At 34.4% G+C, this 58,912-nt stretch overlaps 3 protein-coding genes across 4 annotated transcripts; 2 read left to right on the top strand and 1 right to left on the bottom strand.

Annotated features, from left to right (window-relative positions):
- Positions 1 to 5,144: 5,144 nt before the first annotated feature.
- Positions 5,145 to 5,678, top strand: LOC140959386 (uncharacterized). The gene has a single exon (XM_073417234.1). The coding sequence runs from the start codon at positions 5,145 to 5,147 to the stop codon at positions 5,676 to 5,678; it is 534 nt and encodes a 177-aa protein (XP_073273335.1).
- Positions 5,679 to 16,565: 10,887 nt separating this feature from the next.
- LOC140958627 (transportin MOS14) lies at positions 16,566 to 41,878 on the top strand. Of its 2 annotated transcripts, none has more exons than XM_073416147.1 (27): positions 16,566 to 16,888; positions 19,007 to 19,084; positions 19,209 to 19,271; positions 19,837 to 19,884; positions 19,987 to 20,133; positions 20,599 to 20,730; positions 21,609 to 21,649; positions 24,653 to 24,744; positions 24,935 to 25,062; positions 25,907 to 25,982; positions 26,265 to 26,385; positions 26,461 to 26,560; positions 32,061 to 32,142; positions 33,777 to 33,859; positions 34,699 to 34,818; positions 37,900 to 37,951; positions 38,101 to 38,256; positions 38,790 to 38,913; positions 38,995 to 39,076; positions 39,154 to 39,242; positions 39,350 to 39,424; positions 39,520 to 39,574; positions 40,335 to 40,454; positions 40,534 to 40,626; positions 40,718 to 40,863; positions 40,972 to 41,149; positions 41,249 to 41,878. In XM_073416147.1, exons 1-27 carry the CDS (start codon positions 16,766 to 16,768, stop codon positions 41,525 to 41,527), a joined length of 2,883 nt encoding a protein of 960 aa, XP_073272248.1. In that variant the 5' UTR covers positions 16,566 to 16,765; the 3' UTR covers positions 41,528 to 41,878. The 2 variants fall into 2 exon arrangements, with proteins under 2 accessions (XP_073272248.1, XP_073272249.1); XM_073416148.1 differs by having other exon boundaries at positions 16,567 to 16,888; positions 19,004 to 19,084.
- Positions 41,879 to 43,467: 1,589 nt separating this feature from the next.
- On the bottom strand, positions 43,468 to 46,035 carry LOC140960275 (protein NUCLEAR FUSION DEFECTIVE 4-like). The gene is made up of 2 exons (XM_073418482.1): positions 45,446 to 46,035; positions 43,468 to 44,836 (listed from the first exon to the last, which is right to left on the bottom strand). The coding sequence occupies exons 1-2, from the start codon at positions 45,911 to 45,913 to the stop codon at positions 43,631 to 43,633; spliced, it is 1,674 nt and encodes a 557-aa protein (XP_073274583.1). The 5' UTR covers positions 45,914 to 46,035; the 3' UTR covers positions 43,468 to 43,630.
- Between the last annotated feature and the right edge of the window lie 12,877 nt (positions 46,036 to 58,912).

Here is a 58,912-nt window from a genome sequence, read left to right as displayed (position 1 = left end):
GATCTATTAAAATTAGTTTCTATTAGAATTGTTTCATTTAATTTTTTATCAATTCTTTTACACATAGGATTCAGTGTAAACAATGGTTTATAATAAATACGATAACAGATACATATAACTTCTGTACCAGGAGTATAATTATAACCATGAGTTTTAACATTTAATGTTAAAGAGTCTAAGATATTTATATCAGACAAAGATAAAGATAAATTGGAAACAATCCCTTATGGGAATAATTCAATCTAGTCTGGCTCATGGTCCAGTCATCTGAGGCTTGGAATACAAATTGAATCTGATACGTGGCATTGTTTTATCAAATTTTTCCTTAGTAGCTTTCGCACACATGGAGGTTATTGGTTTCCAATTTAAATTTCTACCATCTCTTAAAACTGCTATAAAGCTTTCTGGCAAACCTTCTAATGTTAAAGGTCTAAAAGCAATTTGTATTAAACATATATGAATAAATCTGTAATTTTTCCTATAAGGCAAAATATCTTTATTATTCAATAGTCTAATAATCATTTCTTCATTATGAAGAGGTACTGATGATTCTGTAGTTTTTACTACCTGTTTAAAACCCATTTTTTCAAATGTTCCTAATTTATAGATCATTTTAGATTCTATCTTAGGAATTGTCCATTTATTTAATAAATCTAAATTTTCAGGTAAATCATATTCTTCATTTAAACTGTTTTTAACAGTTTCTTTCATACTGAAAATATTCATTTGAATAAACAGTGTTAAATCATCAACCAAAACTATTTCCATGGCTCTGATACCATCTGAGGCTTGGAATACAAATTGAATCTGATTCGTGGCATTGTTTTACCGAATTTTTCCTTAGTGGCAATTTTTATGATATTTATTAATTATAATATATTTTTAATCAATAAAATAATCTTGAAAAATAAAATGTATATCTAGTTNTGTCAATATATTAAAATATATTTTAGTCCTGTATATAATTTATTTATATTTGAATTTTATTAATATAATTATAAATATACCATCTGAGGCTTGGAATACAAATTGAATCTGAAATTGAATCTGATACGTGGCATTGTTTTACCAAATTTTTCCTTAGTGGCTTTCGCACACATGGAGGTTATTGGTTTCCAGCCTATATACCATATTCNAAATATTTGAACTTAAAAGCAATTTAATTTAAATTGAGTAGGTCTCTTGTGAGACGGTCTCACGAATCTTTATCTGTGAGACGGGTCAACCATACCGATGTTCACAATAAAAAGTAATACTCCTAGTATAAAAAAGTAATACATTTTCATGGATGATCCAAATAAGAGATCCGTCTCACAAAATACGATCCGTGAGACCGTCTCACACAAGTTTTTGTCATTTAAATTAGGGTTAATGTTACTATAAAATTGTGTACTTATGCATAAATTATAGGTTTAAGTTACTATAAAATTCATCTTTTGTAACGCATCTCCAAAAGTACTATCAAATCAAATTAAAAAGAGGGTTTCACAATATTAAGTAAGAGTCCCTTATACCAACCTAATTTTGTATGACTTTGTGACATCAACTGATTTTTACGTAAATCTCTGTCAACCAATTCAAATATTCACAATCTCCAATATACAAATTACATATTTAATATAGTTATATCACTGTTATTCAAATAATAATTAAAATTTAACAAAATACTAATAAATTCTGTGTATAAAATGAAGTATAAAAGCACACAACACGTGCTCAAGCTTACTAGTACTAAATTAATACTGGACCACCATTATCCCAAAATAAAAAGCATTGTACTATTACCTTAGATACATCTTTACTATATTATAAAGCTTTAGCATGTTATAGAAATTGTTTTATTCCAACTTTGTTACACCAATGTTGAATTCCATATATATCCCTGAAAATAATTATTGGAAAATAATTATTGCTAACTAACAATTTATGAAAAAAATGACAAAAAAGACATCTTCTTTCAAATTTTACTCTACCAACGGTTGTAACTTTCCACTAATATCAAAATTCCTCAACTTCCATTCCATATAATCTCTCATTTTTTTCTCAATTGCTAATGTTATAGAGTAAGTGCCCAGTGAGCCAACTTGTGGTTTGTGCTTTATTGAGTTTTATGTAAAAACAATATTTACTTTAATAATATTTTATAATTTTATCCAATTATGATATTTATTTTATATGTATATCCCTGCAAGCTCCATAGATAAAGTGTTTGAATATACAATAAGTACCATGAGGTCTGCTTCTCAATGTAAGATCATGAAACTTATTAAAAAGCGTAATGTATATTCTAAATGGTTCATAATCGATTCAGCTGCATAAAATAAAGATAAAGATCGTTCGAGTTTGACACTAACATCTGTGATATAAATACCATGTTTTATTGGTAAGGGCATGAATATAAATACGTGATTATTTTTTATACACTGAACAACTTTCCATCGTACTTTTCAAGTAGTTATCATTTATCGAATAGAATAGTTTGTGATTATGACTATACATCATTAGTCCTTTGACCCGAGACAAAGTAGAAGCTCTATGTACTAGCATGCGACTCCATCTAAGGTCATCAGGTGGCGCGGTTGGTGTAGTTTTGAAATACGTAAGAGTCAATACATTTTAGTCGGGGATTCACCGCTAACTTATCGGTGAAGATAACCTATATGAGCTGATTAGTTAATAGTGTAAGAAATCTCTGGCTAGAGTAAAACATGTGTATTTTGGATAATTGTTTCCTCAGTTTCATATATCATGTCACTATTATTACTCAAAGTTACATTACATCGTTATCGAATTCATTTGCAACTCTCGATATACCAATTGTTGCATATTCGATCATGATATATGGATTGAAGCGACTGTACTGTACGCTAATATAACTTAATGTTATTGCAGATACTATTAGTGATACCTAGGGGATCGTGAGGTCATGCTACTAGACACTCTTACCATGATCTGATGGGTGCAACCAGAATTGAGTTTTGACGTTATTGATCAAAGTGTTGATGAAAAGAATGAAACTAATTAGGGTGAGCTCGAATAACAACAAATGTTGTTCTGAATCACATGAAGTTGTGAACCCAAGGCCTAGCTATATATTTGAACCATTGAGGGTTACATATATATTTGAATTCTGTGTTCCGTTGAGATAGTTGAATTCAAGAAGTTGAATTTCGTAACTGTAGTTTGATGGAGATCAAACAGATTGCTTGTAAAAGAGTTTATAAGTAGATTCCATTATTGAAAGTTAACTTAATTGCTAATTAAGAGAAGAGAGTGGAACTGTCTATGCTTATTTTAGTGAATGAGTTCACAAAATTGGAACTGCCAAAATGGCTAAGTGGAAATTTTCGGCCTTCAAAATTTTTATTTTTCATTTATGAATGAGACATACATTGACGTTGTCTGATCGTCGATCGGATTATAATGATTTCACAATTATTTATTTATAAATTTAGAATATACTAATTAAATAATAAATTAGTAGTAGTGACTATTAAATATAAGATTCTCATGAAATATTCTAGAACAATTTAGAATTAATTTATTAACTGATTAAATAATTAAATAATGATTAGTTAATTATACTATATCATGTATTGTCAAAAATTGATAATATTTAATTAATCATGATATTATCAAAATTTGAAAATACAGCATAAGATCATGACTCATCCATGGATTAAATGATAGGATTGAAGAATCATAATACAATTTTAACTAGTAGAATTTCTAGTTAGATCACAAAACGTAGTAGAGTTTTGACTAATAAATATATAAGTAAGAATACTATTAGGATTTTAACTTAAGAGTATTCAAAAGATTCTAATTCTAGAGTCCTAGTACGATTCTAAGTCAATCCATAAAATCTATAAATATAACATTGAATATCATATTTTAGATGCTATAATTTTCTTCTCCCTCACTTAAAAAAAATGGCCAATCCCTTTCTTGGAAGCCCACGACCGTGACTCCACATACCGCCGCATGATTTTGAATTCCGTCGACCTAATCTCAACGCAAATTTCATGTTGATTTCTAGTGCAATCTACACGATGAACATAGTCTCTGTTCGTGAATATGATTGAGGAGATTGAAGAAAGTTCACAGGGATTTACAAGAAGAGCTATTACCGCCTAAACACCGAGATAGTTGGAGCCGATGTTAAATATGCGAAGGTAAATTAAACTAAATCATACGACGACCAAAAACATTTTGAATGTCAAAACAGAAATATTAAAACTTCCGTTATGTTTTGAGTACGAGAAAACGGCATACCAATAACTAATGCTAGAAAATTTAATTTTATTCATTCGTTTAATTTTTCTAAAAACGACAATATTCATGTATTTATACTACACACATAGTGTGTGCTTGAATACTAGTATATCATTAAAATTTATCTCCAAATAATGTAGAAAGATGAATAAAACGGCTCATTCTATATTACAAATTATCAATAAATATATTTATTTATTGGAAGTTTATTAGTACGTAAGAAATTGCCGTGATCATATACCGAGAATATTAAATATTATGGATAAAAGAAAATCCAGTAAATCTATCATGCATGCGAGGTCATATTTGTTGTATACATGAATTAATATAATATTAGAGAAATCATTAATGATCCAATTTAATATTATGTAATTATTAGCCATTAAAATTTCCAATTTACTAGTTGGCAAAAACTTGTGTGAGACGGTTAAAAAAGTATTATTTTTTATGCTAAGAGTATTACTTTTTATTGTGAATATCGGTAGGGTTGACCCGTCTCACAGATAAAGATTCGTGAGACTGTCTCACAAGAGACTTACGTTTATTAGTTATTATCATAATTAGTTGATCTTGTGTAAATTATCAATTGTTTTCCATGCAATTTTGTATATTTATCCAACAGCTGTGGATGGAAAAGATGAGCAATTAGTAGTGATTCTTGAAAACATACAAAATCATGCTCATATCTAATAGTCAACTTCTTTATAAATGTCAATAATATGCCAAAAAAAAAAGCTCTGGAAATATTCAAATAATCCACAACTAAATCAACCTATTCCATTCACCACCTACCATGCACTCTATATATAAACACATCAATGTCACAACAAAACACCACACAACCAAAAAACAAGAAACCAAAGAATATAATGGAGTTTTCATTCCACAAAACCATCTTCCTCTTAGCGTTGATACTCGTCATCGATGGGTCTTTCTTCGGTAAACCAGTAGATGCTACTGCACTTGAAGACGTATGTCGTAAGACATTCGACCAGCATTTCTGTTTAACCAATTTCGGGTGGAAGTCGAGCACGAAAACGGCTCCCATCCCAGATCTAGCAAATTTAGCCATCGTGAATGTGATAGATAACATGAACATGACTCGACTTATGATCAATTTCCTCTTGTATTTCACAACTGATCCTCAACTCCACAACGTAGAAACCGAGTGCCAGAATTTTTATGTTCCTGCTTTGTCTTCCATGGTATCATCAGCATCCTATAATCTGAATCATGGGCAATATCGCCAACTCGGTCAGCAGGCTACGCAAGCGTTTAACGCTGCCGATCAATGTCAGAAAGCTTATGCTACTCTCTTCAAGATGGCCCCTTTCGAGACATATATTTATAATTTGAAACGTCTATCTAATATTCTTGAGGTTATTGCTGATGACTTTTTATAAGTTCCGGGGGGAAAGAAGTTTGACAAGGTGTTTCCAACATTGTAATAAACTCAAACATAATTGAATAACCAAAATAAAAATGTTGAAAAGTTATCATACATATGTTGCCTTTTATTTTAGATAATGCATTAAAAAATATTTTGATACGCGAACAATTGGTTAATTGACATATGAAATATTGTAAATGACTTAATTGGTACATGATCCAACTAAAAAATAAATTTTAACCTTAACTTAAATTGTTTTTGAGTCCAATAATAATAATTATTATAAATAAGTATCATACTTTTGTATTAAAATATTAAATTATTAATTAATACAAATATATCTTGATAAATTATATACTCGAATATAAAATATTTTAGACAAATTTATAAATATATATAATAATATTATAGTTATATGTTAATAAATTAAACTTCAATAAATAAATCATATATACCTCTAAAATATATTTTTATATATTGATAAAAACATAATAAAACAAATATATGTTGTTGGAGCCCAGACGTGTTGATGTCAAGCAACCCTAATCACAATTTTATTTATTTTTTTAAATCTGGTACTGATTTTTTAAGAAATCAAAAAAAAAATTTTTAAACAAAAAAATCTCTTGAAAAAGTTTACACTTGGTGTCAGGAAAACTGATACGGCGACATGTGAATATCTTTCATTATCTTGATTTGTGTGATTCCAACAACCAAAAGTTTATTCACTTTGTTTGGGAATTTTTAATAAGCTTAGTGGTTTTTTCGAGTTAAACTTTAATTTAAATATAAATAATTATATTTATTTTATTATATTTGTATCAATATATTAAAATATATTCTAGTCGTGTATATAATTTATTTATATTTGAATTTTACTAATATAATTATAATACTACAATATAGATAGAGAAAAAAATTCATTTTATTATATATTTATACTTTTTAAATGTTTTATAATTGAATAGATAGTTTATTAGTTAACAATTTTATATGATATTTATTAATTATAATATATTTAATCAATAAAATAATCTTGAAAAATAAAATGTGTATCTAGTTGAATTTAATAAAAAAATATTTGGACTTGAAAGCAATTTAAATTAGGGTTAAAATTGATTTTTTAGGTAGATCATATACCATTTAAGTCATTTACATAGTTAATATACCAATTTTTCAGTAAACCAATAATTCGTGTGCCAAAATACTTTTTAATATTTCGATAATTGACTTTAAAAAGATTTATTTGTAGAGTTTTTAGAAATGATTAGGTGAATCCATTATTTTAACAACAAATGTTATTACTTCCAATATGTGACGATCATGAAATTATGATGATCTAAATTCACGCAAAAAGGGAAACATGGAGAAAGTTATCTTGAGAGAATATCTCGTACTATATATTAAATTTGAGGAGATCTTCGATCGGGTTACTGTTTATGATAATCCGACATTGTACTAAGGTCTTGTGAACGATTGTCGACAATCGGAGTTCAATTTGAATCAAGGTAGGTTTTTTAGTCTTCCCGACCTCCAAATGCTCTGGGCCACAAGTCCAAACTTTCAAGAAATTTGCCTCTTCTACTCCTTCCTCTGGATATCGAGAGGTATTTCGTTTTGGGAAGAAGAAGGTCTAGTGTGAACATTGCAGGAAGAATAACTCGTCTGATAAATACCGAAGAGCCACACAAGCTTGTTTAAGGTATGGAGAGATTGGCCACACGAAGAAGGATTGTCTGACTAGAGAAGAGTTTGTGACTGGTTCTGGTTTGCAAGCTTTCGTTCAGTAGAGGATGATTGGATCGGTTTGAGATAAAATCGTTGAGCTATAATATTGAACATCGATGAATTAAATTGAGTTTGTTTTTCAAACCAAGCGGAAGACACTCAAAATAATCCTTCGTAGAAACTGACTAAATATTTTGTAAAGTATTTAAAATATATGCAAGTTGAATGAGTAAAAATATTTTGGTTGAAATATTTTATCAAACATTTGGTATGCAATATTTTGATATTTGAAGAACACATAAAATGCTTCAACGATGCATCTTTAAAACAATGGAAATGATAAGTAAATGCAATAAATAAATAGATACGAATTTTTTAATGGATGTTCGGAGATTAATAACTCCTACGTCACCCCTTATTCCTCTTGGGAATGATCCACTAGAAGACTTTGATTTATAAAACACCTTATATAAAGCCATTGCAACTTAGGACTTATCTCTTGACAGACGAGTCATCTTTTGCGGTTGGCCAAAAGTAGGAACAAAATTGTTCCTTGTTAATTGAATTAGTTCTCGGAGAGCGCTTTCTTTCATCTGAATTCCAAGAAATCTCGACGAAGCAGAGCGGTTGGAATATCAAATGTTTCTGTCCATTTCAAGTTTGGCAGCTGCTTTGATCTTTCCAGTTTGAATTAGTGAATCGAATGTTGTGACCATTCGAAATTGAACCCATTGATCAAACATTTCCAATTTCTTATGAACGATCTTATTGACTCATTCGCTGGTTAGAACAATGGCAGTATGAACAGAGTTGGTCTTTGGTGGATCCTCGATCAGCATTTTCTTCCCCTTGTCTGTCGAGTGAAGGAGAGGGATTCTTGAGAAGGATGATGTGATTTTTGGTTCAGCAATCTGGATCCCTTTGAGTTTTGTTGCTGTGATTGCAGGGATCGGTGGAGGAACCAATGGTGCCAGAAAGATACTTAATCATTTTGATTTTTGTAGTTTTGGGTTTTTCTGACCGTTTCTTCTTGAAAACTTGAGAAACCGGTACATCATCTCTTGATTCATCATCAGAGCTGGATTCAAAAACCATATTTCTATTAGTACCTTTGGGAGTCGATTCAGTCTTCTTTTGCTTCACAAATTCAACCCGAGTCTTTGTTTTGATAGAGACAATCTCCTCATTGTCTTATCTTTTCCAACGCATACTGAATCGCTTCATTCCAATAACAGAGCTGAGAGATATGGCCAAAATACCGCAATTGCTCACACTCAACTGATTGCTGTTTTCGTGTAATCAGTTTGGTCATTTAGCTATCAGTTTGACCTAGATAACATTCGATTTTGTCCAACTGACGTGAGATACGACTTGTTCCAAATTGAGTTTTTGATCAGTCAAGTTGACGGATTGTCATTTGAATCATCCAGCTGAGAGATATCATTAAAACATAGAAGCTCGCCAAAATTCAGTTTGGCTAAATTCAGTTTCAGTTTCCTTCTTATGTTAATAACTTCACACTTGAGTAAATATATTAGAAACACATAAAAAGTTTTTTTAACATCAAAATCAAGATTGCGAACATGAAATGTTCCAACAGAGGACTCAGGAACCATCGATTGGGGGATCTAATCTTCGACCTCATGCCCATGGTCAAGTGTTTGCGCACGATCAGGAACAAGTTGAGGCTGAGAATGAACGGGTTATCACATGTACATTTCTTTTATGTGGTATACCTGCATGTGTTCTAATTGATACTGGCGCATCCCATTCTTTTATATCTGCATGATTCGTTAAGCTTCACCAGTTACCTTATGTATCCCTATACGTCCTATTATCTGTGTCTACCCCGATGGGTCACGTTGTTCTTGCGTAACGTCTAGTGCCAGGATGTTCACTAGAGTTTGAAGGAAAATTCTTCTTAGCTGATAAGATTGATTTGAGATTCAAGTATTATCGGTTGAGAGTATGTGACAAGGATATTCTAAGACTTTGTTTCACATTAAGTATGAACATTACAAGTTCTTAGTGATGTCGTTTGATCCACATTTAATATATTTTTTAATTAATATGATTCAATATGTTCGCTAAATAGGTCGATTTTGGTTTGATCATGTAAACCCTGTACTCGATTGGATAGATAATCCCCATTATTCGGCCCACTATCCATTAAAATACCCAGACCCGCACCAAATATGGTGGTTTGGGTCGACATGGACTCATTGCATGTCATTATAAAGTCTTCAAATCATAAAGAAATATGAAGAAAACGAAAATCTCCATTCTACTTTACAAACCACGAACAACTATATTGCAATAAATATTAAATACGTAGGAAATTCTAAGTTAACTAGACTGAATATTGTGGTCATATTTACTGGACAGAGAAAATTTAATAAATCTATCTTGCATGCATGGTGAACCAATTGACAAGCTATATACATTATTACAAACTAGCGAACAATGCACACACGATACATGTGTAAAATAATTACTATTACGTATATGAATCATGATCATTAATAGATCAAATTGATTAATAAAATTTTGTTATAGTTTTTAATTATTATTTGGATAAGGATAATGTTATTTTGTTAAATATGTGATTGTGTAGAGATAATAATAATAATAATATGCGAATTTTTAAAATTTTAAAGTGGATTAGATATTGTAGTTATGAGTAAGTTATATGAAAAACATTATTTATCTAAATGAATATGGTATTTTCGTAAAAAAAACCAGCCTCACAAAATCGGACCACTAAATCTAAATGCCTCAAAGTATATATGTGAATAAATACTAATATAAATTCATCCCCATCCCAAAAACATATTTTGAGTATATGGTTCATAATCACGTGAATTATGAACTCAAATCAATATTTTATGTATAGAATATGGAATAGTCTAAAAATATTCAAATGTTCCACAACAAAATCAACCTAGCTATTCTATTCACTTCCGACTACTCTAAGTCTCTATATATACTTCAACATCACGTCAATCTTAAGCACCATCCTAAAACAACAAAGGCCAATATTCAAATAATGGTGGTCTATATTTCAAAAAAACGATCTTTGTTTTTGCGCTAATAATGATCATCAATGGATATTTCTTCTGCAAAACAGTAGATGCTGCTCTACTCGACAACGTATGTCGTCTGGCATTCGACCCGCATTTCTGTTTAACCAACTTCGGGTGGAAGTCGAGCACGAAAACTGCTCCCATCCCCGTGCTCGCCAATTTAGCTCTGGAGGAGGTGATCGAGAACATTAATATAACCGAAAACATCATCCAGTCCTTCTGAAGAATGATATTGAACACCACAACATTTTACTCGACTGCAATAATTTGTATGCTCTGGCATTGTCTTCCTTACTAGCATCAGGGTACTACAATTTCGATCATGTGCTGAAGCTAGCACTCAAGCAGTAGGCTATGCAAGCGTTTAACGTTGTGGATCACTGTCAGAATGCGTACGCTGCTGACTTCTTGATGGCTCCTTTCGAGACACATGTCTTTAACCTGAAACGTCTGTCTGATATTCTTGGGATCGTTGTTTATTTCTTAAAGCCCTAGATGAGGTTTTCTGGCATTAATTGTAATTGTAATTGTAATTGTAAGAAACTCAACTCAAATATAAAATAAACAATATTTTGTATTATTATTATTATTATAGCTTTATCTTAATATTAATTAATAAATACATCGATCTTTTTAATCAAGTGATTAAAGTAAATGGTTTTATAAAGTACTGTAAAAATTCTATAAATTAATACTCGATAAATTAATATTATATCTAAAATAATTTTTTCTCGATCCCGACTTGGGCAATGTACTAAAATAATATCATTGATAAAATAGTAAGATAATAATTTCCGGAACACTATTATATAAACATATGGACCTACATATATAACAACTACGAATTAGTAAAATAAGAATTATTTATTTGTTTCTTAAAATTTAAATCTAGTAAGATTTCATTTCTAACTTTTCATGTTGCATTAATTCCAAAAGTACTCGTACTCACATTATATTAGTGCTATAAACGAATCGAGTCGGTTCGTGAACTTTTTGATCCGGCTTGATAATTATTTTATACGCATTCGAACTCAAGCCGAACTCGAAAATGTTCGAACTTTTTTCAGAGCCGAACTCGAGCTAAAATTATTTTGTTCGATAATTTGCGAGTCGCTCATACGTGAGCCTTAATTTTTTATTATTATATAATTATATATTAAATATATATACATTTCGAATAGCTTGCTAATAGATTCTAAGATTTCGAGCCGAACTTGAACTTCCTTAGTCAAACTCGAGCCAAAAAATTAAAAATTTCGAGTTTCGAATCGAACTCGAATATAGTTAATTCGAGCCTTAAATTTTTACTAATATTTTTATCGATTCGTTTACACCCTTACGTTATACGATTAATGTTGTTTGATTAATCAATAAAACAAATATTATTTAATTAATTATTAAAAACAAGGAATATAACTAAAGTATTTTTATAAATATATATGTACAATGAAATTAATTTTTTATATTAATTCAAGGAATATAATAAATACATTAATGAAACACAATGATTTTTTTATATATATAATCAAATCTATGTTTTACATGATCGAAAAAGTATTCTTTAAAATAATAAATTATAAATTTATCAATTAATTCATATCTTTATGGAATACGGAATATTTTGTAGAGATTTTACTGTAAATTTGATTGGTTTTGTTTTTTTTTTAAAAAAATGCCAATCCTTTGAAATCATGTATATTATATACATTGATTCATAAGTAGCCATGTGAAAGGATGTCCCTCCGAGCTTCAATTATGTTCTCAAATCTAATATTCTCAATTTAAATTCAGAGAATATTAAAATATGGGATATTAATATAGTAAAAACGAGATCGATCATTATTCCAAAAGGTTAAAAAAAAATACGCACACAAAAGATTATAGGATATATGAGTTAAGATATTACAAAATTAATATAATATTGAAGGTTTTTTTTATCGATTTAAATTGTTTCCAACGAGTTGATTCGATCACCTTATATAGACAATGAGAAGACAATCTCAAATTCAAAACAAAAATCCTATAGATTAAGATATTTTTTTATTACATAATATGCCAATATTTCATAAAATAAATGGTTATATTTTGTCTAATTTGGTTCCTAACTAAAAGTAGGATTTCTTGTTTTTTTTAGAGAGAAATTTAAGTAGGATTTTGATCCTAACCAAAGTAAGATGTTCTCCGAGATTAATGCAAGACTCTGCGATTTGGATATATGAATAATATCCATCTTTATGTTGGATTACATGAATATGAATTATACAATGAATCTGGATAAATTTTACATGAAAATACACACATTCACAAACCATTAATCTATATAAAGGTTTCTCTCCCTATCAAAACTATTATCCCAAACAAAATGGCTAACACCTTCACACACAAACTCATGTCTTGCTCACTAATAGTACTCCTCATTCTTGCATTTGATTCCTTCTCCACAGGCCATGGTTTTTCAGCACTACAAAGTGTGTGCGATCAAACCAAAAACCATCCCCTTTGCTTGAATGTTTTAGGGTCTGATACGCGCAGCGAAACCGCAGGGCTCGCTCAGCTTTGCACAGATAGCAATCGACATGGCCGAATATGAGGCAATAGGTACCAAAGTGAAGATCCATGGACTTCTTATGGAAGCAAAAGATCCCAAGTCAATAACCCTCTATGGAAATTGCGAAAATATGTATCTTGATGCTTTGTCTGCTCTAGGAGCCGCACCCGATTATCTTGCACAACGTCGATACGGTGATCTTCGGGCTCAGGGAGTTTTGGTACGTTATAATGTCGATCGTTGTGGGTCGTCACTTATAGTTGTTAAGCCTCAATTCGCCAAAGAAATTCGGGAAGTCGGGATTCTTGGTGATGCCATATCGATTATATCTCAAGATTTGTCTCATTGATCTAGGGACATTTGATTAATCGAGTCATGTTATTGTCATTAGAAATGAATGGTTCGTATTTTAGTTAAGATTTTGCATTTTAAACATTCATTTATAAATTTCCCCTTATACCCATTGATTGTGATGAACAGGTATATATAACATGTTTCCTGGTTGGAAATCCAAAGCGTGCTTCAAGAAAAATGATTTTTCGCAGCACGTCATCAACAGCGTGCATTAAAAGCACACTGCGAATATTACTTTTAACAGCGTGCACCCATATGTGTGCTGTTAATATTGTTGCACTTGCTCTCTTCTTCAACGGACCTGGAAGCACGTTAGTGCAAGAAGGGATCAAAATCTGTCTCACAAATAAATCTGACAATCTCTCATGAACTTAGAGCTTAAATTTTAAAATTTTATTTTCACTAATTTTTCGTATTGAAATTTTTTTAAAAAATTATTTATGGATTTTACATTAAATTTTAAAAATAAGGTGTAAAACGACACCCAAAAAAGAAGAGAATAAAAAAATTGAAATTAAGGTTTTTAAGTTAAATTCTAGTAGTGACGGATCTTCGTGACCCTTGAAAACGCATGGCAGCAAAATATCCAAGTCAATAGCCCCACGGGCGGAGCCACATTACTTTAGCCGGGGTGGTCCTAATTTTTTTTAAAAAAAAATTTATGTAAATTTTTATATAATTTTGGATAAATTTTATATTAACCCGAGTAATCAATTTAAAATATTAAAGGATTTTAGAATTTAAAATTCTAGCTCGGGTAGAATCGGATTCCTAGCCCTCTACGGAAATTGCAAAAATATGTATCTTGATGCTTTGGGTGCTCTACGAATTGCACCCGATTACCTTGCACTTAGTCGTTATGTTGATCTTCGGGCCGTCACTTATGGTTGTTAAGCCCCGTTGATTCTTTTACTTGAATCTCATTCATCATTTCATTTCTATTTATTATTATTTTTTTAATAATCATCGATCATTTCTTGACTCATTACAATATTAATCAACACAATTTTAATGTTTCTAATTCGAACCTCATTGTAAATTTGTAATTGTTTCACCGACTTTAAATATTTTCCAATGTAGTTGGATAAATAAATGACTTAACTTTCGACCAATACCTCCACACTATGATGTCCTTTCAAGATAGCAAATACATCAAATAGGAGAGTTGGGTTGGCAATTTCTCAATCCGTTCAAATGATGGACCATCTTACTGGCCATTTTATAATTCTAATCATAAATAAAGATGACAATGGTCGAGTCTAAATCATGCCCTGTATTAAACTCGTCTCGGAGTGACGAGTTTAGACCCGATCAAGCGGGTCTTGAAATTCGATGGACCCGTCCCGTCACTAAATTTATATAGAAAAATAAAAATATAAGTATACATTTACATGTACATATATATTATTAAGAATATGTTGTGGTGTAATAATTGTCTCAGCGTTGTAGAGGAATCGATACGTGGTAGTTGAGCGGCAAACGATTGATCTTACAATTGATATCATAGTCAAAATCAGAGGTGCGATATTTAACTCTATTTGGTAGAGCAATGAAAACGTAGTCTTTGAGCGATTTTAAGATTTAAAATATTATAATTGCACAATTATCATCAGCTATAATTTATATTGTTTTTATTTATTGAATAATGCATATCTTAATCCATAATTTTAGCTTATAATATTTTAGGATTGAAATAATTTTATTTTATAATGATGTGTTTAAAATAAAAATATATAATTAAATTTTTTATATTATTATGAGTTGAATATGAATTAACAGATTTAACTTGTGATTATATTTTGTTTATAAATATTATTAATATAAAGTTGGAAAGAAATTTTAATTATTTATTTATTTTTAAAAGTTTTTTTTTATTATATAATGACTAAAATTTTAAAAAAATTATTTAATTTTTAGCGGGTCCAACCCATTTTATATCGTTATAAATAAATAAAAAGATGATTACACAATTATTCTATAAACACTTTTTAATTCTCCTTTAACCCTTTTTTGTTCTAAAAAGATTAAAAAAAACATATTTTAATTGTTCTTTAAAAATTATATTGAAGAATACTTTTTTAAAATATTTGTAAAGAACGTTTGATAAAAATCTTATCCAAACAAATATTTTAAGTGTTTTTTACTTATAAAACACTAATTTTTTTTTTAAAATACTTGTCAAAACAAAACCAAAAACTTGATCATTCAGAAGCTTCGTTAATCGGGGATGGAGAGAATTCGAGAACCAAAGCTAGAGGTAATTTCAGAATAAGAAATCGAGACGCTCGAAGAAGAATTGAGGGAGGACTTTCTTGAACAGCAAACAACTTTCTGTAGTCATGTTATTATAAGTATCATTCAAATTAAAATCCTTTCCCAGAAAACATTAAATAAAGAGTAGGTCTTTTGTGAGACAGACGGTCTCACGAATCTTTACCTGTGAGACGGGTCAACCCAACCGATATTCACAATAAAAAATAATACTTTTAGCATAAAAAGTAATACTTTTCATGGATAACCCAAATAATAGATCTGTCTCACAAAATACGACCAATGAGACCGTCTCACACAAATTTTTGACTTAAATAAAAAGGGGAAACAATCAAAAACGGATATCATCATCAATTTGTTTATACCATAAGATAAGTTAAAAATAAGGTGTATGTAACTAAAAAAAAGAAAATTACATTATATATCAAAATATTATCATATTATTCTATAAAATATATCGAAAAGAGATTGTCTCACGACTTATATGACCAGACTAATGAAAAATATTATTTTTTATATTAAAAATATAAATCTGGTCGACAAATATATATCCACGAGACATCTTATAAGAAACTTATTCAAAAATATATTATCTGGTTTATGTTCACAACAAATAAGACCAAAATTCTTAAAAATATCAATTATTTTATTTTTCCCAACAACTATAGTCTCGTGTGAGATTTATAGTCCTACTCCATATTTACAATAAAAAATAATATTTTTAATTTAAAAAATATGATTTTTTCATAAATCGAGTCGAAAATTCTTATATCATTCATAAGATATTGTAACATATTATATATAATATTATCAAGTCTCACAACATCTACACAAAAAATTCCAGAACATATGATAACAGCAATAAATAAAAACAAAAAATAAAAAAAATCCGGTCAATTTAAAGTATCCTGTCCTCTTCCTTGCCAGAGCAAAAATAATTCTAAAGCTGGTTCAAAAATATAATACTTGAAAAACCCGCAGCGCAGCTTTCACCTCAGGCATTGATCCATTCGCGATACTGTAAACTCTATACAATCGTTGCTCAATCTCTATATAACTTCGAAGTTTCCTGTATCTATCGGCTCAATTATTCGATTGGAAGAGTCGGGGACAAGTATGGAGCTGCAAAACACGGTGAAAGAAGCCCTAAACGCGCTTTACCATCACCCAGATGACGCCGTTCGAATGCAGGCGGATCGCTGGCTTCAAGATTTCCAGCGTACGCTTGATGCTTGGCAGGTGATTTTTCAATTGGGCTAATTTTTTTTTTTCAGATTTATTTGTTTTCCCTTGTGTGGCATGGATGTGACGAGGGATTGACATTTTATTCAGCTATTTAAGTATGTGTTTTGAGTTTGATGTGGATGAGGTGGAAGTGTTCGTGGTTAATTTGTTTGGTGAATCTGTCGGGGAATTGTTTGTGCTTTTAGGTTGTGTTGAACTGAATGGTTTTGTTTTAGTGTCAAGTTCTTCACTTGCTAGTTAATTTCATAATTAATGATTTTTTTAATTATAAAGATAAGATGTTTAGTTGGTTCTGCTGCCTTTGAAGCGAAGGGGAGAACTTACTGGAATCTTTTGGTATTTTGGAGAAGTAGATAATGGTTATGATTAACACTATTCATATGTAATGGTTCATGCAGTATGGCCAGTTGCTTTTCATCAAGCATGGAGCACTCACATAAGTTTTGAAGATGAATTTGTTGGCTTCTCGTATACACCCTGTGTGTATTTTTGCATATGATCGTGTTCTTGTAATTTTAAAATTGGGTCCTCAATGTTCCACGGTCGTTGTAATTTTGCCATATCGTTCATCCTGCATGCTGTGGGCACTATCTTCAACGGTCTTAAAAATTTGCAGGCTTTGTACTTTTCAAAATAAGTTATCAGCTATTCAGCTTATGTATTTTACTATTTTTCCTTTGTCATCATCTTTCTAGTTTGACCAGGAAGATGTTATGTTTGTAGAGAAGTTAAAGAGGCTTAAGACCCTTGTTATGGTATGCCGAAAGGGCTTTGATATTTGGGATTTGGATCTATTCCAGAATTTTGAAAATCCAGGGTTGCCATGTTAGAAGCTCTTGTGGCAAATACGCCCCATTGGTAGAGTTTTAGTTGTGGATTTTAGACTACAGATCTTTATGAAGAGCCCATTAGTAAACAACTAAACATTCTGTGAGATTCTTCGCTGGTTAGCTTTTGAACGTTCAGTGGTAAAGAGATGTTTTATTGACGTTCTTTTGTATTCTTTTCTTCTATTGTTGTTTACCAAGACTCCCTGCTCTATACTTCATAATTTATTCCTTTTGATGAATTTTGTTCTATCTATGAGAGTTGCTTGATACTTATTCGAGGTATATTCTATCCCAACATTTCTGCAGTTTATGTTGTGTTACAGCAAATAGATTTTAAAGAGCAGCTGACTAAAAATGCGTTTTCATTTGAACCATTAAGTTTTGATAACCATTTAACACATGCACTTTAGCTCATAAAAAAATGCTTAATTTAGTTGCCCCTAACACTTGGAATGAAACTTCAGCTGTTTTTTTCAATGAGTATAGACTTTTCCTGATTCTTGTCAAGGTCCTAGTTGAGCACTGGTCATAACGTTTCAATCACCCCTTTGGTCTATCACCCTTTTCGGTGTCCTATTCATATCCATATTATACGTCAATCGCCCCTTTGGTCTATCACCCTTTTCGGTCTTCTGTTCATATCCATATTATACATCACTTCGTTTAAATTTATTTATTTATTTATATAATACTTTCTTTGCTGTGTTACCTGTAAACCTTCAAGTCTGAGAGGAATCCCTTGTTCCATATAACTGTTATACCTTATGAGATTAATCCTTCCTGTCAATATTTTTTAAGAATTTGTGAATTGATGTATTATATTGTTTGCTAGGTTAATGTTGTTTTTTTTCATGCCTTGCCTTTTCTTTTATAAGCAACATCATTCGTGCAGCATTAAACACATTTTACCCATTAAAAATCAGTTAATAACTTAATATTCTTCGTAGTTGCTGATTTGTTTCGCTGTCTCTGTCAGAACACAAATCTATTCTAAATTAATTTTTTCGGTGAATGAACTATTTAGGTTGTGTGCCTTTTTCTAACACATTTCTGTTGATAAAAATCTCTGAAAAATGTCGTTGATTGTAGAGAGGTAATAAAGGATTTCGATAATTTCCCCTTACCCTCTCTTGCTATGTTTGTTTGAGTTACTTGGGACATTTTTGAGAGGGAAATTTCTGTATACTAGTATGTTTCGTTTTTTCCCGTCCATTTGAATATCTTTCCTAGTATAAATTGTTACTTCCATAAAAAAAACCTAATTGGTTGCTGATTTTAGTAGGTTGCTGACAATTTGCTTCATGATACTGATAGTAATCTTGAAACTTCAATATTCTGCTCTCAAACTCTCAGAAGCAAGGTGATGCTTCTAATCTCTCATTTTCTTTTGGAATAAAATTGTGATGTCCAACACATTTTACTTTTTCTAATATCTATGATGATATATCATGACGCGACTTAGCATTTTTTCATGGTGTAAACAGGTACAACGTGATTTTGAGGAGTTACCTTCTGAAGCTTTTCGTCCACTACGGGTTTCTTTAAACGTAAGGGATTCTTAGCTTGTGTAGAATTAATTTCTTGATGTGACATGGTAAAAGTTTTTATTTGTTATTTGCTATGCTTTTCTAAAACTGCGGCATCACTTGGGTAGTTTATGATTCTGTGTTTGAGAATGTCGTGTAATAATTTGTAAAGTCACTCAATCTTCGATGGGATTAATATATGCACGACAGCGAGTGTGTCCATTGCATTTTGATGATTATTTTTGTAATTAACTATTAAGGATAAATTCTCCTTCAAGATGCCATATGTTAAAAGATTCTCGCTTGCATATGGAATATGTATTTGTGCATTCTGTTATGTACATGGTTTTGTTGTGGTTTGCGACATATTTCTCTGTGAAAATGACACCGCCATTTTCTTGTTACACCGAAACTTTTGGGCATCTTTGGGGGAAATGTATGTACACTTTGTATTCAATGCTCATGTCTAGACATTCTTTCTGCTGATATCTCTGAAAATATGGGGATGATGGCATTGTTTTCTGCGTTAAGAATTTTATTAAGATACAGCAATCTGGGCTTTATTTGTGCTCTATTTTTGATGCAGACCTTACTAAAATCATTTCACAAAGGACCACCTAAAGTCAGGACTCAGGTAAAAGTTAAAACTAGAAATTGATTTGAGTTCATATTGTCGATTGTTTTTGTGATATCCTTTGATTTTAACGAGGATATTGTGCTAAACATAATATTATAGATTAGCCTTGCTGTGGCTGGTTTGGCTGTTCATGTGCCTGCAAAGGACTGGGGAGATGGCGGTATTATAAATTGGATAAGAGATGAAATGAATGTTCACCCAGAGTGTTTACCAAGTTTTTTGGAACTTCTCAGAGTCTTGCCCGAGGTACAACGATCTTCGATTTTAGAAACAGTGACACATGGACACTCTCTCTCTCTCTCTCTCTCACACACACACACACACACACATGCTGTGTTTTTTATCCAGTAGTGTTCTGCGCTTTGTCATCAGCTTTTGAGTTGGCATTAGGGTGGCACATCATAATTTTATAACCCCATTGCTAAAATATAACTACTAAGAATATCATTTTTTTTCTATATAGAACTTCTTAAAGTGTAGCATGTTATTGAAAAATAAAAATCTCGTTGAAGATATTCTATTTTATTTTTGTGTCAAAAGTGGATCTTGAATTTTCTCATGGTCAAGCTTGAATTGGCTTTTTTTTCGTCCTAGTTTGCGATGTACTATGAAGCTTGGTTAGGTCCGTTCTTGTTTAAAAATTTTGAGGTTGATGTTTTGAAGTTCATTTCAAACATTATGGAATGGATAACTTTTTTCATTTTCATTCAGGAAGTATTCAACTATAAAATATCTGTACGCCCTGACAGACGGCGAAATTTCGAAGATGAACTAGCTTCTGGGATGGAGATAGTTCTGAACATCTTAACCGCTTGCTTGAGCATTAATGAGTTAACAGAGGAGGTACGTCTTTGTTACTTTTGATCTCTTTGAATCCATTCTTTGTTGCCATTTAGATCAGATGTTTCTTGTAAATGTATGACAAGTATAAACAATGTTTTCTTGTGAAATTCTCCGTTCCCATAGGCAGATTTTAAGAACACCGAGAGGCTTTGTTTCTGGTTTACTGACGCATCAGTGCATAAATTTTCTGTCTTGAACCAATTTCATGTTCTTCCTGGACTTTTTGTTTTATGTTTTGATGAGTTCATCCTTTACTTGACATAAACTAGAGCTTTGGTATTTCATTACGTACACTTTATGTCTTTGTTGTATAGATAATTTAGACCCATAGCTATACGATGAGGTTTGATGAAAGTCCTTGCTGAAGTCCCGTAGCGGCATATGTTTTTTCATTCTCTTTCCTCCATCCATTTCTATCCGCATTTGACATACAGAACCATTTGTCTATGCTTTTATATTGACAGTACTACTGAGGTCTTTTGCAGAAATTGACTGCTTGACTGAGTTTGTAATCGCCTGTGATAAATGCCAGCATTTTAATTTCTGATAGGGAGCTTCTAATGTATTGAGTATTCCTGTTCATTTTTATCGCAATTGCATTGTTATTTGTTTTCCAAGCCCATGTATACTTGCAACTGCATAAATTTTCATTATTGATTTTTTGATGCTGGTTATACTTACAACTTCAACAATTATGTTTCTATTAAGTATTTACTCTATTTATTGACTTTTACTGAAAGATAGAATTTGTTTAATTCTTATTTACTTTTTTTAGAAGACTTCATTCTTCTATATTCTCTCAAACTTGCTGGGGGTTTTTACATACTTTGATTAGAAGGTCTTATTTGGACCTTTTTAATCTATCTACAATTTATCAGGTTCTTGAGGCTTTTGCTTCTTGGCTACGACTGAGGCATAGGTATTCTGTCTTTCTTTCAGTTCTTGTTTTTGGTTTCATCATTTAGCAATTTTTCATTGAACTTCCTCTCTGTTAAAATATTGATCTGTTTACCCTTTTCTTGGATTGAGGAAAAATATGATGTAATAGATATATTGTGTGGCAGTTAGGGCCTCTATGTTTCTTGCATTTTCTGTTATTTATTAGCTTTGGTGAGTTAGTTGCTAGCATTAACATCTGGTTCTGTGTTAGTATATCTCACTTTCCCTTGGATTTATTTATTTTACTGACTTGCTCTATTGAACCTACATTTTTATGATATCTGGCTCTTATGATAATTTGACTAGTAGTAGTAACTACTGAAATTGGTTTTTGTCCTATTGATAAGACCTGAAATTCAGTATTTGAAGGAGTGGAGTGGTGCCCAATTGAAGATGAGTTAAGTAGAGAATTAGAAAAACCATTTACAGAAGACGAGGTCAAGCAAGCAGTCTTTCAGTGCGATGGAAATAAGAGTCCGGGGGCCGATGTATTTATTTTGGCTTTTTTCTAAGATTGCTGGGATATAGTCAAACACGATATAATGAAGGTTTTTGATGAATTTTTTCAAAGAGGAATCATAAATGGAGCAACTAATGAAACATATATTTGCTTGATACGAAAGAAAGCTGAATCGATTAAAGTGAAGGATTTCAGACCAATAAGCCTGACAACAAGCTTGTATAAGATTATAGCAAAAGTTCTAACGGCGAGGCTTAAGATTGTGATAGCAGACACTATATCCGAATCTCAAAATGCTTTCGTTCAAGGGAGACAAATTTTAGACTTAGCTAGAAGAGGGGAGAAGAAAGAAAAAGAGAGGATGGGTCATGAAGGTGGATTTCAAAAAGGCTTACGATAACGTGAATTGGGATTTTTTGGATTTTGTTTTGATGAAAAAGGGGTTTGGAAGAAAATAGAGATCTTGGATTAAAGGATGTGTGTCAAATGTTTCATTTTCAATTCTGATCAATGGGAGGCCAAGAGGTAAGTTTAGGGCGTTCAAAGGTCTTAGACAAGGAGATCCATTGTCTCCTTTTTTGTTCAATTTGGTAGTGGATGTGTTGGGGAGATTGATTGATAAAGCAAAGGAAATGAATCTCATAAGGGGGATCGAAGTTGGCAGAGACAAGATTGAGATATCACACATTCAGTTTGCGGATGATACGCTTTTCTTTGTGCAAAATGAGGATCATATCAGGTTCCTGGTTCAAGTGGTGAGATCGTTTTGTCAAATGTCCGGCTTAAAAATCAATTGGGAAAAGAGTGCTTTNTTTGAAGCTTGAGAAGATTCCTGGAAGCAAGAATCCAGCTGATATGCTCACGAAGGCTGCTATCATTGAAAAACAGAAGTTGTGTTTGACTTCAGTTGGTCTCCTAGACTAACAAAGGAGGNATGGGACCATGTGTGTAAACCGAAGGATAAAGGAGGTTTGGGTGTTGGGAATATTATATTGAGAAACAAGTCATTGATGGGTAAGTGGTGGTGGAGATTTTTTGTGGAAGAAGGTACATTGTGGAAGAAAATAATTGTGAGTAAATATGGGTTACAAGAAAATGGGTGGGATGCAGGGTTGGCAATAAACGTCACGTTCAGGTGCCCATGGAAGTTCATTTCCCGAGTATACCCAACTTTTAAACAGAGAGTATTAAATCAGGTGAGAGGAGGTAATAAGGTTAGGTTTTGGGAGGATAGATGGTGGGGGGATTCTTCTTTTAAAGATATTTTTCCAGCATTATTTCAGTTATAATCAATTCACAATCTGCCTATATCATATTTTGTTCATTTTGATAATGTCACATCTACCTAATCATGGGATTTTCATTTTAGAAGGGGTGTGAGGGATGAAGAGACTGCTCGGTTAGCCGAGTTATTAGATATTTTAGATTCGGTAAGGTTGATCGAAGGGGTAAATGATTTTCTACAGTGGCGAGGGGATTCTTCGGGTATTTTCTCAGTTAGATCTTTCTATGAGTCTTTTTTCCAACATACTCGTTTTCCAGTTTTTCAATTGTTCCATTTTATTTGGAAAATTCCAGTTCCAAAAAAGGTCCAGCTATTTTCTTGGTCAGCATCTTTGGGTAAGCTACCGACCTCGGAAATGATTCAAAAAAGATGGTCAACAATTGCTTTGTGCCCAAAATGGTGTGTACTATGTAGACATGAAACAGAGACTCAGGATCATATGCTCATTCATTGCCCATTCACAACATCATTGTGGTCTAGAGCGTTGCAAGAGCTTCGGTTGATTTGGGTGACGCCAAAGTCCACCAAGGATTTATTCTGCCAGGATTTGGGACGGCTAACTGGTGCCAGGGGAAGGATTTTTTGGAACGTGGTTTTGCATTGCATATGCTGGACGGTCTGACTGGAAAGGAATAGAAGAATTTTCGAGGACAAAGAAGAATCGAAGGAGGAGTGCTTGGACAAAATAAAGATCAACATTGCAATGTGGATTAGCAATCATCACGATTTTCAAAATGTTGCGATTTTAGATTTAGTGAGAAATTGGGAATATGTGTATCATTAGGACTCACTTGATGTTATTTGTTTCATGACGAGAGTGGACCGCTAGTCCACTATTGTACTCTTACTTAATCTATTATTAATAAAATATGTTTCTTATAAAAAAAAATTAAAAAAAAAATGCTTGGATAGCCCATCCATTTATTTATTAGTGAAGGAACAAACTGTCAACTCAAAAGACAAGTCAAAAGTTGTGGTCTTCAATCTTCATCCTCCAAATTGTGTGGCATTTTTTTCCAAACGTGTACTTCATGTATCCACTTTCATTGTCTTCTTGAATTCAACGAGAAAGTCTTCTACTTCCTTTAGAGTCATAAAACTCTTGCATCTTGAAGAGGTAATGCAAATTATATCAAATGTCATTTAACATATATGTTTTCACTTTTCATTTTCCTTTTTTAAGTTTCTATTATTTTCGACTAGTTAGATGATTTTCTAACGTTAGCTATTTGTTTCAGGATTCCGGCTTCAGCCCTTGCTTCACACCCATTAGTGCTTACAGCTCTTTCGAGCTTGAATAGTGATATACTCTCTGAGGCTTCTGTCAATGGTATGTTGAAGAGGATTAGTAACATGCTAATGCTCTCTCTCTGACACACACACACTCTCTCTCTCTCACACACACATAAACACTCACATTCATAGAGAAAATCCCCCAGTCAAGTTTTTCTCACTATTACTTGTTACATGTGGATAAAGATAATCACAATGTATCTCTAAATACTTACTTTTTTTGGCAGTAATCTCTGAATTGATACACTATTCGGCATCAAGAAACTTTGATGGAGTTGCCTCCCAGATGCCCTTAATTCAACTAATTGTTCCGCGAATTATGAGTCTGAAAGCACAGCTTAGAGATCCTTCTAAGGTACTTGTATAAGCAGGGTCCTATGCAGTTTCTCCTGTTTTTAAAATGTTTTTACTGTCAAAGATGATTTCTTATATATATATGCTTTATTAGTTGTATTCTCAAACCCTGAAAGATTAAAATGTTTGGCAGTTTAGTATGGTGTTGCAACGTAGATTGTTTCATTTGCTTGTTTGAACATCAGTGTACTCACAGCTTGAAAACTTACATGGCTATATTAAATTTGTTGAATTTTACTTCATGGCTGGCACTTCTTTTTTTATTCTTATACAATTCCTATTCTACTAGTCCTGCTTATAGAATTTGTTGTTACTTACACCAAAGTAGCTGAAGATTAACTCTCTGTTTCCTCACTCATCCACCCTCCATACTGAACAATAACATAATGTGGTGGCTTAATGTGATATTCACTTTTTTCTTTGCAAATGGAGGAGTTGGCATATCAAACGCACTTTCAACCTCTAGTTTATGGGATGTGGTTGTGTCTTTCTGCAAAATCGGGATGTAGGCTATAATTAAAGGCTGTTGCTAGCGAACTGCAGCTTAGCATTCCAACTAAAGAGATTAGACCAGTTTGATTGGTGTGCGCCACACAAGGTGGGCATGTTGGGAGCATTTGCTGCAGCTGGTGGAATTCAAATAATAATTCAACTACAAGCTGCTGCAGTGGCAGCAGAGATTAATTGTGCAATTGTGGTCCTATTTTTCTAAAGATATATGGGAGGGACACTGTTTGTTTGTGTTGAAACTTACAACGTTTTTGCCTTGAGTTTATTGTTGAGCTAAGTTTGCCGAGCTGCGTTATTGTCTTTTACGTTTGATACTTGTTTACTGCTTCTTTCAGGATGAGGAGGATGTGAAGGCCATTGCTCGCCTCTTTGCTGATATGGGAGATGCATATGTCGAATTGATTGCAACCGGTATATAAGTTGTTGCTTGATACATGATTCTTCACTTTGTTGCTTTTATGTTGGATCCATTTGAGGGGAATGTTCTTAATGAATCATTTATATTAAAATGCATCTCTCCTTCACATCACACTCACACTCTCACTCTCACTCTCCAGCATATTAATGATTTTATCTGCACATACATATACACTGTGCACACACAAGCACATCTGCACATGCGCATGATTTATGCAAATTCTTATGGTGTTTTCACTGACAAGATTGCCTTATGAAAATGACTTTTATCTTCAGGTTCTGATGAATCAATGATGATTGTGCAAGCATTACTTGGAGTTGCTTCACATCCAGAATTTGACATTGCTTCCATGACCTTTAACTTCTGGCACAATCTCCAAATTATATTAATTGAGAGGTGAAATTATATTGACTCATCATTAAGTAGGAATGCTTGAATAAGCTGTTGACTTTGACTATTCTATTGAATCAGGAATTCTTATGCAGCCTATGGAAGCGAAGCATCTGTTGAAGCTGAGAGAGCCCGTCGGTTGCAGGTTTTCCAGTCATCATATGACTCACTTGTCTCCTTGGTGAGGTTTTTCTCCTCTGTAGTTGATTTAATGTGCAATTCTTGGTTTCAAGCTGAATCTCTTCCATCATCTATGAAAACATCCAGTCCTCGAAATGCTTTCTTAAGAAGAATTATTTTATAATCAAAAGTTGCAGTAAGTCATTTCCAAAAGTTTAAGAGCATGATGTCATCATTGTCCAAGTGGCTTGCGAAACTTTTTGGTGCTCCTATTTTTCTCTGTTTGGCATGAAATACTTTCCTAAATATATTTTTTTATATGAAACGAACTATATTAAAATAGGAAAACAGAGTAGGGGGAGACAAATAAGATATCCGCAAAAGCACAATACATGAAAGGCTACACTATCGTCAATAACATAAAAATTTTCAATCCCTGACTAGATCTGAGATAGAGAAATGATTAAACTCTGCAAGCTTTCTCGTCCAACTAGCAACCCTAAATCTTATCTTTTCCCAAACCTGGAATCGTTAATAATTCTGTTCCGCTCCAATCAGATTTGCCAAAATAAGCAATGAACTAGCACATTCCAAAAGGTCCGACATTTCCATCCGTTAGGCAATCCCGGGTCCAAAAGAAACATGTTATGCGCCGCTCTTGGTAATATCCACTCCATACCCAATTCCTGCAATACTCTGTTACAAATTCCACTCGTGAACGACAATGCAAAAGTAGGTGATCTTGATTCTTCTCTTTATTCCGGCAAAGTGTATACCAGTTCGGATTTGATGCACAGTCATGCCATCTTTTTTTGCAAAGAATCGCAAGTCGGCAATTTTCTCAAAGGCGCAGTCCACGAGAAAACCTGAACATTATGTGAGATAGGTTCTCTCCAGATATTATAAAAATGAGGGAAATTAGTGACAGGAAAAAAAGATATGACACAAAAGACCCTAAAGAGTCTCGCAACCAAACCCTAAATCCGCCCTACCCAACTCCAAATGAACATTTTCTAAAACCCCTAATAAAGTACTCAACTCATTAATTTCAACCTCATTCAAAGCCCGGCTGAAGCGCATATCCCAGGCATAGCTGGAATTAACCGGAAGGTCCACCTCACTGACCAAACTTCTAATATTTTTGTTTGACTCGTGGAGATCTGGAAAAGAGATGGAAAATATCTTTTAACGACGGAATCCCCCACCAAGTATCCTGCCATAAACGAATTATATTCATCCCTTTGAACACCGCCGTAACTAAAAGATGAAAAGCCTGGTAAGATCGAGAGATAAATTTGCAGGGTTTTCGAAAAGTCTTATTCCTTGCCAATCCCATGTCCCAACCCAACCATTATCTTGCAATCCATAAATACTCTTAATAACTTTTTTCCATAAAGGTTGCCTCTCCACGGAACATGTCCATCACCATTTCTGTAAAAGTGTCTTATTCCTCGAGCAAATATTCCCCATTTCCAACCCCCCCATCGGTTGGTTTGCGAACTTGATCCCAAGCAATCAAATGACAATGTACCTCCCCATCGGCTCCGACGCACAGAAAATCCCTCATAATCTTTTCCATACCATTTGCCACACCTAATGGTACTTTAAATATAGACATGAAATACGTTGGCATGGCACTCAACACTACCGCTATCAAGGTTAATCGGCCCCCTTTGATAAAAACGCTTTTTTCGCTTGCTTGTTTCTTTGACATCTTAGATAGCACGGGTTCCCAAAAGCCATAATTCTGAGGATTATCTCCCAACTGTACCCCCATATATTTAATTGGTCACTCCTCATTTTTACACCCAATCTCTGAAGCCAACCCTTCCACTTCCATTTCCGAACAATTTAATGCCAACAAAACACTCTTTTCAAGTTAATATTCAGTCTCGGCTTCTGGCTAAAAGAGTTAAGTATCTCCACCAAAAACAACGATAATGCCTGTCAGATTTAACAAAAAACAAAGTGTCATCCGCAAATTGAATGTGACAGATCTCTATTTTATCTATACCAACTTCTAACCCCTTGACTTCATTCGCAGTCTTAGCCATATCCACCCCGCCCCAATCCATCATTCACAAGATTAAATAGGAAAGTCGAGAATGGATCTTTTTGTCTAAGACCTCTCACCCTTTTTATTTTACCTTTCATTAATAAATATCGAAAAAGAGACATTCGATACGCAACCATTTATCCACTTTCTCCATCTATCACCAAAACCTTTCTTTTGTAGCACGAAATCCAAAAATCTTCTATCCACATTATCATATACTTTTTCCAAATCAACTTTGAACACCTACCCTTTCTTCTTCTTAAGTCTACACGCCTCGACTATTTCATTAGCTATAAGACAACAATCTAGAATCTGTCGCCCTTGTATAAATGCACATTAATTTTTAGCTATCGTTTGCTCAAGACTTTCTTCAACGTATTCGTTAAGACCTTAGCCAAAGTCTTATACAAACTCATTATCATACTGATTGGCCTAAAGTCATTCACCTTGATCGCATCTTGTTTCTTAGGGATTAGACAAATTTAAGTCTCATTGGTAATCCCATTGACCATGCCTCCTTCAAAGAATTCGTTAAACACCTTCAAACCCTTTTTGATCGTTTCTCAACGACTTTGATAAAAAGCCAATGTAAACTCATCCGGCCCTGGAGCCTTCGATCCATTGGTATCAAACACCGCTTTTTTGGTCTTCTCATCTGAAAACGTAATCTCCAACTCCTCTGCATCCACCCTACCTATAGGGCTCCACTCTAGTCCGTTGAACCCCCCATCCGGTTTCCTATAGATTCCTATAAAAACTGATTATAGACTCTTCAATCTGACAAACCTCTGTAACCACAGACCCGTCTTCCAGTTCCAATTTATCTATCAGTGATCTATTCTTTCGATTATTCAGTAAGGCATGAAAAAACTTCTCGAGTTCTGGTTTCCTTCCCTCAGCCATCTCACTTTTGCCTTTTGACTTTTCATTTGAAACCTTCTAAACAACATTTCTTCCATTTCGCACCTCATTACCCTTCATTCCTCAGTAAAAACATCCGACCAATTCCTCACGTCTCTTGCTCATCTAACTGTCTAATTTTTTTTTAACTAACTCCGCTTATTTCACATTCACATCCCCAAAGACCTCTTTGTTCCATTTGGATACTGAACTTTTATTCCTTTAAGTTTCTTCATGAACTTATACCCTTCCCACCTCTGACTGACCCCATTATTCCACCAAGACGAAACTGAATCTTTGAAGTTTTCATGAGTCAACCAAGCATTCTCGAATCTGAACGGAGATGGATCCCAAGTAACCTTAGAAATATCTAGCAAAACTGGAAAGTGATATGAGGCGATTTTGGATAACACCGTTTGTCTAAAAGTGGTAAAGATGTCCCCCTCTGACTCTGAGAACATACATCTGTCTAGCCTACAAGAAATTGGTATATCCCTGAAGTTAGACCACGTGTACTTTTCATTCAATAAAGGTGGATCGTGCAGTTCCAACTCCTTGATCAATTTATGGAAATACGACATGCTTGTAGTTGTGGACATGGTATTCATCTTTTCGCTCAAAGTTCTAACCACATCAAAATCTCCTCCAAAGCACCACTTTTCGCTCAATAGTTCTCTTTTTCTTGGCTTACACGATCCATAAATAGCTGAGAACCACCATTTAATATCATCATTAAGTTGTATCTCTATCGAGACCGAAATCTCCCCTATCAAGTTATTACTGACCACCACGACTCCGGGATCCCACATCACTGGAATACCCCCTGATCTTCCTATCGCCGGTAAGAAAACCCAGTCAAGAAATCTAGTCTTCCACAAACCTGCAACAAATCTACTATGCAGAGTCTTTCTCTTGACGTCTAAAAGCACCGCAATGTCCGGTTTTTCCTTATGTAATACAGTACGAATTAATCCCCCATTTCTTGCTGCCCATCCCCCCTAATATTCGATGAGCATATCTTTAAAAACGCATTTGAACCCTTGGAAACCAAGCCTTTCTCGTAATTAATCTCGCACTTCAATCTATTTAGTTCTCTACTTAAAACACCTGTTGACTGCTTAACATTTTCCCAACACATATAATCTGAATGCACTCCCAAAGCCTTATCGTCATCTTGGAATTTATTCCTCATCTCATCCCCTGTGAAATTTAATTCTCTTTGCCCGGCTCAGCATCTATCCTTTGTTGTCCTCCTCCACCTAAAAGACCACTAGACATCCCTAGAACGGAGGAAACAGGAAAAATAGAATGAAAATTGAAAGAATGATTTAGAAACGATGATTGAAAACAAGAGAATACTTCTCCCACTAAAGGTTTTGCATTTTCCTGCTGAAGTGACCCGGTATTTTGCATAGGACCAGGTGAAGATGAGAACAACCCCTTTAAATCTGCGACCTCATCCTCAGGATGTATGAAAAATCTGAAAGGCATGAAGCATGGTTATCTGAAACAAAAGATTCATCTCCTTCCTCCGAGAAATCGTCTTCTAAGTCGGTGAAAATAGATTCTTCCCTATCTCCCAAGTCAACCTCCACCCAACAAAAAGTCCTCATGGTTCAAGATACTTGATTTTGGTAAAACACCCTTTTCGAAACCAACTTTATCCTCATTTATTTTCCTGAACTTTCTTCTGTTGTACGTTTTCTCAAAGATAGGCAGTATATCCTTTGTGCCTTCAGCTCCTCTAAGTCTTATTTGACCCTCGAACCCTTGGTTAATAATGAATGTATATTTGATCTTCTGAAATCACTAACCTCTTTAGGGACTATTCTTTTTAAGATCTTAACAACCTTTCCCATTAATGAAGGTGCCGACATAACAGTAGAATCAACTTGCCGAATCTCGGCCTTCTTATTGATTTCTGGTCTCCACTCCTCAAAAACCAAAGGCACCGTCTATCGAAAAAACATTTCTTGAGGTTTAGAAAATATGAGTACTCTGTCTGATTAGAAGGCCACTACACTGCCTTATTAGGAAAGGGCTCGATCCTGCTGTAGACAGAATTACCAAGAACAGTCTGAATCTGCTCCCACGAAGTGTTAACCCTTCCCATAGTGACAATAAGTGCTTCATACTAGTTCTTAATTGGCCTCTGCCTACTCCTACTACCGTCCTCAACTTAGAGGACTCAAAATTGGTGCTAAAAGAAGTTAGAGGGGTTAAATAGTTGATGATTGGTTTAGACATTTTCTGAGTCAAAGGAGGAAAGCTGAATTTAATTATTTGGGAGTGTAGGAGACAGGGAAAGTGATGACTCGAAATAGGACATGAAGAAGCACTCAGGAGATTAATTTGATGCTCTATGAAGTACATAATCAATTTTCTTGCCATTTTAATGGCTTCCAAAAAGTTTAAATAGACTAAGTTTGCTTTATTTGGTTGTGTTGTTTCGTTTAAACACTGCAATAATATTTTCAGGAGATGGTGAATTCATATTAGTCTAAGATATTTTTGGTAAAACTTTCGAGTTTGCTAATGTGTATACCGGGTAATAGATGGTATGGAAGAGATCTCACGAATGAAAGAAAATCTTCTTTTATCACAGGTTAGCATCAAAGTCGAGTACCCACGGGATTATTTGGATCTTTCAAGGGAGGATCAGAAAGATTTTAAGCAGACTAGATATGGTACATCCCTCTGTAGTTGCTTTGCTAATTTGTATTTCAACATTTCCTTCAGTGGTGTCATTTTTTGTTATGGAGGCACAAATTGGAAATTCACAGTTAACTAAAGAAAATATAAAATGCAGAATAAATCATTGTGGCGGATGGAATGATCAACACTGCTCTTGAATCATTGCTTTATCTCGTTTGGCCTCTCTACAATTTATTAGCGTATAACAAACCTGTAATACCTCAACCTTTTTTGTTGATATTTCAAATATTTGGATACATTTTAACTAAAAGGCTTTTAATTTTGCGTGCTTTTCAGTGACCTTTGATAACTTTTCAGTTGTGACGAACGTTGTGGTTCTCATATGCACTATGTAAAAAACACATATAAACAATATTTGGCTTGATTTAATCTTTTCTTCAGGAGGGGGGTGTTCTGTGATTGTGCCTCCTATCTTATGCAGTTTCTTCTCAGTTGGTGCTATGTTAAAACTAAAGCTAATTGGACTGCAAGACAAAAATATTCAGTCAGTTTTGTTGACACTTATGCAATGTCCAAAATGGATCAAATTTTCTCAATGCTGTAGTTGTGCCGGTGGCTGTGATGCTACATCTAAATAAGTTATGCTGCCTGTATGCCTAAGTACAGCTTCCATTTTAATGAAATAAAATAATAAAAGATGAGAATGCTGTGATTCTTATTTTCTTTTAAAAGTTTCCCAGCACATTCTGAACTTTATGACACTGCTTTGAGTCTTGTTTTCTGTTAGGCTGTTACCTTTCTTTTACATCCTTTTATTTTCTTCAATCTAAGCCCATGGATTTAGAAAGGAAATCTGAGCTCTTCAGGTGACAAGCAACAGATTTAGAATTAAAAAATAATAGCAAAAAACTGGGCATTGCTTCTTTTAACATCCGTCCCTGATACACTGTTAGCATGAAGAAAAATGGCAAGAGATATGTGCCAATTGCCCTTCTCTGGAAAACCCTTTTAAGACCTTTGCGTAGTCTTAAAGCTTTTTGAAGTTGAGTAAATGAAACTACAGAAAGAGAACAATATAAACAATTAACTCACTGAACCAGACAAGCAAGATCTAATCTTCTGTTTGCGGATCAATACATGTAGGAACTATTCTGTCTTCTTTGTACTTTTCTGGCTGTCTGGGCAATATGTTTCAACCGTCAAGATAGAACCAAAATACATAAAAGAATGCCTTACCAAAATTGGAATTCTTTTTTACTGATGCGAAATTGTAGGTTCGTACAGGGGAACATTATTTTTTTACACGAAGACATCAACATATTAATGTTGTTTGTATGGAAATATTTATTAAATCATCTCACAGTTCCATGCCTCCTTTGCTGTAGCTAGGTTGAATGCTTTTTCAAAAAACCCTAGTTTCTGTCTCTCTACTGACTGAACGACAATATATTTCTCTGTTTGTTCTGCTTCCTACATTGCACTGAAATATGTTTTGTGTCTGGATATTTACCTTGAACTTTACTTTCAGGCACAGTCTTTCCCTCTTCTTTTCTGTCACTTGACTAGTTTTCCTATGTCGAGTTCTCAATTTGTTTTACATTCTGTCTCAGTTCGAGCTCTGGTATGGTACAACCTATGGATTTCTGAAAATCTTTTATCTTTGCAGCTGTTGCTGATGTCCTTATCGATGCAGCTCTAGTTTTAGGTGGTGATGCTACCCTAAGAATTCTATACATGAAGCTTATCGAGGTATGTATTGATCCTGGAGAAATTATTCACTTCTCAAATTAATAAATAAATTCCTCTTCACAAGTAATAGCAAAGGACTTGGCAGTGACATTTACGATCAGTTCACATACTTGTTACTTGAATTCCTAACCCACAGTACAGATACAACAGAGACGCCTATGAATTATTGGTAGAGATGCCATACTTCAGATCTTATTTATTTGATGCATAGAAACAAGTGTGTCACCTTTGAACCCCCATAAATGGTTGTAGAAGATGATGTAGACCTGCTAGCTAAGTAATACAAAACATTGCTGGTGTTATATACTATTAACTAAGATTACCAAGAGTCTTGTGGGATAAGAGTAGTCAATCATTTATTCCCAATGGTCTTTTAGCCTTCCATCTCTTTTTTGCATAGCATCCATGACATCCACAAGTGAGCCTTTGGTTACAGTTTTCAGGGGAGAAAATTGTGTGTGCTGGTGCCGTTTGATTGAAAATAGCATGCTCAATTTTTCAGTCATATAGTTCAATTGCGTAAATATTTTATGTTAATTTTACAACAATCATTCTGGTTTTGTGAATTAATTATTCGCTAGTCTTGAAAATTACTGTATAGATATGCATATGCATTGTGTGATGGAGGAGAAAAATATCGATTGTTCTTCACATTCTGATTGTGTCATTTTGTTGATGAATGAGTGAAGATGTAGTTGCTTAGATTTTAGTTCTTTTGTAGATTTTGTCTGGGGTAAATGAATCGCCAAATCTCTTTGCGCAAAATTTTCCACTCTAAAACCTGTTTCTTTATCTGTGATTTTAGATTTTAAATTTTAAATTTTTTGTTGATATCACAGGCAGTGAGTAGTCGTGGGAACGATGAGAACTTTGATTGGCGTCCAGCTGAAGCTGTTCTGTTCAGCATAAGAGCAATATCAGATTATGTATCTGTTGTTGAGGGAGAAATTATGCCTCAGGTATAAATTTCTTCAAGCCACAACTATACTGCCAGTGCCACATCATCTTTGCTTTGGTTACTCTTGGAAAATATATGAGGAGACAAAATATTCTTTTTTTTGTGATTGAGTTCAAGGGCCTCTCATAGTGAGAGCAATTACAATATAAAAGATAACAAATTAAGGTTGAATATTTGACAGATTTCTACTCCCCTTTTTACAATATTTACTACCTAAAAATACAAAGGAAAAGATTCTATAATATCTTCAGGATTGCAAACAGATTGGGAAACACGTTGATTGATGCATTTCCAGCACTCCCTCTCAAGCTGGTTTGAAGATATCTTCCAGAGACAACTTGCTTGTCAGTTTATCAAATTGTTTCTTCGGCAGTCCTTTAGTTAACACATCAGTCAATTGCTCAACTGTTGGAAGATATGGCATGCTTATTATTCCAGCATTGAGTTTTTCCTTGATGAAATGCTTATCTAGTTCTATATGCTTTGTCCGATCACGTAGTATTGGATTATGAGCTATAGAAATAGCAGCTTTATTGTCACAATAGACCTTAACAGGAGCTGAATGAGAAATCTTCAATTCTTCAATAATTCTTTTTATCAACATTGCCTCGCAGATTCCATGTGCAACAACTTTGATTTCAGCTTCAGCGCTACTTCTAGCTAACACATTTTGTTTTTACTCTGCTATGGTAGCTATTGTTATACACAAACTCTACAAGCGACAAATGATCATACTATGCTGGTCCAAAATACATAGCACAAGTCCTCGAGTGTTTGAATAGTCCTCTCGGACTAAACATCAGTCTCTAGATGATAGGCAATACTCAAACTCAATTTCGTTCCCAACGCTTTCTGAAACTTCCCCAGAACCATAGTTTTCAATCACGCTTACCGCCCCGTAGCGCGAAGGCTACCCGTGCCTATAGCGGATAGCGAATGACTTAGCGAGGGCTATTTGAAAGTAAAGCGCCACAAGTAGACAAATATATAATATATAGCATTTACTAACATCAATTCAACGATTCATGCTTAAATAACATATATAAGTTCAAAGCAAATAAAATCTCAATTCTAAAACTAGAAAAATAGAATCTAAATTCATTTTCATCTTCTTCATCAAGATCGAGACCATCTTCTTCATGTAAAATCGCGCAACGATCAACATTACTCTTTTCACTTTCTTCATCAAAGTTGAATTCATTCTCTTCATCTACAAGATTAAGTGTAGTAGATCTTCCTATTGGCCTTTTCCCTCTAGACTTAGATGTGGCTGCCTTCGAGCTTTCTGTAGGTGTAGATGTGGTCGCCTTTGAGGCCCGTAGATATAGGGGTCGCCTTCGAGGCCTTTTTAGATTTCCTCAATGTATAAAGAGCTTCATCTACTCCAACATCAGCAACATCTTGCCAAGTCAAATCATCACCATCATGAACAAAGTCAGGCTCTTCATCCTCCAGTCTCCCTACCAGCCATTCATTGCCTTCATCCACTTCACTCAATATGATAGGATCGATGGTATCACGGTTATCGAATCTACATCTCAGAGCTCTGTTGTACTTAATGAACACCAAATCATTCAGGCGTTTTTCCCTCAATTTATTCTTTTTCTTGGAATGAAGCTGCATTTATTTATATATGTTTATCAAGGCAAGATTCTGAAGTATTCCTCCCGGTTGTCGATGTTCAGCTTTCACTTAGATTAGCACCACAGACTCTGGTTTTCTTAAAGGATCAGTACCAAACATGTTGTTCTTGTGTAAGACCAAAAACATTGGGAATTGGGTTCGAACATCCCAAAAATTTCCTCCAACTTCATTTGTCTCCCTCTGAAGGGAATTTTTGGTGAAATAAGGTAGTGTTTCTGAAAAAGAAACATCCATACTCACATGGAATGTCTTTTTTTGAGGTCAAAACATTTGTATCCCTTTTTATTCGAAGAATAACCCAAAAAAATACATTTCACAGCTCATGGGTCTAGTTTTGAACGAAGACTTAGGATACGAACATAAACAGTACATCCAAAAACCTTGATAGGCAAGTCAAAATATGACACGTGCTACTTCAAGTAAATGTTTATTTTTTCGTTCTATGATGCCATTTTGTTGAGGGGTATAACGACAAGTAAATTGATCGGGCCATGTCATAACGATAGAATTTTCAACATCCCAAGTAGTATATATTGGATCATCAACAGCGTGAGTCTTCTTGTCACCTGTGATATATCTGATATTTCCTTTCCCACGGATGTGCATACGGGCAGATCGGTACCCACAGAGGAAGTCGTCGCCATTTAATCGGATGATCGTGGTTCTAACAGATTGTGACTCAAATATTTTCATCGAAATCGTGGCGGCAAGAGTGAACTTCTTATCGGGCGTAACTTCCGATATAGCTGCAGAAAAATTTGCGGTAAAAGGCCAAAAATTGCGATGAAAGCTGTATGGAATGGAGGCTGGCCCAAATACCCAATGAACAAATTGGCTGGTCAGAAAAAAATGGCCCAAACCACTGACTGGGCTTTCGCACAAATAACTCCGCGCAAGAGATCGCGCAAAGCTGCAAGGAATATAGATGAACTTGACGGTGAAGACACTGCTGTGTTTATTTCAACAATTAAAGACGCCGGCTATGAATAGAGGAATATTTTTCCACTAATGAAAGCGGCACAGTGAATAGAGGGTTGTCAGAGGATGAAACCCTCTCTGATACCATCTTGGAAAATATATGAGCAGAAAAATTACTCTTTTTTCTGTGAATGAGTTCAAGGGGCACTTATTGTGAGAGCAATTACAATACGAAAGGTAACAGATTAAGGTGGAATATTTGACTGACTTCTACGCTCCTATTTACGATATTTACTACCTAAAAATACAAAGGAAAAGATCCTATAATATCTCCAGGATTGCAACCAGATTGTAAAAAACGTTGATTGATGGATTTCCAACAGTTACCTATGTTGCCATTTGCTTCCATTACAATTTTATATGTCAGCTAGTGGTGATCTGTTTTTTCTATTCTCCTGTATCTTTTGTGGTGTGAACTATCCAATTCTAAATTTTTCTTGCTCATACTCGCTTTGATCAGGTTGTTTCATTGCTTCCGAAACTTCCTCATCAACCTCAGCTGCTGCAGACAGGTAATATACTTTGTGTTTTAAATTATGGAATCAGTTTCTTAATCGCTTTTCAAGAATATAATCATCAGTTCACTAGAAGATGGTGTATTTTAACTTTACTTTCCATAAGCTATTGAGCAATTGCATCTGACATTAATCTCTTTTTTTAGTGTGCTCAATTGTCGGTGCTTATTCAAAATGGCTTGATTCTTCCCCGAGTGGACTTTCATTCTTGCCACCACTTATAGATATTCTTGTTGGTGGCATGAGCATTTCAGAGGACACCGCAGCTGCTGCTGCTTTGGCATTCCGTCATATATGTGATGGCAAGAACTTTCTTCCTTGGACTATCATGATTGTTTTTTCTATTTATGGTACTTTTTGGCTCAAATAAAATGTATGAACTATGTGGTGTTGACTGAACTTCTTCTCATGTTCTGTAAATATTGTCCGTTTTTTAAGTCTCATAGGTCATGAATGTCCTTTGCTGTGGAATACTATTATGGTCTCATGTATTAATCTGGTTCGAGGTTTGCGAAAATGCAACAAGCGTCCTGGTAACTATCTAATTAATGGATGAGGGACGTATTTGTCAGATATTGACGTGAAATTTGGCATTTTTATTTGAGGTTAAAATAAAGCTGGAAATTGATTATTTAAGTGATTCCTATCTTCATGATTTATTTTCAATCAATTTCGTCATAGTTTATTTATATTTGCACGTCAACATCACTGATTGTTTGGAATTTTCCCTCAAAATTTCTTTTTCCATGGCCCTGTCGCTCCCCCCCTAGATGCCTTTTGATTTGAATGCTAAAAGTATCTCTCGTTATGATTAATATATTTGTTTTAACTGTAGACTGCAAGAAAAAGCTATGTGGGTCCTTAGACGGTCTTTTTCAAATTTACCAAAGGGCAGTGATTGGAGAAGGTCCCTTCAAGGTTTCGGCTGAAGATTCACTGCATCTTGTTGAAGCCCTGAGGTATGATTGTTTTTCAGGATGCTACATAACTGCGTACTGTGGATGCAAAAATTTGAATTGTCGGACTATCTTTATCTGCAGTATGGTCATCACAGAACTTCCCTCAGAACATGCTAAGAAAGCCTTGGAGGCAATATGCTTGCCTGCTGTCGCTCCTTTACAGGTTTGTTATCTACCTAGGAACTTCTGATTTATGATTTGAGGGGTCTAGATGAAGTATCATGCATGGTCAACCGGCAGGATGTCATTAATCAAGGTCCTTTAGTTTTGGGGCAGAAACCTGCTCGTGAGCTAACCATTCATATAGACCGACTGGCAAATATATTCAGGTAAGCAGTTAACTTCATCTATTTTATCATTATTTTTTATTTTTCATGTCCATTCCCCCTCTTTTCAACATTAACACCTGTAATTTACGCAACTGAAACTGTTTCAGACATGTGAATCATCCAGAAGCAGTGGCAGATGCTGTTCAAAGACTCTGGCCTATTTTCAAAGCCATATTTGATATGTTAGTGCTCCTGATACTTTTTTGGCATACTTTTTTTTGTGTTGTACTGAATACTTAATTGCAGATTTCTTGAGTCTCAAATTATTGATCTGCAGTCGTTCATGGGACATGAGGACAATGGAATCTCTTTGCCGAGCATGCAAAAATGCTGTAAGCTTGCTGAATCATGTTATTTTGTTTTTAAGGCCTATTTCGGGTTACTTGTATGCTAATGTTTTCTTTATAGTGTTAGTTTCACTGAAACTTGTGTCTTTGTTCTCTCCCCCGGAAATGGTTTTTGTTCAGCCTTTCCACCTCTCATTTCATTCAGCTTGAAAGTTGTCTTATTCGATGTTGCCAAGTCTATGCCGAGCTACTCTATTTGACTTATACTGAATTATGAATCATTATGCCCCAAGTTTGGCGATATGGAACACACGGATTATCTTCGTGTCAGTTACTCGATAATAGACCCCTCTTTCTATTCAGCTACCAATTTTTGTGTGCCAACTTTCTTCCAATGATTAGTTGCATGTTATTCAGGTCTTCTTGGGGCAAAAGTCCAGATAATTTGGCATTTGCTAATAATGCACATCTATGACGCGCGATTTTGGAGCCTGACTACATGTTTTTCCATCGCCTTTTTTTTACCTACAGAATATAAATCAATATGGTTGGATGCAGTATATTGTGTTTGAAATACTTATAACTGTAACATTTGTACTCATCGATGATTACAGCTTATGTGTTGGACCTGTAATCATTATGTTCTTTAATAACTTTGTATCCCTATTTTATACTTCGAGGCTTACATATTTTCCCCCTTGGCCTTGTGGGAGACACATTTAGAGAAACTGAAAGTATACGATGTTTCTTTGTTATTCTTCTTGTTATCAAGGCTGTTTTCTTGATAATCTCATCAATTTTCTAGGTGAGGACCTCTAAAACACTAATGGGGGTTACAGTTGGTGTAATGCTTGAGGAGATACAGGCGTTATATAAGCAGCATCAGCAACCGTGTTTCCTTTATCTCTCTAGTGAAGTTATCAAGGTCCTTTTTCATAGTGCTTCACTTGAGTCATATTTTTATTGACTTCCTTATATTAAGCTATATTTGGAAGTTTTTTCAGATATTTGGTTCTGATCCCTCATGCACGAGCTATTTGAAAGCCCTAATTGAATCTCTCTTCAACAATACAACATATATGTTCACAAAAATTCAGGTGTGGATTTAACTAACTGTATTGTCAACTTCAAGTTCTTTAAACTGTCCATGATGTAGTTTGTGATGATGATAATGGTTCTCCTTCTCAGGACTTCACTTCCCGACCAGACTTGGTCGATGACTGCTTCTTACTGGCATCTAGGTGTATGCGATATTGTCCTCAATTATTTTGTCCATCTCCTGTATTTCCTTGTTTAGTAGATTGTTCCATGGTCGGTGTCACGGTACAGCACAGGTTATGCTCTTTCTTGCATGCTGTACATTTACTGTAACTGGCATTTTTCGTTAATCCAATTGCCCCACCAATATTTTCTTGATTGCCTTAGTACCTTTTTCACTGCAGGGAAGCCTCCAATTCCATATTGACTTTCTTAGCCGATGTTTTTGATCTGGCAAATTCCAGTCAAGGAAAGCCCTGTGTACCTATCCGGGACAGTGTAATCATTCCACGAGGCGCTGCAATCACCAGGATTCTCGTGGCTGCTCTTACAGGAGCACTTCCAAGTTCGCGAATAGAAACGGTTTCTGAACCTCTTAACCCCCGAACCAAGATACATCAGTGTGTTTATTTGGATGATGAATCTTAATCCTAAATCCTTTTTCTCTTAATTTTACTGCAGGTAACATATGCCCTTGTGTCTCTCACTAGAGCTTATGGTGCGAAAGCTTTAGAGTGGACAAAAGATAGCATTTCTTTAATTCCATCAAATGCTGTTACAGAGGCAGAAAGGTCAAGATTTTTACAAGCTTTATCCGATGCAGCATCTGGGGGGACTGTAAATGGCTTGATGATTCCAATTGAAGAACTGTCCGAGGTTTGCCGGCGGAACAGATCAGTGCAAGATATTGTTCAAGGAGCTCTGAGGCCCCTTGATCTGAACTTGGTCTCTGTATCATAGTGGTGAGTGTCGTGATAGAGAAGGGCTCGGTCATTTTTTTCGCTCCACCCTTGTCTTTATTTGAGGCAATTTTTTATTTATTTCTATATGTATTTGTCTCATTTGCTTCTTTAGGTTGCATGAGAGGGGGGAGGGGGTTGTGTCGTGTTATGTTATATCGTGTTTTTTCTACACCCATATTTGATTTTTTTTTTTTTTTGGAAATTTTCTTGGCTTTGGTCAATTTTTGGGCAAACATGGATGTAATTTTAATGTGTTGACTTTGCTTTTTTACCTTGTAAAGAACCGTTACATGCGTGGCTACAATAGTTCACATGTGCAGAGAAATGAAAATGGTTACTGGTTTTTCTTGATCTTTGATCACATTCCCTCCCCAACGTTGCTTTCTTAAATTTTCAGGGAAGGATTCCGCTGTTTAGTCGAGGCATCGATTGAAGTTAGTATTTGCATATACCTAAAAAATGGTTTGTTTTTTCTTTTACAAAAATTTTACAAACTCAGCCTGAGTGTATTTAAGAGTGGATTCTGCCATGGGCCCAGTGGCACCGTGATCCAATCAAAGGGACAAGGCCTCGAATTACAATTGCTCCCCACCTCCAATATAAAAGCAAAAACAAAAGTGGATGAAGCCATTTTCATTAAAAAAAAAAAACAAAAACAAAAGTGGATGCTGCAGAATGTCTAAAAAGAATTAAAAATAAAATATCAACTTTTCTTAAGTTGAGGAAACTAATTTCTGCGGTGCACTATTTAGAGCAGGTAGATGTTGCGACAGATTGGTATTTAGCGCCACAAACGAGAACAAGATACATAGATTTTTCTCTTTATTATTTGGGAACTTTGAAGATTTAATTTAATTATTTTTTGAAACACTCAGTTTGTGTTTGATTTAAATGAAAGAATTTCATCTTGGATGTTGTATTTACCTAAGTTAAGGAAATAGTGGATATGAAATCCATCTGTAATAAATTCATCAGAGTATCCAGATAGACTTGAAATTTATAGCTTCAAATCTCTTCATTCAAAATCATGTATTATAAATATAAATAGAAGCAGGAAGATGTTAGTTTCTCCATATTTGATTATTTTCCCTAGATCTCTGCGTATAGATTTACTTACGAAGGCAAAATTTTGACTGAACATGAAGTATTGGAGGGAGCCAACCCCTCATTCAGTGTTCCCTCAAAGCTAATCACCGCTAAGGCCTTGTAACCACTGGAAAGCATTTGGAGCCGGGGTGGTCGGAATGGATTCGCCAAGGACTGTCTTGTTTGCATGCACTATCTCGTTACCTTCCTGACATCTTTACTCATCTAGCTAAAACCTTTGCAGTGTTAATAGGGTTGTCAAGCTGCTTCCAGGTTGGATATTGGTCCATCGATAGTCGAGGCGGATGCTTTAACTGTGGTTCAAGCAATAGCCAATCCTGCGATTCAGTATCCGGAAGCAGTTGTTGCCCACAGAATAAAGGAAATTTCTCACCACCACCAAGAAGCTGTTCTATATTGTGGTCGCCAAGCAAATTTTGTGGCACATGATTAGGCTTGCTAATCTTTGAGGTCCAGAACTACTGCCGAGTACTTGGACCATCTTCCTCTTTTCTTTTTATCTAATGTTGTAAACAAGGATATACGTTCTTGATTGTGTTTAATCTACGACATTGTCATAATAATAAAAAAAAATTGTCAGAGGATAAACAGAATCCGTAGTTATAAGATCAATATTGATATTCAATAAAAATAAAGGGTAAAAATTATTATGCCGAAGGCCCAAAATAGCTTGAAAGGTACAATTCTATAAATAATTAATGAATATACGGTTCTAAAACCAAGATCCAAGTTTAAAAGGAAGTTCCGAATTCGAGAGTCAATTGTAATAAACTTCACCTCACCTAGAAAAACATAACTAAATATGTATTACATGATTCAGAACACGAGTAATATCATACAAAGTACCATATTTCTTCATTGTGCAGCGCGATTCTTTCAGACAGAGTCTTTCCACAGCTTCATCGGTGATATAATTATTATCCTGTATTACAATGTATGTATACAGTACAGCTAAGCATTCGATTGAAACAAAAACTGTTCTACTATTTAATCATTACATATCAACTCTGATCTTGCTCTCACGTATAGAATGCAAAACCGTTGGGCGTAAGACGTTTTTATAGAAGTTTCTTGTTCTAACAAACAAAGCCAAGGCGACGAGCGAACCCAAGAAAGTAACTGATGCCATGATGATGAATGCCAGCTTGAAACAGTGAGTTCCAATGCACGTTTTTTCGAACTCGGGAGCTTCTCTATCGTAGATATATCCCACTAGTTTAACAGAGAGAAGATAAGATCCAACAGGGCCAGCAATTGTGATGGTGTTAAATATTGTCCCCAGGTGTGTTTTTCCGAATAAATCAGATGCTATGGTTGGCATTAACGACCACTGTGACCCATAACAGATACCAACCAAAATGGAACCAAGATATAATGCTCCCGGGAAACCGAAGGCAATCACAAGATAGCCAATGCTCATAGTTGCCAGCATAATGACCATGAATAATGGTCTTGGACAACCTTTGGCGTGTAAGAAATAGTCGGAAATGTAACCAGCTCCAATGCGTCCAAGGAAATTCCAGATGCTCCATAAAGAAACCAAAGTGTTGATCTCTAAGCTAGTGTAACCGAGAGATTCCCCGATTTGGCTCATATTATTCACTGTGGACAATCCAGAGCCCATAGCACAGGCGGTTGTAAAGAACAAGAACCAGAAACTTATGGTTCCCAATGCTTGGACAAGATTTTTGTCTCCTCTTGATTCCAAACTATCGTCGTGTGTAACTTGGTCAGTCACATTGGATATCTCATGGTATTCTCCAAGATCTTGTCTGGTACTAGTTGTATGTTCATCGAGCAAGTTTGTTTCATCTTCTAATTGGTTGTGCTCAAGCAATGACTTTAACATCCGGTACGACTTTTCTCTTTGGGCTTTAATTGCGATAAAAATAGGGGACAGTAGCAGACCAATGAGAAAAACGAATGTAATGACACGTACAAGTAAATTTAACTTGAGAATATTTTGTATTATTATTACAGCAGTCAGGTAGGCAGCTATCAGAACAGAAACTAAAGAGAATCCATTCAAATGCTGCTTCTCATCCTCTTCGTTTGTTTTAAACATTCGAACAAAAGACATCAGCAGAAGAGAAGAGATAGTGGGCAACAATGCCAACAGCAGGAGATATGAACTGGGTTTGTCCTTGAAAATCGTCTGATACACTTGAATTAGTATTGCCCCACTCAAACCAAGAAAGCCCTATCAAACAACAGAGATTAAAGAGACCATCAATTCTTGAGAATGGAAATGCAAATAAAGTAGGAACGATAAGCTAATGCTGCACAAAAACAATAAATGATTATCCAAAAACGGGTGTTTTTATGTATGCAACCCTAGAAGCACTTCACACGATTTTCGGCGCATTTATAGTAATGCATTTACTGCATAAACAATTCTTTTACAGCACACTCGTTAGTATCAGCATCATACTTATAGGTCTGATTAGGTGAAGTGCTCCAAGATCAGCGTCAGAATGATATGAAAGTAAGCAGCATCACAGCTTCCAGTTTTCTTCATGCTAAATGGCATTACTTTTCATAGGTTTTCTCCGTCAAAGATTCTAAAACAGCAAAGAGTAATGCAATAAAGTTGTAAAAGCTGTAAAATGATATCACTTTCAAGTTCCAGAAAATAATAGTTAAAAAAAAAGTTTACTCAATTTGTATCAATTTAGACAGATTATAATTAGCCATAAGGAAATGAACCACCCCACAAAATCAATCACTCACTTCGAGTCACCAGCCTCTAAATTCTACTTGAAGTACGCATTCAATCATCAGTAAGGTACAAAATATTATCTCATTTTACCTTCATAATCCCAACAATCGTCCCACCATAATTCGGAAAATTATGCACCCCAGTGACCACATTCGTCGTGTTAAAGAAAGTCGCCGCATGCGCCGCCAGCAGCATGTACAAGCACATCACCGCCACCGGCGGCCGCGGCAGCACCCCATTCACGGTCAACCACATAAGAAAATACCCAGCAAAGCTCTGAATCGCTCCCGCCAGAAGAACCACCCATGGCCCCACTCTGCCAGCAGCGGAGGAGTAGAGGACACCGGCGAGGACGCCCACGTTTGCTCCCAGATCTTTGCACACAGAAATGGTGTCGAGGGTTGACTGGTCGTAGTCCTGGGATGATTTCAGGACGGAGGAGTAGATGCTGAAGGTGTAGAGAGAGCCGGCGGTGCACTGGATCCATATGCCGGCGGTGGTGGCCACCCATTTGTTCTTGATCAGGGATTTTCTACTCGGATTGTAGTCCAAATCCATTTCCCTTAACAAGATTTATATGTTGATAATTTGTGTTGCTGTTTGTGTGAATAAATCAACTGATAGAAATCAGAAACTGAAATAAATATTTGGAAGAGATAATTCCAGAAAACAGCGATATAATTTATTTTTAACTTGGAAAAACTTTTAAACAATAAAATTGAATTAGTTGGAAAATCGATTACTTTTTAGAGTAAACTTCATTTTCGTACACAAATTATTTATCAATTGATAAACTGATTCGGTACGGTACGGTACGGTAATAATATCGAATTTTTCGATACGATAACGATGTGTAATTTGAAAATTTCGGTATATACCGAAATACCAAAAAAATATACAAAATTTTTAAAATATACAATAAATTTATAAAAAATTTTAAAATGTAAGGTTTTTTTTGGTATAAAACGGTATATACCGATACCGTACCGAAATTTCGGTATACCTTACAATTTTGATATAATCGGTATGCTAGTTATATGTACCGAAAATTTCGGTATACTGATATACCGAAATTTTCGGTACGGTATCGATATGAATTTTCTTATACCGTAATTTTCGGTACGATATACGGTAGAAGATTTTCGGTACAGTACGGTACGGTATACCACCCCTAGCTGTATTGTCTCAACCGTACAAGCTTGATGATGATTAAAGGTGAAAAGCCAAACACATTCGAACGATTGAAGAAGTTCAATGAAGCATTTCATTAAAACGTGTCGAGCAACAAAGTATTCGATTGCAAAATGACTTTGAAAGACAGCCAGGACTGGCCCCAACGGCCAGATACACGCGGCCCAGCACACTAGGCCGAGGACAGCGCGCCCCAGCCGAAGTAAATCTCCACCCTAGTGCGTAGGGAGCGCCCCAACGCGTCTCTGTACGAGAACATCTTGCTCCAGCGGATAGAATTTCCCGTCCCAGCACACCGCGGTGTAGAATGCTACCTAGAAACCCTAACTTACGATTTTTGTTGTATTTTTTTATATATATATATAAACACCTTGTAAAAATATTATTAAAGAATATTGATGATAAATTGAATGAATTTGTGAGATTTTCTCTCAACAAAAAAAGCTTCGGCTTTGTGCACGTTTTTGTGTGTTTTATCAAATCAAAATTATCAAAGTTTAATATTTTGTGGCATTTGACGATTGTTCTTTACTCGGATTATCAAATACGAGTTCTTTGAATGTTCGTTTGAGATCAATGATTTATCTATGATATTTGTTACTAAACCGAATGATTTAAGGACGAATACATATGACTTGTTTTCAAAGATTAAAGATCGGGAGCTAAAAAAATCTTGTTGTTCATTGAATTGAAGGCGCGACTGAGTGTAGTTTGCGTTTTCCTTTTTTGAGTAACCAGATTCACATCATTAATGGTATAATTAACTTTTTATCTTGGTCACGTCCAATTTGTCAATTTATAAATATTACATATACCAATTAAGTCATTTACAATAAATCATGTATCAATTTGACAATTTATGAATAATTCGTATACCAAAATAAATTTTACTCCTACTTTTTGTAGAATGGGAATTTTGCGATTTGTACACTTAGAATTCGAAATCAATAATTAGTATCTTGGGACTTCACTCTTGTCGATAGGCCTAATGATCCTTGAAAATAAATCGAATTTAATATGTATTGGAATTTTGATAAAGATTGTGGTTAGAAAACATATTTCAAGCATACGGAACTTATTTTATGAATATATTGTGTTGTAATATATCTACATTTTGTTACAATTATCATGATTATATTAAATTATTAATTGATGCAAGGTGAATAAAAGATATATTTTATTTCATGTGATTTTATTGAAATAGTGGGAAGATTATTAAAAGATGAAATTATATTCCAAAAATAGTTTAAATAAATAATCTGTCCATATTAAGAGTAAGTCTCTTGTGAGACGGTCTCACGAATTTTTATCTGTGAGACGGGTCAGCCCTATCGATATCCACAATAAAAAATAATACTCTTAACATAAAAAATAATACTTTTTCATAGATGACCCAAATAAATATTCGACCAACGAAATTGATCCATGAGACCGTCTCACGAGAGTTTTTGTGCCATATTAATATACATATATAAGATGGATTATTGTATTTTTGATAAATAAATTAAAAAAAATCCGCAACAAATTGAATGAGCTATTTAAAATAATACAACAGACTACCTGATTAATTAATGTTGTTCTACAAGTTATGTTCAATGCTCCAACTTACGATTTATATTTGTTATATTAATTAAATTTATAAAATAAATTATATTATAGATATGTTTAATATATCATACATAATTATTTTTCTAAAAAAATCACAATGTTAACCTAACAGCAATCACAAACTATAATAAAAAAAAAATAGAAAATATTTTTAACATAATTGTTTACAAATCTATATCATAACTAACTAAATTCTAAATATAATTACCCCCTACTAATTATTAGAGTATGTGAGCGTAATATTAAATAATCACGAGTTTGATTTCTTTGATCAATAGTTTTTCAAACGAGTTTTTCTCACATCATTTGTTATGTCAATTTATAATTTTTAAATTATTATATTAAGTTCGAGAGTTCACTCAATATATTATAAAAATATAACAATCACGAATTCTCGATACAATTATTGATTAAAAAATAAATAAATAAATTGTAAAAACAAATGAAAGAAATATGGGGAAGTTGGTGAAAAATACCCAATCAAAATATTTCTTTGGGTTCACTTTCTACCGACAAAATTATGGTACTATGTCATACAAATTGTGGTACACTTCATGTGAAAATATGGTACTAAAAAAATATCCAAGGACTGAACACAAAAAAACGAGGATTGGGACTGATGGTCATGCGGGAAAGTGGATTATAATTAATAACTAAAATTTTAAAAATGGCCGGTTCTCACAGACCTAAAGAATCTATTTTTTGCTGCTGCTCATTCACGGGCCTCAGCAATCAGCTGCCGACCGCCTTACCCCGCCGCAGAAATGGCTGTAGATTATTACAGCGTCCTTGAACTGAGCCGCAATGCCACCAACGAAGACGTGAAGAAAGCCTATCGCCGCTTAGCCATGATCTGGCACCCAGATAAACAGCTCAACAAGCAAGAAGGTGAAGACAAGTTCAAGCAGATTTCAGAGGCCTACAGGGTCTTGAGTGAACCAGACAAGCGTCAGATCTACGATTCTTACGGTGACGGAGGGCTCGAACTGTGCCAATTTCCTCCTCCACCACACGTAGCTCGCGTCGGATTTTCCTCCAAAGGTCAGCAGCATTCAAGCCCTAATTTTGTGTTCAGTCCTGGGTACATTGACGCCGCTTATACGGAGATTTTCGGGGACAGTAGCTGTGGTAATGCTAGTTGTAGTGGTAGTAGTAATGGGAATTTCAAGAGTCCGACGGTGGATGGCGGTCTGAAAAATGGTGGTCCTAAACAGGAGCCGTGGTTTCTTGTGAACGCAACTGATGGTCCTGGGTATGAGCCGTTTCCTTTTTGTTTCATTACTTATATTTTGCAAAGCTTGTTCTGTTTGAATGCTCTTTTGGCTATTGCCGCCGCATGATTTTTTGTTTGAAGGCGCCGCCGATGTCTTTCATTTTTTTTCCTGGACATGTTTGATATGGTTTATCTAAAGATCTATTTTTTGGTTTTAAATTTAATCGAAGAATGCATATTCATACACTAATATTTGAGGTGACAGTTAGCATGTCTAGGTAATTTCTTTTCTACTCATAGTAATTTCAGATTATTACATTTTTTAGCCTGTCACTGTTAAAAAATTAATTGGTATTTTGGATGTAGAATGGCATCAAGCTCCGGACCCATAGACACTAGTGTCCTATATTTACAGCATACTCATATATCGAGTGCTGTCTGGAAAAATAACCTGGATTCAGTTCTTAGAGTGCGTCGAACGGATAATCTTATTTGGGATTTGTATAATCGGGGTATACATCCTCGTGTACGTTCAATTCTGCAACACATGGGGTTTTTTAGCATCCTCCAATGTGGTAATCTTACCTTCAACAACCACTTAATAACAGCTTTAGTTGAAAGATGGCGGCGGGAAACTCACACGTTCCATCTTTGTGTGGGTGAAGCAACAATAACTTTACAAGATGTTTCCCTGATTTGGGGCCTGAACGTTGATGGTCTTCCTGTGACCGGCACTGATAATTGTTATAAGGTCAATGAATGGCAGCAGTACTGTTTCGAGTGGTTGGGTTTTGTGCCACTCATAACACAATTTAAAGGTGGCCACTTGTTGATGACTGCTTTGCACGACCACTGCATAAAAACGCTTATCGACGATGATTGCACAGAGTTACAAGTCTCCCAGTACAGTCGTTGCATTGCTTTAATGATCATCGGAGGATGCATGCTGCCAGATTCTGAAGGAAGTGCGGTAAAATTGCTTTATTTACAACTTCTTCAGAACATTGACCAAGTCCATGAATATAGCTGGGGGAGCGCTGTATTAGCTTTTCTATATCGCGAGTTATGTAACGCTTCGATTATAGGAAAGGATCAGATAGCTGGCCCCCTTTATCTCTTACAGGTATATTTATTGTAATTAAATGCTTCTATATATTCTCATCTTTGCACACATGTTCTTTTACTAAATTAATGTATTCTTAAAGGTTTGGGCATGGTCTAGGATCACTTCCATTAGTCCTGATCGATGGGGGAACTGTTCAAGTATGCCCAAACATGTGGATGATGTCAGTGGTCTTCCAATCCCTCCATATGGTGCTCGGTAGTATCTATGAATCAGTTTGTGAAAATAGTAATATTAGAGTTTTGCTTACCAAAAATACTGAAAATGGACCGTACTTGTAGGTGGAAACGTGTATTCACTCGTACTCATGCACCTAACCACTCGGTGCGAATAATAAGAGATGTACTTGACAAGATGGAAGATGACCAGGTGACTGTCCATGTATAATTTTTTCAAGTGAGATAATCTGATGTTTTTTGACTTTTTGTACATTGCTAACCTTTATCTGTTTCTTAAATATAGTTTAAGTGGACCGTGTACGACACACAATCGCATGGCGAGCTTGTCAATGACCTTTGGAGATCTACATGCCCGCTTATTTGTTTTGATATCGTCGAGATGTATCGTCCTGATCGGGTACTTCGGCAATTTGGAATGAGACAATACATTCCTCGTGTGGCTCTTGATGGTGATCAGTTGCACGAACTGTCTCGAAGAGGGCGCCGAAACCAGAATTGGGCTAATTTTCATCGACAAATCATTAAGGCATGGGAGAATCGATATAATCTAATTGTGGAGAGTCCGCTTCATCACGGAGTTAGACCGATGGAAAAAGATTATATGGGATGGTATGAACGCATCACTCGTCGGTTCATATCTCCTAACGACCTCTCAGATGTCGAATACGGTTATCGTCCTGGTGATGCACATTTTAGGAGATTTGTGGTGAGGTTTTTTTTCAAAAAAAATTGGACAATTGTAAAAGAGCTCTGTAAATAATTGTAAACAAACACACTATTATTAATATTTGTATTTTCAGAATGACCAAGCATCAATATTAATGAATATGTTCCGAGGGCTTTCTCTAGAGGATCAACCACGTGAAGCACTAGAGGCGGCGGTAATCGAGAGCATCCACATTGGCGAAGTTCTTTATCAAATGGCAAACAGAATGTCGAATCAACTTCAAGAACAGGGGCAGCAACAAAGCAAATCAGACATGCACCCTGAAGATTCAAGATGCAAGCGCCAACGAGGTGAGTAGTTCCTAAACGATATTTGAAAACCAACACGGGGATGATGAATTTTGTGATATGGCTGGAATATCACATGATCACCTTTCAATGCGATCACGTGGAATCGACATGGTTGAAGTTGAACCTAGTAGATCTAAGCAGGGTCAAGGATAAACTGCATTAGTCCAATGTGGTCGGAGTAACGTGTCAGTATTATGGAAGAAGTGGTTGGTAATATTGTACTTCTGGTCCCTCCCTACTGTCGAAGGTAATGAGTGTTCTGGTCTAAAAATTGAGTATCCATTAATTTTTGCTTCCGATTATGCAATTTACTGTCTGATTTAGCTTATACTGGTCTAAAGATGGGAGTATCCAGTGATTTGTTTTTATTAATTCTTCTTTCATTAGTTAAGTTTTATGGAGATGATTTTTTTATCTTTTGTTCTGTTTGATTGATTTGTTGATTTAGTCAAATAATTTCACAACCAGGTGAAAGTTTCTGAAATTGATCAGTTCATTCTGAAAGGCAATGAAGGTTTCAATGCGCAATTAGGTACCAGAAGTTAGCATTTGTAATATAGGTATTTTTTCGTATTTATCGACATTTTCTCATTTCCGCTCATACAAGTTACATTTAGTTCATGGATTTGGTCTGTGTCATTTTATAAACTCCTGCAGAAACTATTCAAAGAGTTTTGGCTATTTTCAGAGGAGCGGTTTTTTTAAGAGGGAACAAACGGCCATTCAAAAAGCCTAGTTGCGCAGATACTGGAACCAGACACCGAAAGCATTTGACAGCCCAGCCCATGCTTGGTAACTTCGTATAATATTTCCCTGTAACAGTCTTGAAAAGCTTTGATAATATTTCAGATGCAAATTCTAGGAAAGCTCTGTTAAATTGAGAGTGGTATTGTGCAGGTGTCTCTTTTTGTTTAATATTTACTGCAATCGATCAGTTTGCTACGGAATGATGATGGACAGCATGCTAAGAGAACGGATATATGACCTTGTCTTGTAAATTTTATGACATCAGGTCAGGAAAACTAATATAGCAATTGGCTGTGTAGATTTGGAAGATCGTTGAGCAGTGGTTAGTCGGATTAGCTTTCGCGCCTCTCTGTATATGGCTGTAGAATCATTTGTGTAGTCACACCAGACGAGAGGATAATTCTCAATGCGTGCCTTTGTGATACGATTTTGAGTTTAGCAATACGATTCCTCTTACTTCCTGGAACAAAAAGATTGCGAAAAGGACAATATTCCTCTTACATCCTGGAACAAGAAGATTGTGAAAAGGACAAGATTCGATGAAAAAAGTTTATGATTATGAAGGTGTTTGGTAAGTAGCATTCGACTCTTGCCATTTTGATCACCCAGGAATGAGATTTGCAGATGATTGTGTATCGGATATGTACATTCTTGGGGCGCTTGTTGCCGTGGGACTCTGGCTATACCATATTATACATTTTGGTTATGTAGTACGAAATGAAGTATGGTTCATCTTTATAATCGGACTGATGATCGAATCGATCTATATTGTAAAAATGGTTCATAAATGTTATATTATTAAAATAAAAATATGTATTTATCAAAATTTAAAATTTAAGTAACATATATATGATAAAATATAATTATATTTATATTTTTTCAGATAAAAATAAATCAAAATAAACTTTAATATTATTTAAATTAATATTTTTAACAAAATTTAAAATTAAAATAATCATATAAAATAATCATATAAAATAATTAAAAAATTTCAAAGAAATATAAGAAAATAATCAAATTTTAAAAAAATAAAAAATGAGTGAATTGGTTGGACAAATCTTTTATCGGTTCATGATCTGTACGACAGATTTTTAACCAGTTTTAGCCAATTTGACAATTAAAATTTTTTATAAACTAGGTCTGGACAGATCTTGTGGACGGTTTTCGATCGAACCAACTAGTCCGAATTGAAGAGTTAAATATAATATATATTGCAAATTTGTAGACAATGTTTTAAAAGGTGTCGATTAAGTGTAAAACATGAGGAAATGTTAGTGTTGAGCATAGAACCTAAGACCTGTCCCATATTTGGGAGATGTGATGCCACTTGACCTAGAGGTCAAAAAAAAAAAGTGTAAAACATGAGAAAAAATTTCGTTTTGTGTAAAAACATGAAAACAATCAATCCTTTGATTTGCCATATTAAACATGTAAAAAGAGCTATTTTTTTAATAAAGTTAAAATTTTAAGCTATAATTAAAAAATTAAGAATACATGATTATAAATATTAAATTCTTTCCAAAAATTTAATCAAAGTGACAAATAATTTTTAATATTTATTTTGTGTATCTTTTTATATTTAATGATATCAACATTTTTTAATATAAAATTTGAAGTTTGAATGTATTTAAAAAAAACGTAGAATGTAAAATAAATAATTGACTAAAAAATTTAAAATAAAAAATATGTAAATATTGACTTCATGAAACATAGAACAAGAGTATTTAATATTTAATACCTTCAAAAACATGGAGCTAAAACACTACTGAAGTTGTGCTCTTCGATTCTTCTTAGAATAAAACACATTAATTATTAAATCGTTATCAATTTTTTCAACCAAATCTCGTCCGATATAGATTACCATAAAATCTCCGAAAAAATATGCTCCATCTTGTTACGAAGAGCTATTTTAACAAGTTTCATTGCTAAAAATGCTCGTTCCGTTGTTGCTGTAGAAACGGAGAGAGTTAAAACAAGACGAATCAACCTGTCGATTAAATAAATATATAAGATTTGATAAATAAGTAAACAACGTAAATAAAAATGTATAAATCATATGTCAATCAAATCGTAGGTTCCTGACTTATTTGTCTCGATTAATCTTCGACATAATTCAGGAATAGTTAATAAATTCTGAGATCTTTCATAGTCAGCAACATAAAGTTTATAGTGATCCAATTGCATTCTCAAGTGATGCAAATCTTGTGAATCGAAATCAAGATAACAGAATATCTCAGCAAGTCGATAGATATGATCAACATATTAAGAAGCTTAAAGTTTTTTTTAGGTTCCAAAACACAACTAAGTTTAAGAAGTTCAGCTGCCTCATCTTTGAATCTATTATTAAGTTCATCAACTTGAAAATCTATTGCAGCTATAAATACATCAAATCAATAGTGTTGCTCAATTGTGATTGAATCATTTTGTTGACAAGAACGGCTTGTAACAGATTTAAAAAACTAAAACTAAAATTCCAATTAAACAAATCGATTTTTCAAATTAATTTAGCTCGATCAGTTATTTGGGTTGAAATCGATATTTTGTTCACCCCTAGACTGAATTGGTGTATGGCCTTATCTTAATTCCAAAACAGATTTTTCGAATTTTTTACTCTTAAGAATCATTACAGTCAAAAGCCAAAGTCAGTTCACATCGTTTTTTAAAACCAACAGTAAAAAAATAATAATGTAATAGATTTGGACATTGACAAACATCAAAGAATAATATGGACATTAGTAGAAAACATAAGGCTTGATACATCTAATATAATATATCACATACTATGATTCACATTGAAAATTTGTGCAATTTCTCAAAATCATCACTTTATTTTTCTCTAAATTAATTCTTATAAACATGCACTAGTTCATACTTAAAAAATTAAAATTCTATGAAACTTTTAGTAGCAATATAAATTAAATAAAGATATAATAAAATATGTAGTAATTGCATAATTATATTATCATATTATCTCAATTTAATATATTGTGTTTTATTGTAGATATAATTTAAAAATATATTTGAAACTTAAAGCTAATTTTAAAAATCAACTTACATTAAGTTCTTTAACTTTTTAAGTAAAATGCAAGCAAAAATCAAATTTGATTATATGTATTTGTAGAAGACCATTTTAAAAATTTCCTTATAGTTAAATTTTTTTTCAAATTTACATCAATAAAGTAAAGCTAAAAAAACTCAAAAATAAGAAAGAACTAAAAAAATACTAAAAAACCAGAAAAAATTTGTAAAATTTCAGTGGGGCTGGAGCTCACCTTATCCCAAGAGTGGCTCCACCCGTGACAAGAAAGCATATTGTGACCCAGCATAGTCCATATTGGTCCACAAAATTAATTAAATAAATGCATTTCTTTCCCCAAAAAATAAAAAGTAAATAAATTTATATTTTTATAAATAATTTTATTATAGAATTTTTGTCACTTGCCTAACTGAAGACTATGGTTATAATAGACCTATTGCTGCAAACATCATAAACATCTTGGCAGCTCAAGGTCATTTAAATCTTGAACATGTTATGCGCACGACGAATGACGTTGCTCACTCACTCGCTTCTTTAGTTATTTATTCCCCTTCACCTTTTGTGTGGAAGATTGGAGATTTTCCCATATGGTTAGTAAAGCTTGTAATCGTGGATTTTTTATTACGAATAAAATTACAAGTTTTCTTGTTAAAAAAAATAATAAAGTTTTCCCAAAAGTTATTTTAAGTCATTGAAATTGTTTTGCAACCTTGAGTTATAATCTATTTTTACTATCTCTAAGTTAATGCAGTAACATATAGACTACAATAATAAGTTAAACTTATGTTATAGACTCGTCTGATAAAATATCGATACGAATAATCGGATTCATGAACATTAATCAAATATTATTATATAGTCTCTGTGAGGGCACACGCTCTTAATTAATATTTAATTACCAAACAACCAGGATTAAATGGTGTAAACATCGAAAACGAGTTTAAAAAGTTCATTTGGGCCTATAGAAATTTCGGCATGACTTCCTCGTAAGTAGGACATCCCAAAAATTTCAAAATACAACAATAACATTATACGCTCGAAAATAACATCAAGTCCATAAACAACCAAACACATATCCTACAGCCGCACTGGTCAGAACTAGACACAACATATCACAAATAAAATCTCAAACAACATAAAAATATCACCATACAGCTACACAGGGTATCTCCCTAGCAAATGTATCAAACCAGCATAATATATATAAATATCTGGGAACTCTGACACAAACCGACTGACTACTGGGTACCACTCGCTGACGCTCCACCAGACCCGTCAAACCCCCTGGAATGACCTGCTATGACATCAAAAACAACCACAACATAAAAAAACAGGGGTCGGACCCCAGTACGACAAACCAGTAAAATCACGACGTATATAAAAGACATGTAATAATACTAAGTAAATGCAATGATATGCGATGCATGAATGGTAATAATGGAATAACGAATATCAAATGGAGTCCAAACGAATAGCATCATCAACAATAACAGTGGCCACCCGTGCCAGGAATGCAGCATCAAATCGCCGCTCGTCCATGCACGTAGCATCGAGAATGCGAGTAGCTAAGTCGCTCGTCCCTAGCTGTCATCTGGGAATGTGGCTAATCCTAACCCACTCGTCCCTCTGATGACTCAATATATCTCAACATAATCAACATAAATCGTTGTCAAAGGAGTCAAAGCTCAATATGTTATGCCAATACAATTTAATGCATGAATGCAACAAAATAAACATTCAAGGCACATAATAGCAAACAACATTCACCGAATATTCTTACACGTCAATATAAGCGTCATAATAATATAGGTTTGAGCGTACCTCAATTATAAACTTATAATACCACGATAATTTCTTGAGGACTATCAAATGAACTCGTCCAACGATATAACCTACAATATAAATTCACTATATACTTCAATACAGTGCATGCCAAACGACTAAACCAAAATAAATAGGCTCGGTAAAAATTCGAAATTCGGGCAGCCTATTAACCCTTTTAAAATCTGAATTCAAGCTTAATACCTCAATAATCTAGGCTAAAACGCACAATAGTGATCTCGCGGAGATGGCTCGCCGGAAACACTGTTCACGATCTGAAAAAAGAGCTGGAAATTAGCTGAAAACAGGGGAAATAAAGGGCTTTGATTCCTTGCTAAATAAACTCACATCAACAAGAAAATTGAAGCTAGAAGCTCACCAAATCGGACAAAGAATGAAACGCAGCTGCCGACTCAAACGTGAAAGATGGAGCACTGATTTCTACCGATTCATGGCAGGAAAGTAGCTAATAGGATGTGGGAAGAAGATTGCTAAGCTACTGTACAAAAATCTGGCCGCTGGGGCGTCGCACGCTTGCTGCAGAAAAGAAGAGAGGAGTGAAGGTTGCAAAGCTAGAGAAGAGCTTCTGGATTTTGAGCGTACTGCTATTTTGATTTCTCAAATGGGTTGGGTTATATTAAATAAAATAGAACATGGGCTGAGCTTATTGCTACTTGGGCCTCACATTATCCTTATTTTAACAAAAGAAGACTGTTTGTTACGGTTTTTGGTGCGGAAGTACTTGGTGTTAAAAGTTTGGCGAAGGGACAAAGTTCATGTGCACCTATTTATTTTTGGAAAGATGTGTGCATTTATTTATTATGATTGATCGTGACCTCACTTTTCCAAATATATTTGTCTGAATATTTCACTATCCATCTAACGTGAACCATGTCCCATGTATCTCTGCTTTTTTCTTCCTCATGATTTTTTTTTGTAAATAAAAACAAATAAATGTCATTTTTGTATAAATTTGTGGCCTTAAATCCTTGTTTTTGTCTTTAAGGGGGGAAATGTTAGAGTAGATGCCCTGCAAGTCAACTGTTGACTAGGGATTTTATTGACTCAGTTGTAAAAAACAATCTTTATTTTAATATAATTCATTATTTCATGGTTTGTTATTTCTTTATCTGTATACCTATGATTTCAAACATAGATAAAGACCTTGATTATACTTTAATACAAATGAATCGTAATTCGATGTTGAAACTCATTTGTAAACACTGTATGATCTAAATTCGTTCCTAGTCGATTCAGCCGCCTAAAACGTGGATAAAGGTCGCTTGAGCTCGAGACTAGCATCTGTGATGTTGTGTACTGCGTTTCTTGGTAAGGGCATAGAGATGTCCAAACATACAGATGGGTAGTCATATGATGATTATACCGAACAACCCTCCCTCGGACTTTCCAAGTGGTTATCATTCATCGAGAGGATAAGTCCGTGGTTATGATTGTACACCATTAGTCCTTACGACCCGGGACAACACTGAGGCTCTATATGCTAGGGCTGTGCTTTGACTCGTTTACCGACTCCAGGAGAGTCATCAGGTGGCGAGGTTGGGTATAGTTGCGACACATATAGGAGCCAGTGCATTGTAGTCGGGGATTCACCGCTCACCTA

The sequence above is a fragment of the Primulina huaijiensis genome, chromosome 15 (assembly GCF_012295235.1).
Source record: "Primulina huaijiensis isolate GDHJ02 chromosome 15, ASM1229523v2, whole genome shotgun sequence".
NCBI classification, from domain to species: domain Eukaryota; kingdom Viridiplantae; phylum Streptophyta; class Magnoliopsida; order Lamiales; family Gesneriaceae; genus Primulina; species Primulina huaijiensis.
The sequence above is the reverse complement of the archived record's forward strand: the minus strand, read 5'-3'. Positions and strand labels throughout refer to the sequence as shown.

Coding starts and splice junctions, on each gene's coding strand:
- LOC140958627 (XM_073416147.1), top strand. CDS start 16,766: ATGGAGCTGCAAAACACGGTGAAAGAAGCCCTAAACGCGCTTTACCAT. Junction 33,860..34,698: donor TATACATGAAGCTTATCGAG/GTATGTATTGAT, acceptor TTGATATCACAG/GCAGTGAGTAGTCGTGGGAA. Junction 39,077..39,153: donor CTGCTGTCGCTCCTTTACAG/GTTTGTTATCTA, acceptor GTCAACCGGCAG/GATGTCATTAATCAAGGTCC.
- LOC140959386 (XM_073417234.1), top strand. CDS start 5,145: ATGGAGTTTTCATTCCACAAAACCATCTTCCTCTTAGCGTTGATACTC.
- LOC140960275 (XM_073418482.1), bottom strand. CDS start 45,913: ATGGATTTGGACTACAATCCGAGTAGAAAATCCCTGATCAAGAACAAA. Junction 44,837..45,445: donor CGATTGTTGGGATTATGAAG/GTAAAATGAGAT, acceptor GTTGTTTGATAG/GGCTTTCTTGGTTTGAGTGG.